This window comes from Eschrichtius robustus, chromosome X (assembly GCF_028021215.1).
Source record: "Eschrichtius robustus isolate mEscRob2 chromosome X, mEscRob2.pri, whole genome shotgun sequence".
Lineage (NCBI taxonomy): Eukaryota > Metazoa > Chordata > Mammalia > Artiodactyla > Eschrichtiidae > Eschrichtius > Eschrichtius robustus.
In genome coordinates this window covers 105671325-105729498 of record NC_090845.1, presented here as the reverse complement: position 1 = coordinate 105729498, position 58174 = coordinate 105671325, and the positions used below count along the sequence as shown (strand labels likewise).

The window sequence follows — 58174 nt, the reverse complement described above, 5'->3', positions numbered from 1 at the left end:
AGTGGAATTGCGGGGTCATATGGTAATTCTATTTTTAATTTTTTTGAGGAACCACCATACTGTTTTCCATAGTGGCTGCACCATTTTATATTCCCACCAGCAATGCATGAAGGTTCTAATTTCTCCATGTCCTTGCCAACACTTGCTATTTTCTGTTTTTTTTTCCCCCTTTAATAGTAATCATTCTGACAGGTATAAGATGATATTTCATTGTGGTTTTGACTGGCATTTCCCTAATGATTAGTGAGGTAATAGTTTAATCTTTTCATATGCTTGAGCACATAGCATCTTTTCATTTGCTTATTGGCCATTTGTATACCATCTCTGGAGAAATGTCTATTCGAGTCCTTTGAACATTTTTTAATCAGATTATTTGGGATTTTTTTTGTTGAGTTGTCAGAGTTCTTTACATATTCTGTATATTGACCCCTTATCAGATATATGATTTGCAAATATTTTCTCCAATTCTGTAGCCTTCCTTTTCTCTCTGTTGATTATGTCCCTAGATGCACAGAAGTTCTTAAATTTTTTTTTAATTTATTTATTTTATTTATTTTTATTTTTGGCTGCGTTGGGTCTTTGTTGCTGTGCACATGCTTTCTCTAGTTGTGGCGAGTGGAGCTGCTCTTCGTTGTGGTGCACAGGCTTCTCATTGCGGTGGCTTCTCTTGTTGCGGAGCATGGGCTCTAGGTGCATGGGCTTCAGTAGTTGTGGCACGCGGGCTCAGTAGTTGTGGCTCGCGGGCTCTAGAGCACAGGCTCAGGAGTTGTGGCGCACAGGCTTAGTTGCTCCGCGGCATGTGGGATCTTCCCGGACCAGGGCTCGAACCCCTGTCCCCTGCATTGGCAGGCGGATTCCCAACCACTGCACCACCAGGGAAGCCCCAGAAGTTCTTAATTTTGATGTAGCACAGTTTATCTATTTTTCACTTTTGTTGCCTGTGCTTTTGGTGTCTCCTGGTGTATTTTTTAATAACAGCTTTACTGAGATATAATGCATATGCCATAAAATTCACCCTTTTAAAGTGTACAGTTCAGTGTTTTTTAGTATATTCACAGAGTTGTGCAGCTGTCGCCACAATCTAATTTTAGAACACGTTTCTCTAAAGAGAAACCTCGTACCCATTAGCTGTTACTCCTCATCTGCAGACAAGCACTAACCTACTTTCTTTTTTTTTTTTTTTTTTTAAATAATTCTTTATTTATTTTATTTTTGGCTGTGTTGGGTCTTCGTTTCTGTGCGAGGGCTTTCTCCAGTTGCGGCGAGCGGGGGCCACTCTTCATCGCAGTGTGCGGGCCTCTCACTATCGCGGCCTCTCTTGTTGCGGAGCACAGGCTCCAGACGCGCAGGCTCAGTAGTTGTGGCTCACGGGCCTAGTTGCTCCGCGGCATGTGGGATCTTCCCAGACCAGGGCTTGAACCCATGTCCCCTGCATTGGCAGGTGGATTCTTAACCATTGCGCCACCAGGGAAGCCCTAACCTACTTTCTATCTCTATAGCTTTACCTGTTCTAGAGATTTCTGATGTATATTTTTGCACTTATAAAATATCAATTTTATTAAGGTATAATTTACATATTAAAATGCATCCATTTTATGTGTGCATTTGGTGACTTTTGACATATTTATACCCCTGTATAATCAGTATTGTGGTCTGGTTTTTTTGTTTGTTTGTTTGTTTGTTTTGGCCATGCTTCATGGCTTGCAGGATCTTAGTTCCCCCACTAGGGATTGAACCTAGGCCCCTGCAATGAAAGTGCCGAGTACTAACCACTGGACTGCCAGGGAATTCCCTCTGATATATTTTTTAAATGAAAATTAGTTTGTAGATTTTTTCCCCCCACATATCACAATATCACACTTTAGAAGTTGAATTTAAATGAGTATTTTAATTCCCTCCCATATCTTTTCACTAAGTTATCAGTATGAACTGGGGGCTCCTTTGGTAACATGTTGATTTTAGTTGTGCCAATGTGATTTATGCCTGTTGGGAGACCTATTCAGACCACTGTCATCAAAGGAGGCCTAGAGAGTGGTGGGTTGAGTCTCTTGTATCCACTTTTGACATTTTCTTTCTTACAACAAGTATGCTATTTTTTCTAAACAGGTCAGGAATATCCTGCCATAGTAGAATTTGCACCTTTTCAAAAAGCTGCAAAAAAGAAGACTAAGAAAAGAGATACTAAAGTTGGGACTATCGATGATGGTACAGTATAGCTCTAGTTATGTAATGCTAATGCCATGTTTTTTTTAATTTAATTTTTATTTTATATTGGAATATAGTTGATTTACAATGTTGTGTTAGTTTCAGGTGTACAGCAAAGTGATTCTGTTACACATGTACATATATTCATTCTTTTTCAGGTTCTTTTCCCATATGGGTTATTACAGAATATTGAGTAGAGTTCCCTGTGTTGTATATATAGTAGGGCCATGGGTTTTTTAAAAATATTACCTTTGTGGGAATTAAGTGGATTCCAATCTTTTAAATTAAGAAAACATAGGAAATAAAGTTCATGAGAAATGTAATTCACTGATGAAAGCTTTGCTTGTTAGAATGGAGGTGGGTTTCCTCTAGTTTTCACTCTCTTTGGCTAATGGCTTTTCATCCCTTCACCATTAAGCAATATATTTTGACTGTTGAGTAGTAAATCACCTTAGATATATTCATTAGAAGACAATGGGAAAAAATCAGATGTTTCAAATTACAACTCCTTGAGGCCTCTTACCATTTTTATGATTATTTATTTGACTTTTGGTTTCCATTTTTATAAAGAGGAAGAGTTATCATTGAGAGCTGTGATGGAAAAATTTCTATACTTGAGTAACTTAATATAAAGTATCTGTAGTGGCCAGTCCTGTTTTCTAGGCTTTGAATATGCAGTTAACTGCACACATAGTAATTACATTGAACTGAAATACTGGAACTAAAAAACTAAAATAATTGCCATTTACGGTAAACTGGATCCAGATTTTGAGATCTCTGTAATGTGGTTGTGTTCGCTAAGGACTTAGCTGCAATATTTTATATCAGATTGGCATTTTAGAATCAACTAGTTTGGTTTCCATTATTTATTACTATAATGGGTATTTTATAAGGAAAACACAGAAAAGACTCAACACACAGCTGCTTATTGATTGTATCATAGATTCAGACCGTGAAGACTAGATCAAGTGACATGCTCCACAGTACATGCTCCAGATACAACGTAATGACTCAGATGTGTTACCCCTTCTGATGTCGGAGGCATCTAGGAAAGAATTCCAGAAGTTACCATCACCTCTAGTGCCACATCTAGGACATCTGCCCTCATTTATCTGTTTAGAACACCCAATTTTCATATGCTGAGTTTAATTAAAGTGAGGTGTACTGATGCAGAAACTGCTTACATGCTATACATGATAGTCTCTGAAGGTCCCATAACTATAGCTTGCAATTCTCCCATAGATAATATTTCCTATTTTGTTTAAAGTCTGCTATATTTTCTATTTACTTAAATAATTATTTAGATCCAGAATATAGAAAATTTTTGGAAAGTTATGCTGCAGATAATGAGAAAATGACATCTACTCCAGAGACACTGCTAGAGGAAATAGAAGCAAAAAATAGAGAATTAATAGGTAAGTGGGCAGAAGGAATTAAGGGTAACAGCTTTTTCATCAGAAGACCTGTCAGACTCCCAGTTCTGTCACTTGCTAGCTGTTTGACCATGGGAAAGGCACTGACTTCTTTAAGACTCTGTTTGTTCTACTATAAAGTGCAGATAATACCTGCCTCACAGGATTATGAGAATGCATTGATAAGATGGGAAAAATTCTGACTTATTTAGTGCCACACAAATGTAACAGAAGTATAAAAAGTTTGAAGACTCATATGGGACCTTAAGATGTTGGTAAGCCTTTGAAGATCAATTGGTGTTTTCTAGTAATAAGCTCATATTCCTAAAAAAAATTTTGACCTGAAAATGTCAAAAAATGAAGTTAGTTACTGCAAAATTGAAAACCACTTGAGAAATTCTAGCTTGGATGTTGGTTTTAGTAGTAAGTTGTCACTACTATATCAGCTCTAAACATAAGCATAGCCTCTGACCCAGGATTTCCACTCCTAGGAATTTATCCTAGGAAGGAAGTATGCTTTTCAAAAAGCTAGCTACAAGGTTAGATAGCATTGTTCAGAATATTGAAGAATGAATTAAATATTCTTCTAAAACTTGGTTTTTATTAATGGATGCATAGTATAAGCCCATCTCCGATACTTTCCATAGAATAAATTCCCAGAAGTGGAATTATGGGGTCAAAAGTATTAGATATTTTTAGCCCCTTACCCCAGTTTCTTCCTGGTTGAGCAAATTTATACTCCCATCTATAAAACAAGAGAATGTCCTTTGCACTTTATTCTCACTGACTGGGAATTGCTCTTTTTAATAATTGTTTCATTGTTTTAATTTGAATTTCTTAACTTTTAAAAAATTATTTTAAACCTTCAGAATCGAAATAGAATACTGTAAAACTTCTTTCCAATAATATAGTTGTGAACTTACTGTTTAAGGAGTGTAGTTTTCCCACCTTGGGTGGTTGGCAGGGAATGTCAGAAAACGGAATCCTTTCTAGGGGTTGATTAAGTATTATTAATAATCTGTTTACATTTATGTAGCTAAAAAGACAACCCCACTTTTGAGCTTCCTGAAAAACAAGCAGGTAAACCTTTTGTTTTTATAGTTCTCTCAATACTTCTATTTCATTGGTTTGCATCCTGTGAATATAAGAGCATTGGGATCCTATAGGAGAGATAGCTGCTTTTTCTACCATTATTCTTTAAAGATTTGGCTCATTGGCCTCACTCTCTGGCCCTCTCCTTCACTCTGGTTGTTGGACCAAAGATTCACTCTGCAAAACCAGGGAGTCCTTAGCTTGCTCCAGAGACACTCTCTTGATTTCCTGAAAGCCTCTGGATAATGTAGTAAGGCAGCAGTGGGAGACTCTGATATTAGCAGGCCCTGGTCTTTATTCTCTCTCATATTTTGAATGGGGTGGGGAGGGGGTTAAGGAGATAGAAAATGGGAAGGAAAGATGATACAGTTAAGTGGGTGCCCACCATACCTTCAAGACTAAGTTTTTGGTGGCAGTTATCTTGTTTGAAGGTTTGTGTTGATGTTTCTTTCTAGAGGATGAGAGAAGAAAAGAGAGAAGAAAGAAGGAGGCGAGAAATAGAAAGAAAAAGACAAAGAGAAGAAGAGAGGAGGAAATGGAAAGAAGAAGAGAAACGAAAAAGGAAAGATATAGAAAAGCTAAAGAAGATAGACAGAGTTCCAGAAAGGGACAAATTAAAGGATGAACCAAAGATTAAGGTATGAAAATAACTTAAACTGACTGCATGTTGCTGAAAATTGCATGTACTGTATCTACTTCTTCAAATATGCATGCATCTTGTGTTGGTGTAAACAGTTTTTTCGGTTTTGTTTTTGTCTTTTTTTGGGGGGGGAGTGAATCAACAGAAGTCTTTCCTATAATAGTAATAGTATTATTCTTTTAATTTAAAATAATTTAAAAGATTAAGTAGTTTACATGGTATTCAGTGCAGATCTGTGTTATTTTTCATCATTGAAAATGTTCAATTTTGGATTATTATTTTCTCAGTTCTTCATAAATAAGGGCTTAGGGCTGGCTGGCATGAATTACGGGTTATATTCAGCTTTTCCTTCATTTTTGATACATGAAGTTGCCTCATCTGTTTGTTTTCCACTGTCCTCAGGTACACAGGTTTCTGTTACAAGCTGTGAATCAGAAAAATGTAAGGACCAAGTACATGATACAGAGCACCTAGTATCATGTCACACACACAGGTCTTAGTTAATAAGTCCTTTTGGTGGTGGTGGTAGTGTTACCTGTAGAAAACCCCTTCAGACTGACCTAAGTCTTCTTAAAAGCTGAGCCATTTTAAATTCCTACTTTAGAAGGAAGCTCAGATGACTTGCTGATGCTCTGCTGTGTACCCAGGAGCTTCAGCAATATACAGCTAGAGGACAACCATGCCTAAAGAGCTCTTTCCCTTCTCTTCTTTTTATATGCCTCTCATAACTGGCTGCCTTGTGGGAGTACTAGGGCTATACCCCCTGCATTACGTCCTTTCCCCTCTCACAGGATTCCCCATGTTACCTTCTTGCATCTACCTGGGAATCTGTGAGCAGCAGATTCTGATTAATATATTGCATGTAGGAAGAGGAAAACCTATAGAAAGATCCCAGCCTTGCTACTTCCCTTCTGAGGGCATGGCTTGGCAGCCCTTGCTTCAGCGAACTTCCTGGGGAAGTACTCGTACATAGTACTTCAGAGAAAGTCAGAGAAAATCTCACAGAGATGATGGCAGGGTCTCCTTTTACCTCCTCAAAATTCAGCCGTTCATGTGGCTAGGGTTCCCCTAGGCTCTCCAGGACTCATTATTGGTGATAAGGGGCTTGGCGGCAGTGTGGGGAGGTTCCCATCTTAATTCCTTCTAGCGATTTCTCTGTCCGCCATGCCACAAGTGACTTGACTTGCTATTTCTAACTGTCAGCAAGGCAGAAGGTAGAGCCAGCCATGCTAGAGATATCCGTTAATGTTCTTATTAGAGTAATGAACATCTTGGCTTCTAACAAAGATGTTCATTAGAGAAATAAGAACACTTCCAATGAAACCTGCACATGGTATCCTCACTTTACACTGGTGCCTTCTTAGTGTCCAGTTTGGACTCACCATTTGCAGTGGTTGTCTGTGTGCTGAAATACTTCATGCTTAAGTCTTGTGGTGCTTCGCCTTTTGCTTGGTGGCTTGTATGATGCCTTCACCCTGAGATGAAACTTTCTATGATGCCTTCACTCTGAGACGTGAAATTCTTCTATTTTGCCTAAAAATCTCTCTGAATATCCAACACTTGGGGATATTCTATAGAGATTTATAGCAGTGGCATGAGAAAGAAATTTTTGTTAGCAATTTGGACTTTATAAACCACTTTTATTTTAGAATTGCATTCTGTCATATATATGACATTGAGCAGAATTCCTATTCAGTAGAGATGGAACTTCACAGTTCCATTGTATGAGGTATTTGGATTTTTAAATCAAATGCCAAATAATTTTTGCTTTTCATCTCTAATGATAATATGATTGTACCATCATAAGTATGTAACTACTCTCAGACTCAAGGCAAAATTATTCCTGCAATGGATCTCTCCTTTGGTGACCAAGGTATTTGTCATTGTAATTACTATGTAAAAATAGTCCAACAGTAATGATCTGCTTAGCATTTTAAATTCATACCATATTTTCCTATCAAGTTATGCCAACATGCTGGGCTACAGAAGGCATACTTGAAAGTGTACGTTGGTCTACTTAAAGGTTGACCCATTTAAGCCAAAGGAGTCTTGATCCTATTGCCACAAAGTGATTAAACCACTTCATTTGAGTGGATAACACTTTCACATTAATAGCGTCCTTTTAGCAAATTACTGCTCTCGTGCGCTAGTTGTTCACCTGAAAGTTTACGAGTACCTGCAGAGATGGGGGCCTTCTATAGCCTAAATTGAAAATATTTAGTATATTATTTTCTTTGGTAGAATCAGAAGACAATGTCCCACCCTTCAAAATAAACTTAAATTTGTTCTCTTTAAAGCTGCTCAAGAAGCCAGAAAAAGGCGATGAAAAAGAATTGGACAAAAGAGAAAAGGCCAAGAAATTGGACAAAGAGAATCTGAGTGATGAAAGAGCCAGTGGGCAGAGTTGTCCATTGCCCAAACGTTCTGATGGTGAATTTAAAGATGAAAAGCCTAAGAGGTCGGTAGTCGAGGGCTCTTTGGTACATTTGTTTTCGATATGTTTCTAGGTGCTAGTTTTACTGCTACTTTCTGGACTTGTACCTGAATCAAGATACTTGGTTTTATGAGGTGTAGGGGGATGAGGAGGACAGGTTTCATATATTTTAGTATCTTAATCTGGGTGAATGACTTTGGGGTTTTTTTAAATTGTTTTTCAAAATACTAGTATTTTTTTAAAAAATTCTGCTCCAAAAGTTCAACCTCATTGTAGTGGCCAAGTCAGGATCAGAATGTTCCTGCATTTGTGATTAGAAGAGCTTTGAGGGTGCATTCTCAGATTTGTTTTTCATGCAGACCTGAAGATGAGAGTGGCAGAGAATACAGGGAGAGGGAGCGGGATTATGAACGAGACCAAGAGCGCGTACTGCGGGAAAGAGAGAGGCTGAAGCGGCAGGAGGAAGAGCGCCGCAGGCAGAAGGAGCGCTATGAGAAAGAGAAGGCTTTTAAAAGAAAGGAAGAAGAAATGAAAAAAGAGAAAGAAGCCCTTCGGGATAAAGGAAAGAAGCCTGAAAGTACAGAACCAGTAGGCAGCTCAGAAAAAACTGAAAAGAAAGAGGAAGTGGTTAAGAGAGATCGCATAAGAAACAAGGTGCTGCTTTTCGTTAAACTTATTTTCATGAGGATTTTTTTTTCTTTTCCTGCAAGTATAAAGGAAAGGGCTAGCTCGTTGTTCATTATAGAATTTTAGGGGAACTTTAACTATCTGCACCTTTTCAGTCTTGGTGGGGTCCTTTTATTAACTTATTGTTAATAAGATTGTGTATGTATTTCAAACACACACAAAAGTAGAGAGAACAGAGGAATAATGTGATGTACCCATCACCCAGCTTCAGCAATTATCACCTCATGGCCAATCTTCTTTCTACTCTAGCCTATCTTACTCCTACTGGATTATTTTCAAGCAAATCCTAGACAGATAATTTCTTCTTTAAATACGTCAATATGAAGAGTAAAGACTTTGTTTTTTTGGCCACGCCCCGAGGCACCATGCAGGATCTTAGTTCCCCAGCCAGAGAGCGAACCCATACCCCCTGCAGTGGAAGTGCGGAGTTTTAACCACTGGACTGCCAGGGAAGTCCCGAAGACTCTTTTTCTTAATAAAATAACCCTAGTAGCATTTTCACACCAGAAAAAAAACCAAAACTGACAATAACTCCTTAGCATCCTACCTACTCAGTGTTCAGATTTTCCCAATTGTCTCATTAACATCTTTTTTATAGGCTCTAAACAAGGTCCACAAATTGTATTTGCTTGAAATGTTCCCTTAAGTCTCTTTTAATCTAAACAATTCCTCCTCCTCTTGTTTTCCTACCATTTATTTGTTGCAGAATCCAGTTTGCCCTGCAGAGCTTCTAACAGTCCAGATTGGCTAATTACATCCCTGTGGTATCATTTAACATGTTCCTCTACCTTCTATGTTTCCTTGAAAACCAGTAGTCATATCTAGAGCAGGGTCAGCAAATTTTTTCTGTCAAGGGCCAGATGGTAAATATTTCAGGCTTTGTGGGCCATGTGGTCTCTGTCACAACCAGTAAGCTTTGTAGGAAAGTAGGCATAGACAACATGTAAAAGAATAAGCCTGGCTGTGTGCCAATCAAATTTTATTCACAAAAACAGGTGGCCCCTCATCTAGAGGCCTGAATATATTCAGACTCAATTGTTGGCAAGAATACTTGATAGGTGGTGTTGTGCAGTTCCTACTGCATCATATCAGGAAGCATACAATGTCTGGGTGTCCTTTTATTGTGATGATAAGATTGATCAGTAGTAATCATATTATGGTTATGTGATAGGATGTCCTTGCTCTTAAGATACACAAGCTGAAATATTTAGCAATGAAGGGTCATGATGTCTGCACTTACTCTCAAATGGTTCTGCAAAAATATAATGTGTCTATATACGTGTATGCCTGCACACACTAGAGTCGGAAAAGGCACATGTGACAAAATGTTAACCATCGTGAATCTAGGAGAAGGGTATTAGGTATTTGTTGTACAAGTTTGGCAACATTTCTATAGATTTAAAATTTTTTAAGATAAAAAGTTGGAAAAACAACTGATCAATTAGTTCACGTATTGTAAGCCTGATCCATATATTATAAAATTTTATATCAGCCTTTCTCCTAATAATTTTGTTTAGATGCGTTATTTCATAAGGTGGGGGAAAGGCAAGAAAAACACTTGATCCTTTCCCTTTATTTACAGTATTCAGAGTAATGAGTTGGTGTCCCAGCAACTTGTAGGGGCTATCCATGAGCTTTGTTCTGTTTAGTCTTTAAGAACTTGTGGATTTAGAAATATTTGGTGTACTCCAACTTGTTACTATCAGTTATTGTCCTTGTTGATGGTTAAATTGTCCCATCTTTGCACAGTAGGAGCCCCATCATCTGTTTCTTTAAATGCTACGCAGCAGTCTCATTTGTTTTAACGTTTCATCTTGTTAAAATAGTGAAATATTTTGCTGGAATTATTCACTTGGGAATAATGCTTTAAGGCTAACTTTCATATGTCAGAGAGAAAGGGCAAGGAAGGCTCATGTCGTGTTTTATTGAAGTTGAAAAAAGGCCTATACATTTAAGTTTTCCAAGGCCATATTGTCATAACCAAACACATTACTTGAACTGAGGGGTACCTGGTGACTTTATTGAGGATTATTTAGGAACCTGAGATCTAAAGTGCCACCTAGAGAGTCTCAAGCTAGGCGGTCACCTTGTTAAACCTGAATTAACAGACAGTCATATTTGTGCTAAGTTACAGGGGTCTGAGCTCATAACTTCAGGGAGGTCTTCATTTAAGACTTTGCATTCTTTATTATTGTTGTTTTTACTCCTAAAATTTTCTCAGGTGGTGGTGCATTTTAAAGTCAATTTACTGATGGGGAAGAGAGATAGCCAGTGGCCATGGTTTCTAAGGAAAAACTATTCAAGCTAATTCAGTTCATCTTGAGATGGTTAAGAAAATTAGGCAGTAGCCTTATCAAAAATTTACTCTAGGCATATAAAATAATACTTATTTTTAACTGCTGCTTAAAAAGTGAAACGGTTGTTTTTCTTTGTAGATAGGGGAAAGGAAGCGGGCAGTTTGAAGCAAATTAACCATCGACACTTACTGTCATGTACTGTGCCCTCACATTTTTGGTCTTGTTTGTGTGGGTTCTTTTTGGTATATATCAATATATAACTTAAGACTCTGAAAATCCCCTGTAAATGCTTAGTAGCAATGTTGTAACATTAACATTTCATTTTACTTTAGGATCGCCCAGCAATGCAGCTTTACCAACCAGGAGCTCGAAGCCGAAATCGACTCTGTCCCCATGATGACAGCACCAAGTCTGGAGATTCAACCATAGAAAAAAAGCAGGAAAGTGGTATTAGCCATAGAAAAGAAGGAAGCGAGGAGTGACAGGTCCAAATGGCCTTAGGTGTCCTGACTGTCTAGGCAGCCAAAGAGCACGAATTAAGCAATCCAGAAGTGCCTTCAGGGCGAAGGAATAGAGAGAGAGAAAGGGGGTCGCTGTGCTGGTGGGGTACACTGCAGAGGAGTGTGTCTTGCGTCAAAGCAGGACCCCGCTTGCACGCTCCGATTGGAAGTACAATTTCATTTTTCATGCAGTTCCTACAAATTAATTTTAAAGTGTCCGACAAAGCTGAGGGAGAGGACATACATTGCAATTTGCAGGCAGGAAATGTCAAGAGAGGACTTAATTAGGTATGACACGAGAAGAAGATACAGGAACTGGCTCTAAAATCAAAAGGTTTTGTTAATCCTGGATTGAATTTTCTTAATTTCAGTGGAGCAGAGTCACTTTGAAGTCTTGTTCAGATCTAGTTATAGTCATTGTTGGTGATAACTGTTGACTTTGTGTAGTGTAGAAGCAACAAGCATGTAATTGTAATACAAGTACAGTGAAGGATATAACAGATTTTCGCTTCTGCAAAAATTTAAATAGTCATGTCATGTCTGTATCCTATGTCCTAAAGTTTTAGGGTTAGTTTTAGTTTTTTGTTTGCTTACGTGAGCTTAGCATAAAAAAAACTTTTTTAACATCTCCTTTTGCCTTTAGCAATTTTTATATTACTAAAGTTTAACCCTTAGTTGGTGCTTGACAATCCAGTCTTTGTTTTATCTTAGGTCTCATAAGCTGAGTGCCTACCGTCTCCAGGAAGGAAACTGCACCAATATTTGTTCCTGTTAAATAGCAACTTTTATTCTTAGCTTGTTTTGCAGTCGATGCCAATAAATATCAACATCACTCAAGTACGAAGCTAAGTGTGTTTATTAACTTTATAAAATAGCTGTTAGTTTTGAGAAATTAAACTTTTGATACTTAATTAACCTTTTGGGAATTTTGAAAGTGGATGAATGATATTTGTTACTACCTTCACTAGCACTATGCCTATATTTTGCTCACCAAGAAGACCAAATCATGGTTCACCACTCTTGTTCCATAAGAAACAAAATGTCTGGACAACATCCTTGAGCTGCTGCTTCATTTCCATGCTGCCAGCTTCTCTAATGTGATGTCAGTTTGCCTTTACTTTATAAGTCACTGCTTTATGTTTACTCAGCTTTTAGAAACCAGTAGCCCAAGAGGCAGGTAAAGAGGAAGAACCATCGAAGGTGACTGAAAGAGAATGGTCCTCAACTGGGAGAGAGTACTGGCATAAGGGAAGGGGTATTTTCAAGGAGGAGAATGGCTGGCAGTGTCCCATGCCACAGAGAGATTAAGGAAGATAAGAAATGTGCACTGTTCACTGGATTTGGCAGTATTGAGGCATGCGTGAACTGGTGAGGCAGAAACCATGTGACAGTGAGGGGTGAGTGGCAGGTGGGAAGTGGAGATGGGGGCAGTTGGATATACAGGTCTTGGAGCTCAGAGAAGAGATTTGGGCTAGAGATACAGGTTTGGAATTCATCTATTTTTAGGTGATCATTGAAGCCATGGGCCTGGATTTAATCACTTAGGGGGAGAGAGTAGAGAAAGAACAGAAACAGACCTAAGGCCCAGCCTTAAAGAACTCTAAGGATACTATACAAGTAAGGAAATGTATCTATAAAGACAGAAAAGGAGTAGCCAGAGAGTAGGTGAAAAACCAGAAGACTGGTATTACCTAACCCAAGGATAAGAATGAAGAAGGGGAGTGGCCATCAGGGTTGGATGCTGCTGGAAGGTCAAGTGTGATGCCTGAAAAAAGGCCATGGGGGGACTTCCCTGGCGGTCCAGTGGTTAAGACTCCACACTTCCACTGCAGGGGGTAAGGGTTCGATCCCTGATCTGTCAACTAAGATTCCACCTGCCATGTGGCACAGCCAAAAAATATTTTTTTAAAAAAAGGCCATGGGATTCAGTGACTTACAAATCATTGATGACCTGGAATGATAAGGAATGAAAGCCAGACTGGGCTGAGAATGGAAACAGCATAGACAACTTTTCAGAGAAGTTTGGCAGTGAAAAAATGGCGATGATAAAGGGTATTGGGGAAGGATTTTTTTTAATATGAGAAATACTAAAGCACGTTTAGAAGCCAAAAGGAAAGAACTGAGAAAGGATGAATACCCAGGGGAAGTGATAACCACTAGTGTAGGTTTCCTGAGAAGGCAGGTGAAAAGGGAACCTCTTGGCAGCTTAGGAGAAGCATCACCCCAGAACCATCAGTCATGAGTTGGCATCACTTGCCTCTGTACCCAGCCTGGGGCCCGTTGCCAGCCCTCTCACAGCTGTTTTCACGTCAGTACCTCCCTCTCTTGTTCTACTTGCTGCCCAGTCCAACTCGTTAAACCACACTTCCCCCCCCTCTTTTTTTTCTTTTAATTAATTAATTAATTTTTGGCTGCATTGGATCTTCGTTGCTGCATGTGGGCCTTCTCTAGTTGTGGCAAGTGGGGGCTTCCCTTATTGCAGAGCACAGGCTCTAGGCACGCGGGCTCTAGAGCGCAGGCTCAGTAGTTGTAGCGCACGGGCTTAGTTGCTCCGCGGCATGTGGGATCTTCCCGTACCAGGGCTCGAACCCGTGTCTCCTGCATTGGCAGGTGGATTCTTAACCACTGCGCCACCAGGGAAGCCCCTCCCCACCCCCTCTTAAATTTCTTCCATTCACTTATGTATTCACTTAACATTTACTAGTCACGGACTGTGCGGAGGCCCTGGGGTTCAAGGGCTCAAGTCCTTGTCCTTGAGGAACCATGGGCCAGTGGTGTCAAGAGATGACCAGAAATAACCAGGGCACAATGCACCATGTGAGAGGGGCTGTGGTGACGGCCTGGGGTGGGAGTCTCCTGCCCCTAAGCTGCCAGGTGTTGCTGAAGAAAATCCCTAGACCAGACAAACTGCTGAGACTGCAGGAGGGCCCTCCCTCCTGCTAAGCAGTTGATTCCATTTTTGCCTTCTTCGGACACAGGTTTGATTTCTTTGGAAATAAAGACAGGATGGAGACAGCTCAGACACTGGATATCTGAACATTCATCAAGCACCTCCTATGTGTTGGCACTAAAGCCACAGTTGTGAACAAGGTCCCCACCCTCCAGATGCTGACAGCCCTGGAGAGTTTGCTGCTCTGGTGGAGAGAAGCGATGCTAAGGGAAGTAGGCAGGAGAAATTCAAGGAGTGAGGGCAGTGGGAATAGCTACCTCCAGGGCAGTGAAAAGGGAGTGGCTTGGGCATTCATGAGGCTTTCATGCCTTCAAAATCAGGAACCACACCCCCTTGCCCAGCAGGCATATACAAGGTAGTCCTGAGGCAGTAATTTAACTGATTATAAATTAAGATCTAACTGCCTATGGTATTCACAGACCTTATCTAAACTAATTCCATAAGAGAAAGATTAGAGGAGTTTTGTGGCCTTTTGTTGGTATATAGAGGCTCTATATGTTACATGTTTTTATGGGGGTGGCCCAGAATTTTCTTTACTGTCTCTGGGACTGTCCTCTACATGACAAAAATTTATTATGACCATTTATATCCTTATTAAGGAAGGCAAGGTAGCAAAGACAGGCTGACATTTGGTGAATTCTTAGAAAGTATGTACCGACAATACATAGGATTGGCCATCCTTAGAAATCTCACAGAGCTCATTTATTCATCCACCAAATATTTATTAAGCTTATACTACGGAGGCATGGTTAAATACATGATTGTTCATTGCTACTGTAATGCATGATGTATTATCTATATTTCCAGACTTTAAGGCTATCCTCCATATCTCCAGCCCTGACCAATCCCTTGATCTCAGATGCCCCTCCCTACCGGACATCACCCAATGACCCCAAGTATCCCTGGCCCCAAATTGAACTCAACGTTCCTCCCATCCTCCTGCTTCACAGAGGATGTGAACCACCTACTCACTCAGCACTGAGGATCATGTCTGACTCCATCCTCACTCCCGAAGGCCACTCAATCATCCTGTGCCATTCATCTCCCTCCTCTCCAGGCCTTCATTGCCCTAGTTCAAGCTGCCATCATTCATGCAGTCATTTATTCATTTGCCATTTTTTGAGCACACACCATGTACCATTCATGTTCTAGATTCTGGAATTACATCCGTGAACGAAACAGACAAAATTCCTGCCTTCATGGTACTTACATTAAAGTGGAGAGAGAAAGTAAATAAATCAAGCAAAATACGTATTGTTAGAAAGTGACAGGTGCTTAGGAGAAAAAATAAATCAGGGGAAAGGAGTGTGATGTTCATGGATAGGGGTTGAAAGGCTTCAATGAAAAGATGACTTTTTTAAAAATATTTATTTGGCTGCATCGGATCTTAGTTGCTGCGTGCAGGATCTTCGTTGCGGCATGCGGGATCTTTAGTTGTGGCATGTGAACTCTTAGTTGCGGCATGCACGTGGGATCTAGTTGCCTGACCAGGGATCAAACCCGGGCCCCCTGCATTGGGAGCATGGAGTCTTAGCCACTGGACCTACCAGGGAAGAAGATGACTTTTGAATAAAGAGTTGAGGAGGAAATGAGATAAAGAAGAACCAGAAAAAAGAGATTCTGAAGGAGCAGGCAGAAGGATAGGAAGAAAACGAAGTGTGCTGTCCTGGAAGCCAAGTGAAGAAAGTATTCTAAGAAAAGGTCAACTAAGACAAATGTTGATAGGTCAGATCTGATCCGAGAAATTAACTTAGGATTTAGCAACACAGAGGTCACTGATGATCTTAAGTACAGTTTCAGCTTGAGTGCTAGGTGAAAACCTGATTGGAGTGGGCTCCCGAAAGGATGGGTACCCACTAGGATGGCTGTAATTTTTTTTAATAGAAAATAATAAGCATTAGCGAGAAAAATGTGAACTCTCACGCACTGCTGGAGGAAATGTAAAATGGTGTAGCCATTGTGGAAAATACCCCAGCAGTTACTCAAAAGGTTAAACAGAGTTACCATATGACCCAGCAATTCCACTCCTAGGTATATATCCAAAATAATTGAAAACAGGTACTGAAACATAATTGCACACCACTGTTTATAGCATTATTCATTATAGCCCAAAACACAGAAGCAACCCTAGTGTCCATCAACTGATAAATGGATAAACAAAATGATTATGTCCACATAGTGGAATATTATTCAGCCATAAAAAGGAAAGAATTACTGACACATGCCACATGAAGGAACCCTGAAAAATTGTGAAAGAAGCCAGACACAAATGGCCACATAATGTATGATTCCATTTATATGAAACGTCCAGAATATTCAAACCCATAGAAACAGAAAGTAGGTTAGTGGTTGCCTAAGGCTGGGGGGAGAAGGGGAATGGAGAGTGACTGCTAACGGGCACAGGTGTCTTTTGGGGGTAATGAAAGTGTTCTGGATTAGATACCGGTGGTGGTTGTACAACCTTGTGAACATACTAAAACCCACTGAATGGTACACTTTAAAATGGTGACGTTTATGGTATGTGAATCATAGCTCAAAAACAAAAAAAAAAGAATGAGGAGAGTAATTGGAAATAGTAAATATAGACAAATCTTTCAGTTTTGTTGTAAAGGAAGGAAAACAGCAGTAGTTGGAAAGGGAGTCGGGGTAAAGATCAGGTTTTTAAGATGGGAGAAACGACTGCGTATTTATTTGTGTGTTGATGGGAACAATCCAGGGAAAAGCAGGGACAAAAAGGAGGAACTGCCAGAGGCAGGTTTCTGAATAGGTGACAGGGGTTAGGATCCATTGAAGGAACAGGACGCAGGCAGAGGATTCGAGTACAGTGCTGGTAGCTGGGATGCGGTAGGTGAGTTATGGAAGTTCTCCTGCCATTGCTGAAGTTTCCTCGGTGGCTAGGAAGCAAGGGCATCACTGAGAGTGAGAACGGAGGAAGAAGGGTTAAAACTGTCATTTAGGCCAAAAGTGGACCAAGCCTGGCCACTGCCTATTTGTGTACAGCCTGCTAAGAATGGCTTTTATATTTGTAAATGATGGAAAAAATCAAAAGAATAATATTTTGTGATACAAAAGAATTCTACGAAATTCAAATTTTAGTCTCCGTAACTAAAATTTTATCGGAACCTGGTCACACCCACTAGTTTATGTACTATCTACCTACAGCAGCAGAGTTGAATAGTTGTAATAAACATCATATGTCGCCTGCAAAGCCTAAAATATTTGCTATCAGAAAATGTTTGCCAGCCCCTGGCCTAGGCCCTTGCTAATCACAGGCCAGCAGCATGCAGGTCACCTGGGAAGTTGTCAGAATCTGTAGTCGACCAAGATCCCCAGGTGATTCATGTGCACATTAAAGCTTGAGGAGCACTGCTCCAGGAGAATGGGAGGGTGGCTGCACCGGAGAAATGTAGAACTGTGGGGCAGCCTTCAGGGCCCACTTGAAGTCAGTGGTCGTGAACCCGGAGTGAGGTCAGTCGGTCTCCTCCAGGCTCATTCAGCTGTCAGAGGCACAGGCTGTCGAGCAGGTGGAGGACTGGATTTACTAGGGTTACGGTCTCTCCAGGCAAGTACAAGAAAGGGCAGGGTGTGGACGAGTGAGTGGCTGATACAATTTAAGCTAAATAAGGAGGGAAGAGGAGACACGGAGGGGCAGTGGAAGGAACAGGGAAAGGGCATAGGTTCAATGGATGGGTGGTCCCGGTGGGGTGGGAGCATCGTCGTCAGTGCTGGGGTCCTAGGGAAAGTCAGCTGCAAGGACAGCAGAGAGCGGGATCATGCCGAGGTCGAAGGGCTGGCAAGGGAGCAAGTGGCTGCGGTGCAGCGGAGGACGGGGTCACCGGAGGAGAGGAAGCCAAGGGGCCGCAAGTGGATACTGAACTCACCAGGAATCATGACAGGAGCAGTGCTGGAGAGAGCGGCAGTGAGCCAGGAGCTAAATCTGCAAGGAATGAAAGGGAGAGACTGGGAGGGACTGGGAAGTAGCTGCAACAAAAAAATCGCATCTTTGTGCTGGGACTGCAGCAGAGGCCCCCGTGGGCTCCTTGTTTCCACTCTTACCTCCGCTTCCATCTGCTCTCGGCACAGCTGCCCAAGCGATCTTTCTAAAATAACCACATAAGTGCTGCTTGCCCTTCAAAAGCTTTCAACGGCTCCCATTTGCCTTCAGCAGTCATTTTGAAGCTCTACTCTGAGGAACCCTCTTGGCTGGTCAGAAGTGCTTCAGGGGTTCCTCAAACAAGAAGTGTCCAGGCCAAACAGTGAAGCTGTCAACTGCCCTGAGGGGCCTGTTCTTCTGTTTTGTCTGTTTGAGGTACTGAACTCTTAGTTGCGGCATGTGGGATCTAGTTCCCTGACCGGGGATCGAACCCAGACCCCCTGCATTGGGAGTGCGGAGTTTTAGCCACTGGACCACCAGGGAAGTCCCTAGCCAGCCTCATTTTAACTTGATTACCTCTGTAAAGACCCTACCTCCAAATAAAGTCACATTCTGAGGTACTGCATAAATTTCAAAGTCAAACTGACCAGATTTGCTGACAAATTGGATATGGGATGTGAGAGAAAAGAGAAGAGTGGATGGCTTCCCTGGTGGCGCAGTGGTTAAGAATCTGCCTGCCAATGCAGGGGACACAGGTTCGAGCCCTGGTCTGGGAAGATCTCACATGCCGCGGAGCAACTAAGCTCATGTGCCACAACTACTGAGCCTGTGCTCTAGAGCCCGTGAGCCACAACTACTGAGCCCACGTGCCACAACTACTGAAGCCTGCGTGCCTAGAGCCCGTGCTCCAGAATGAGAGAAGCCACTGCAATGAGAAGCCCGCGCACCGCAATGAAGAGTAGCCCCCGCTCGCCGCAACTAGAGAAAGTCCGTGGGCAGCAACTAAGACCCACCACAGCCAAAAATAAATAAATAAATAAAATAAATTAAAAAAAATTTTTTTTTAAATGAGGAAGTATTTTTTAAAAAAGAGAGAGAAGGGTGGAAAATAAATTTTGGCCTAAGCAACAGGAAGAATGGAGGTGACATTGCTGAGATGGGAAGGACTTTTGAGTGAGCCAGTTGACGGTGAAAATATCAGGAGTTCTGTTTGGGACACATTAAGTTTAAAGACATCTATCAGACATCCAGGTGGGGACGTTGAAGGTAGTAGGAGTTCAAGGAGACATCCAGGCTGGAGACATACATTTGGGTGTTGTCAACCAAGAGAGTATTTAAACTTTTTTTTTTTTTGGCCGTGCTGTGTGGCATGCGGGATCTTAGTTCCCTGATCAGGAATCAAACCCGTGCCCCCTGCAGTGGAAGTGCCGAGTCTTAACCACTGGACTGCCAGGGAAGTCCAAGAAAACATTTAAAGCCATGATATTGGATGAAGTCACCAAGGAAGGGAGTGTATATAGAAAAGAGAAGAGGTCCAAATCTGAACCTCAGGGCTCTCCAATGTTAAAAAGTGAGATAAGGAAGAATCAGCAAAAGAAACTCAGAAGGGGTGCCATGCAATGTAGAAGGAAAGAACAAGTGTCCTATAAAGCTGTAAGAATTAAAAGGATGATTTATATAAGCTCTTAGCACAGTGTCAGTCACACTCTAAACCTGAGGAAATGGTAGCTATGATGATGATGATAATGACAATGGTAATTCATCTACTAAAGGCTAATTTGTTGCTCCTTCTGGTCACCAAAAAGAAAATACTGGCTCTTAAATAAATAATAAAAATCCAAGGTAAGAAGCCCGAGGTCTCACTTGAATTAAATGTAAATTTCGATGAGGATCTGAATCTAAAAACTGGGTGGGATTAAAGTAACTAAACTGTTGCTGTTAAAAACCGGTAATTATTCAGGAATTCCCTGGCGGTCCAGTGGTTAGGACTCCGTGCTTCCACTGCAGGTGGCACGGGTTTGATCCCTGGTCGGGGAACTAAGATCCTGAAAGCCACGTGGTGTGGCCAAAAAGCAAACAAACAAAACCCTGGTAATTACTAAATTGGGCTCAAGCTTCCTATGGTTTCTGTATTCCCTCTCTAGATCTAAGGCACCAGCATCCAGTTGCCCAAGGCAGAGACCTGGGACTAAGACCTGCTAACTTTATGTCACAATCACCTTTTTTTTTTTCCACATATGTAACCATTTATTAAGAACATTCAAAAAAATATGGAACGCTTCACGAATTTGTGTGTCATCCTTGTGCTGGGGCCATGCTAATCTTCTCTGTATCATTCCAATTTTAGTATATGTGCTGCCGAAGGGAGCACCACAATCACCTCTTGATCTTGTTTCTTCTTATTCAACGTCATGGTGACTACCTTACTTTGTGCCACCATCACTTCTTGTTTAGACTATTTCCAAAGCCTCCTACCTAGTTTGTTTGTTCTACCATCTGTCACTACCCCAGTCCAGGGATTCGAAACCATTTTTGTGCCATGGAACCATTTGGCAGTCTGAGAAAGTTTCTGGACTTATTTTCAGAATTTTAAAAAAATTATTTATTTTATTTTTGGCTACGTCGGGTCTTAGTTGCGGCATGTGGGATCTTTGTTGTGACATGCGGGATCCTTTGTTTTGGCATGTGGCTCTCTAGTTGTGGCTCACATGCTCAGTAGTTGCGATACGCAGGCTTAGTTGCCCCGGAGCATGTGGGATCTTAGTTCCCCAACCAGGGATCGAGCCCGCGTTCCCTGCATTGGAAGGCAATTCTTAACCACTGGATCGCCAGGGAAGTCCCTCAGAATCGTTTTTTTTTAAAATAAATTTTATTTATTTTTGGCTGCATTGGGTCTTCGTTGCTGCATGCAGGCTTTCTCTAGTTGCGGCGAGCGGGGGCTACTCTTCGTTGCGGTGCGCAGGCTTCTCATTGCGGTGGCTTGTCTTGTTACAGAGCACGGGCTCTAGGCGCGCGGGCTTCAGTAGTTGTGGCTTGTGGGCTCTAGAGCGCAGGCTCAGTAGTTATGGCACATGGTCTTAGTTGCTCTGCGGCATGTGGGATCTTTCCGGACCAGGGCTCGAACCCGTGTCCCTTGCATTGGCAGGCAGACTCTTAATCACTGCGCCACCAGGGAAGTCCTTCTCAGAATGTTTTTAAATGCATAAAACAAAGTACACAGGATGATAAAGAAAACCAATCACACTGCAATACAGCTATCAAAATATTTTCTAAAAGAAATGTGTACTATAGCAACATACAGGATTAACAGAGTTCTTGTGGGTCTACTGTAATTTCAAAGAAGTGATGAGTACATAAACGATATTGCGAGACATCTGCATCAACTGCAGTGTGATATGAAACCATCTTTGATTTCTATTGGTGATCAAGTCACAGGTACTGCTAATGTCACTGTAGTTTGTTGCCTACATTTGTAAATAAAGAAAGCAGTACGTTTCAGAGTTTGATGAAAACGAAGTTGTGATTTTTTTTTCCATCCACGTTCATGTACCCTGTGAATTCTATACATTGACCCTTGTGGACCCCAGGTTAAAAACCCTTACCTTAATCTATTGGTGCAAAAATGCTTGAAGTGACTGTAGAGATCTTTGTTTCTAAATGGGGAGAAGAAAAAGATGAAAACGGGGAATATTAACATCCAAAACGTGTGCCATTAATTCCTGTACATTTTGCCAAAGGTGGGTTACAAAGTCAGTCTGAGCTTCCTAGCAGCCAAGGAAATGTTCTGTCCAGAACTTTCTCAGTTTAAAACCTTGATTGGGGCCGTGATCCTTAGTACTCTGCGTTGTGTAAAACCTTGATTGGTTATACAGTGCTGTATGTCAATTATATCTCAATAAAACTGGAAGGGAAAAAAAAAAACCCTTGATTGGCAGCCTCTTGCCTAGTCTAAAGCCCCATGGCCAACACCACTGTACCTTCCCATCCCGCACGGCCCAGCCTAGTGGAAACAACCGCCGAGAAAGAGCCGGGGGCCAACCCCCAGCCCACTCCGGCGGGGCGTTCCCAGCCCCCGCCCCTAGGCGCGCTCCCTCCCAAACGCAGGACCGAAGTCCCTTGCGCCGGAACATAACATCTCCCCCGCCCTCGCTGGAGATAGCCTCGCCCACTCCGCTCCTCCCGCCTTCGGAAGGGTTTCTGCCTTGGCATTTATTACGGACTGTCTGTCTCACCCATGACACAGGGTGCCCCTGGCACACTAACGGGCTCCTGAAAAACCCACTTACGGAACTGGAGCAAAGGGAATTCCATTTCGCACGAACGAGCACGGTTTCCCACGGCCTCACGGGAGCGTGTGCAGAGAGCGGCCGCCAGGGGGCGTTGGTTGGCGCACGGCGTGTCCTCCCCAAGCCCCGCCCCCGGCGGCGCCTTCTAAACACGTCCTTCCGTTCGATTCCTCCTCTTTTTCTCTTGTCCGCCATCCTATGTGCGGTTGGATTTGCTCCTCGTCATGGTAAGTCCATCCGTTACCATCAGCTCTGGGGTGGCTTTCCGAGACCTGAGGTCTCCGCGAGTTCGCCGGTGCCGAGGGCTGCGTCGGTGTGCGGGACCCTTTTCAAGGCCTTTCCCAGAGGAGATGGAGTTGGGCCACGGCTCCAGTCCGAGGGCCTGGCGGGAGGCGAGCGAGCACCTGGGGAGGGGCGGGCTGCGCCGGGCCCGCGAGGTCCGAAGGGGCGCTCTCTGCTCCAGGCCACTGCTCAGGCGGGCAGGGATTCCCGTTTTTCCCGGAGCGAACTCTGTTTCGGGGGCAAGAAGAGAAGTCGAGGGGGTACCCCAGAAATCGTGGCCTGACTTCGGGCTGCCTGCGACACGCGGGATGTTCCTGGCATCGAAAAGGGAATGTAGGCTGCTGGTTTTCGAAGACTGTTTTTACTTGGGGGCCAGGATCCTTCCACGTTATGAGATTACAGGACTTTTTAGCCTTTTGTTCAGGTACTTGAACGTCACCTCGTAGAAACGCCTGGATCAAGGGGTGATGTGCTCTGAATGTGACGGGAAACTGGGAAAGTCATCCTTGGGAAAGTGACGTTTTAAATAGAGTTAGAATTAATACCAAAATGCTCAGTGGGCTAGAACAGATTTACCGCAAGTCAGGGACTTCGTGTAAATCTTTTTTTTTTTTTTTTTTGCCGCTCCGTGCGGTTTGTTGGATTCCCGACCAGGGATCGAACCGGGGCCCCCAGCAGTGGAAGCGTGGGATCCTAACCACTCGACCACCAGGGAAGTCCCAGTACCCTGGTGTACAAAATAGTGCGCTGAGACTCACTGACTTGCAAGGGATTGTTCCTGAAAACCACGTGCTTTAGTCCCCGCCATCTCTGACTATAGCCCTCTCAGTCCTGGGCTGACAGCAGGGAAGACTGGAACACGCCCTAGCCTTGGAGCAGAGAGAACCTGGGTTTGAATCCCAGCCAAATCTGCACATTAATACTCTGCTTTGGGGCAGGTTACCTACCTTCCTGACTACTGATTTTTCTTTGAACAGTGGGAATTATGGTATCTGCCTCCGGAGAAGTAAGGAACAAAGCAAAGGGCAGTGATGGGTTTAGCATCGAGAGGGTTGTTCTTGGTATATGTTAAGCATTCGACTATTTGTTGGATTTAGGGAGTTCCTGACTGAGTCATTGGAGCAAGCTCTGGTATTGCTGTTAAATTGATTGCATTTCCTTCCCAGTCTTCTCACAAGACTTTCAGGATCAAACGATTCCTGGCCAAGAAACAAAAGCAGAATCGTCCCATTCCCCAGTGGATTCGAATGAAAACTGGTAATAAAATCAGGTAAAGGCAAACACTCCCCACCCCTGTGTTTTGTTGAACTTAGGATTACTTTGGGGGCATAAATGCACAATTGAAAGTTCTATGCAATTTAATTCGTCCTGAGCCACCATTCTGAAATTCTTTTTTTTTTTTTTAATGTGCTTCTTCTGGGTTTCTGGACGCAGTCAGCCCACAGCTGGGCTTAGGGGCAGACACTCCTCCAATATTTGTTAATTTCCTTGTTGTCTTCAGTCTGAGCCAGAACATAAGATGGAAGGCTGTCTCATTACACATCCCAGTGGGGAAGATCATAGTGTTTATCTTTTCTAAAGATTGGAAGATTGCTTTCCACTGCAGAAGTAATTGAAGTGATGGTTTTAGGAGAAAGACATTACTAGAATTGCTACAAAGGACCTCCAAGGTCGCCTAGGCTAACTCCAGGCAAAGCTATATCTAAAACTCAGGTGATTAAGACTGAAGCTCAGGAGTGCAAGATCGTGAAGCTAGTATAGAAGTCTGATTTGGTTGTATGGCAAGTAGAAGTGGGATTAGTTGGCTGATGTGAAGACCAAGATTAAGATGTGAATTGTCAGGGCTAAAATTGAAGGCCTATTTCCTTAATTCATTTAGCCAGTTAGACGTGAAAATCGCCACCCACTGTAGCTTTATAGGCCAATTGATTGCAACCTTTGGTTTATAGTGTCCTCATCCAGTGATGGTAGGACCTGCCTTTATAGTTGTGAGGAATGAAAGAAATGTATATAAAGCTCAGTGCCTAGCTCAATAGAGGGTACCTGCAATTATCAGATGCTGGTCTCTTGCTCTGTGGTCTGGCTTTTTGTGTGTGTGTGTGTGTGTTGTCTAACTTTTAAAATGTATTGAAAGCAGGTTGCAATTACAGTGCTCCCGTTTCGTGGAAGTACTGACATAATCCTGCTGAAAGAAAATCTGTGTTGATCATTTTTGATTTTACCTTTTATGGGGGTAAAATCATGGCAGATCGACATGAACATTTCTGAGATAGCCTTAGCTCTGCAAATCACTTGGCTCTCTGGTATTGAAGTGACTAAAGGTGTTAATGTATTATTAAAATTATGCAAGGGCTTCCCTGGTAGCACAGTGGTTGAGAATCTGCCTGCCAATGCAGGGGACACGGGTTTGAGCCCTGGTCTGGGAAGATCCCACATGCCGCGGAGCAACTAGGCCCGTGAGCCACAACTACTGAGCCTGCGCGTCTGGAGCCTGTGCTCCGCAACAAGAGAGGCCGCGATAGTGAGAGGCCCGCACACCGCAATGAAGAGTGGCCCCCGCTTGCCGCAACTAGAGAAAGCCCTCGCACAGAAATGAAGACCCAACAGAGCCAAAAATAAAAATATAAAAATAAATAAAGAAATAAAGATTACTCTTAAAAAAAGAAAGAAATAGGCTGCATTAAAAATAAATTATAGGGGCTTCCCTGGTGGCGCAGTGGTTGAGAATCTGCCTGCCAATGCAGGGGACGCGGGTTCGAGCCCTGGTCTGGGAAGATCCCACATGCCACGGAGCAACTGGGCACGTGAGCCACAGCTACTGAGCCTGCGCGTCTGGAGCCTCTGCTCCGCAACAAGAGAGGCCGCGATAGTGAGAGGCCCGCGCACCGCGATGAATAGTGGCCCCTGCTTGCCACAACTAGAGAAAGCCCTCGCACAGAAACGAAGACCCAACACAGCCAAAAATAAAAAAAATAATAAATAAATAATAATAAAAATTAAAAAATAAATAAATTGTTAAAAAAAGTGAATGAGTGTACACTTGGGGAGAGGAGAGAGCTTCTCCACTACTTAGTCCCTATAAGGAACCAGTGTGTGTTTTCCTTAACCTGGAATCATTTTGAGAGGTAAAAAATTGCTTTGACTAGTTCTTTAACACATCTAGCAAATCGTTTTTTACTCTCCAAAAAGAGCTCCAAACTTGTTAAAGGTAGGGAAAGTGGAACCCTTTTTCTTTCAAAGATTTTTATGGTACTTTAAGGCAAAGTTTGTGGTCAATAAGAGCAGCTAAATTGAGGTCAGACTGCCCTTGTAATTTGTGATTTCCTTCTGTGTAGGTACAACTCTAAGAGAAGACATTGGAGAAGAACCAAGCTGGGTCTATAAGGAGCCTCACATATGAAGTGGCACACATAATCAGAACATCACTAGTGTCTGGAACAGCTGCCTGTGTTTGATGCTCTCTCCTCTTTTCTTGATCTTTCCTCACCACTGCTCACTGTGTAGCTCAGTAATAAACATGTGAACCTTTTGTTGGAACTGTTATTGTATTCTGGTTTGTGATGATGTACTGAATAAATAACCCTCCTATCAGATGTAACACAGGACTGTTCAATGATAGAAATGTTCTCTAGTTACCAGGTACTTAGAAGTATGGCTAGTAAAAGTAAGGAACTGGTTTGTTAGATTTTGTTGTTTAATAGCTCCCTGTAACTAGCAGCTCTTACACCTACTGTTCCGGGAAGTGCGCGTATGTGTCATCCTCATACCTGAGGGCAGCACCTTCTTAAAAGGCTTTTGGGGGTGCGGCGTACCACGACGCAGGCAGGGTCTTAGTTCCCTGACCAAGGATCGAACTCGTGCAGCCTTAACCACTGGACTGCCAGGGAAGTCCCATAAAAATCATTCATATACTATTCTATGGTGCCAGTCCTCAAAGAGTAGGAATCACGTGAACCAGGGATTGGCAAACTGGTCTGCTGTTTTCGTATGGCCTGTGAACTAAAGTTCTGCATTTTTTTAAAATAACTTTTATGTATTTATTTATTTTTGGCCGCGTTGGGTCTCTGTTGCTGTGCGCAGGCTCAGTATTTGTGGCTTGCAGGCTCTAGGGCGCAGTCTCGGTAGTTGTGGCGCACAGGCTTAGTTGCTCCGAGGCATGTGGGATCCTCCCGGACCAGGGCTTGAACCTGTGTCGCCTGCATTGGCAGGCCGATTCTTAACCACCACGCCACCAGGGAAGTCCCTGCATTTTTAAATGGTTGAAAGAAATCAAGAGTATTTTTGACATTTAATACATTCAAATTTACAGTCCAGGCACTATTAGGTACTTGAGTTTAACCGATGGATAGACAGATGTATGTTAGGCTAGTAATAGGCCAATACACAGGCCACGTCTGGGAAAGATGGGAGGAAGCCAGAGTTCCAGTTACCTGTGGAATTAGGCTGGAACTGCCGCAGAGGAAGGGGGATCAGGTTTGGTGCTAACTCCCTACCCAGCTTGTGGGGAGCCTGCGTTGGACAGAGCCGAGAAAGCAAGTGAGAGGAGCTGTCAGAGTGCAGCAAATGGTGGTTGCACCCCTTGCACAGCCGACGGGCCCCTGACCTGTAACCACAATAGGAGGCTCATGACCACAGTCCTTAAGAAGGACCACTGTGCTCACCAGAAGTTTGAAGGGTGGGCTGCAGAATACCCACCAGCCCAAGAACGTGGGAGCTGCCAACAGATCTTGGAAAAACATTTCCACTTCCTTTACAAGCTCCTAGATTTCAAATATTTTCTCTTATTGCATCTGTTTCCCTCATATTCAAAGACAGCTGCCACTGTGAACAGCAGTTGGTAAATGTTAATGTGCTAAAAATGTTATTCAAGTCCAAGGCAGAGGGACTTGATAAAATTGACAGTCATGTGATGGAAATTTCTAACCATTTTGGAGTATTAGGAATACCTCACCCTCACCATTCAGAGTAGGTTGGCTCCTCGCTGAGCCCAGGGAGGTTAGGACAAGGCCAAGGTCACACGGCAGAGGGAGCTTTCTCTATAGACCTTGAATAAGGAGGATTAAAATTGAAAGGGAAAATGATGGACACCAGGGTTGGTTGGCCATGTAAAAGGGGTTTCTTTTGAGCCTGGGGTTGGACACAGGTCCTGGATCCAGTGGCTCCTCACTGCCTCGTACAGTAAGTGCCGGTATTTGTTTCCTCGGTGGACTAGATTGCTGCTTCCTGAAGGGAGGAATGGGAGCTTTGAGATATTTAGGACTTATATTTACCTATAAGAGGTGCAGCATAAGATCAGCTTTTAAAAGACAGTCAACCCCTTGGTGATGCTGTCCATCCCTCAATGGCCTACTGAGAAGCAGGCAGCAGCAGAGTGGTGGCCAAGAGTTGGCAGTCTGGAGTGACAAGACTGCATAGTCTGCATTCAAATCCGGCTCTTCATGCACCAGCTGTAAGCCTCAGTGTCATCTGCAATATGGGACCTCCCTCAGAGGGCTGTGAGGATGAAGTTAATAATGCACTGAAGCAGTTGATTCAGTGCCTAACTAGGAAAAGGGGAAGAGGAATGGGGAGTGAGCAGGATTAAAGTTCTGGTGTGGACCCCTCCCCAGCAGACATGGGCTGTATGCTGGATAAAGCAAAAATAAGACACAGGGACCAAAGATAGTGGGAAGGGGCAGGTCGTCAGGGGGGAAATCAGGCAGAGCTGGCATGGAGTTGGTGCTCAATGTCAGCCTTTGGAGAGATGCCAGTTCCCTTCTAGTTCCAGGATTTGAATTTGGAGTAGAGTAACCCCTCGAGGTCTTGGAAAGAAAGGAGGTAGGGTGACTTGAGAACTAAAATCCTGGGCCTTACACTCACCTCCAGTTGAATCCCACCTCTGTTACTGAACCAGCTGTGGAAACATCAGGAGACTTATCCAGAATCATACCTACTTCGGGTTTGTAAGGATTGAATGATAATGTCGATCAAGGATCAGTCCTACCAGATAATTCTCCCATTTTACAGATGAAAAAAAGTTAAACAATTCTCAAACAAAAAAAAAAATTTAAGAAAAAGAAGAAAGGGGAATTCCCTGGCAGTCCAGTGGTTAGGAATTGGCGCTTTCATTGGCCAGGGTAAAAAAAGAGTTCCACAATTCTCATTCCTGCTGATAGCAACTAACAGTTTGAGCACTTAACATGGCAGGTAGCTGCTGTCAGCAGGAATGGCAATGAGAACCAGATTGAACAGGAAGTAGATTTTCTTGGAAAGAACAGGGTGAAATATTAACCATTTACCCTTCCCTGAGGGTGTTTTAGCCCAGAGAAGCAAACATGAAGCCCCTGCTTATGCAAAACGTTGGGTATTTGGGGAGCCAGAGGCACCTATGACCCTCACAGGTATTGCAGCCAAGAGAGCTACCGTGCATCTGTACCTGTGCACATCAGATATGCCCGTCTGGGAACCGAGGGAGGGAGGGCGGCAAACCCTCGGAGAAAACTAATCGATCATTCTTCATTGGGAGCAACTTTGCCCCCCAGGGGACATTTGGCAATGTCTGGAGACATCTTTGGTTGCAACAACTAGGGGGACGGGGAGGTACCACTGGCAGCTTAGAGGATGTTTAGCCAGGGATGCTGCTAAACATCCTTACCACGCATAGGACAATCCTCCACAACAAAGAATCATCGGGCCCAAAATGTCAATAGTGCCAAGGTTGAGAAACCGTAGTTTAATAGCCCTGTGGCCAGCCAGAGTGAGCTTTTCGAGACACAGATCTGCTGGCACACCACTCCCCCTTCCAACCCTTCACACTACTCGGGATAAATCTCACTCCTTAACATGGCCCAAAAGGAGCACGGGTGGCTCCTACCCTCTCTTCACTCACAAAACTGGATCCAGCCACACTGACCTCTTTGTCTCTCAAAGCATCAAGCTCCACCCGGCCTCAGCCTTCCCACTGTTATTCCCTTGACCTGGAATGTTCTCTCTCCTCACCTGGTGAACTCCCATTCATCCTTCAGGTCTCAAGCTACTTTGCACCTCCACAGGGAGACCTTCCCTGACTGCTCCTCTCCCCTCAATCCAGTTAGGTCCTGCCGCTTAGTACCTCTAAATCACCCTGTGGAGTTTCCTTCCCAATTGTAACTGTAAAGGTCTATGTGTGGTTAGTTAATTGACGTCTGTCTCACTCATTAGACTGAGCTCTACAAGGATAGGGTCTGTCTGGCTCACTGCTGATTGCTCTTACATACCAGCAGCTGGCATAACAGAGGTGCCCAATAAATATATTTGTTGAGTGAGTGAGCAAAGGAAGTGCTCAATAAATTTTTTGAACGGATGAATGAATGAATGAGGAGAGGGACATACAAGGGAGCAAGAGCAGTGCAAAATGTGTGCCTTAACGTGTGTTTACAAAGGGTGAGGGAGGAATGACTCGCCTGGGGAGTTGGGGGAAGGCCTCACCCAGGTTCACGAGGAGGCAAATGGTGTGTGTGTGCGCATGCATGGTTGGTAGGTAAGTAGCTGGGGTTTAAGGCGCTAGGGAAAGAATCTGGAGAATCGGGCACATCATGAAAGCTCAGGCATAACGAGTAGGGAATGGCACTGTTCTCACTACTCACCCTCTGTAGGAGCACCTCATTCACCACACTGATGGACCGACACCCGCACTTGAACTATGGTCACTGATGAGGCCACCTGCAGCTGCATGTCCAAAGCTGTCGCTGGAGACCCAGGAGCAGTGGGACAGGACTTGTGCCTCAGCCTGACCCTAAGAGGAACTGCGTTCTCTCTTTTTTTAAATTAATTAATTAATTAATTTAGTTTTGGCTGCATTGGGTCTTCGTTGCTGCACGCAGGCTTTCTCTAGTTGCAGCGAGCGGGGCTGCTCTTCGTTGTGGTGCACGGGCTTCTCATTGCGGTGGCTTCTCTTGTTGTGGAGCACGGGCTCTAGGCGCGCGAGCTTCAGTAGTTGTGGCACATGGGCTTCAGTAGTTGTGGCACGCGGGCTCTAGAGCGCAGGCTCAGTAGTTGTGGCACTGCGCCACCAGGGAGGTCCCAGCCCCATTTAATATTAACACATGGTTAATCGTGAAAGCCACAGTCACAGTGCAACCTACCTTACCATTTAAATGAAAGAAGACAGGCATTACCAACGGTTAGGTACCAGAGTAACTGAAGTAAGACAAGATATAGTCCCAGTTTTACAGCTACAATGAGTCTGCTACTAACAAACCATGTCAGCTTTGGGGACTTCAGTTTCCTGCCGCTCAAAATGAGGAAATTGGTTCTAAAATCATGAACCTCTAATGCCACATTTGTAAGTCTCTAAATGTGTATCTGATTCATTAGAAAAAGTGTTTCCACAGGGGCCACCAAAGGGAGAAAGGCATTGGAACAGAATGCAAATGACCTACAAAAAAACAACTGTTAGTTTAATCAGAAAGCCTGTGGATCTAATTCAAGGTCAGCTGCCTCTGACTCCCACTTGTTCATTCCGCAAACACCCAATACAGACTACGAGGTGGATGCATGGCGCTGGGTGCTGGGTGCTGGGCTGCAGAGGTGAGCCACATCCACAGGCCCCCATCTTCACCGGCTCACAGTCTGCAGGGGACAGACGAATGTGCAGACAGCCGCAGCCCCTGATGCTAAGTGCTGTGGTGAGGAAGGCACTAGGTCCTTGGGAACCTGCCCTGAACATGGGAGTGAGGGGCTGAGGAAGAGCAAGCTGAGCCCCGAAGGCCAAAGAGGAGTTAGATCTGGCGGGTGGAGTGTGGTGTGCTCATGTCCTACACAGAGGATACAGACTGTGAAAAGGCCCAGTCAGGAAAAAGCTGGGAGGGACTTCCCTGGTGGTCCAGTGGTTAAGACTCTACGCTTCCACTGCACGGGGCGTGGGTTCGATCCCTGGGCGGGGAACTAGATCCCACATGCCATGTGGGCGCCCCCCCCAAAAAAAAATAGATGGAAAGCTGGGAGACTTTAGGGAACTGAAAGTCACTCTGTGTGGCAGAAGTGTGGGAAGGGGACATACTCGGGGGTGGCGGGAGAGGGGTGCCCAGAGGAAGTAGTAATGAAGGAGGAAGCTGGAGAGTAAGCAGAGGCCAGATCACCGGGAGCCTCAAAGCCTTGAGACAGAGCTTGGATTGCATCTTGAGGCCCAGAAAAACATTGAAGGGCTTGAAAATGGACAGATGCCTATCGGGTTTGGGTTTAAGAAATCACCGGGGTTAGTGTGTGGAGTGCTAACATCAGACTGGCTGGGGATGGGGCAGCATAGGCTAGAAGTAGAGACTAGTAAGAGGCTGTGGTTTGTAGTCCGCATGAGAAAGGATGGTGGCCAGCACTAGGGCAGAGGCAGTGGAGATGGAGTTAAATGGACAGAGGAGAGATTTCGTAGAATCAACAAGACTTGTGACTGACTGAGTGTAGGAGAAGAGGAAGAGGGAAGTGGCAAGGATGACGCCCAAGTTTCTGGCTTGAGCAGCAAGGTGGTTGGTGGTGTCATTAGCTGAGAGGGAAAGACCATGAGAATAGTTTTCTGGTGGGAAAGCGGAGTGGTCAAGGGTTCAGTTTGGGGTATATTTAGCATGGGATGGCTGTAAGCCTTCCAGGTGAAGATGCTCAATAGACAGTTGAGTAGTGAATATTCGAGTCAAGAGAGAACTGGAGAAACCTGTGGGATTAGAGGAGGGGTCTTGTCTTGACCCGGGGAGTGACAGCTTGTTTGCATAATGATGTGAAGGGCACAGAAGGGAAGAAGTAGGAACACAGAAGGGACGATACAAATAGTCAGTGGATCAAAGCTCCCAAGGGCTGGGAAGTGATGAGTCAGAGCACAGGAGTAGGGATTTGTCTCACAGAGGAGGAGAGCCTAGGAGTTAAGAGGTCAGACTCTGGAGTCCGGGTTGGAACACTTGGTTCTAACACCTTCTAGCTGTGAGACCTTGGGCAAGTCACTTACTTTCCCTGAGTCTCAGTTTTCCTTGACTATAAAATGAGGAAATTATGAGAACCTCGGAATTTCGATGTGATGATTAAAGGAGATAATGCATGCACTATGCTTACTATCGACTGAAAAAAAACACAAAAACTCCCACAACCTAAAAGTTGCGAGTTATGTTTTATTCAGGGACCTTAGTGAGGACTACAGCCCAGGAGACAGTCTCTCAGATAGCTCTGAGGAAATGTTCCAGAGAGGCGAGGGAGGAGCCACGATATATAGGAGTTATTGCTGGAAAAAAAATATAGTCAAACATCAGAAGATTACTGCTAATCACAAAAAAACAGACCTCTCAAGTTAATGATTTCAGCGCTTTTCTATGTATGGGAAGATGCAAGAGTCTGGGCTCATGGAAATCATTCCTTAGATATGCATCTTAACTATCTAGGGCCAGTATCCTGTTTCTCTTCGTCCGAATTCCCCTCAGGGCGAGCCGTCAGGGCGCGCCGTCGGGACGTCTGCAGTGGCTGATGGTTTGATGGTGGGCGACATTCTTGTTTACTGAAATGGCACGCAACCTTTTTTTGTCTGCATTACCATAGTGCCTGGCATGCAGTTAACACTGCATCAGTGGTAACTGTTATAACAGGAGCACAGGAAGGGAAAAATGGGTGCACATGCAGGTCAGTTCATAGGTTTGGTTGCAGGAAGCTGAACAAATTTTTTTAGGTGATTTCTGTCTTTTTGATGAAATAGAAAGTGAGGTTATCTACTGGGGGGGGGCTACCTGCTAATGTCTCTTTGGGGTAGAAAAGCCACTCATTTGGCACTGACTAGGAGATAGGACAGTCACTATCAACAGAGGGTCAACAGACTGCCAGCCACTTAAATCATCAAGACTTGCTTTTAAATTAAAGTAAAAATGAAAACAGCGGAATGACTCCTCATTTTGTAGCCTAGTACCAAAACGTGTAGAGTACAGGGAATTCCCTGGTGATCCAGTGGTTAGGACTCGGGACTTTCACGGCCGTGGGCCTGTGTTCAATCCCTGGTCGGGGGACTAAGATCCCACAAGCAGCGCAGGGTGGCCAAAAAATAAAATAAAATAAATTTAACTCAGTTATCTTAAAAAAAAATTGTAGAGTACATATTCAGAAGTATTTGTTCATCTGATTTTTTTCCTGATCTAGTTTTTTTAAAATATATTTATTTATTTACTTATTTGGATGCACCGGGTCTCAGTTGCAGCATGTGGAATCTTTTAGTTGCAGCATGTGGGATCTAGTTCCCTGACCAGGGATCGAACTCGGGCCCCCTGCATTGGGAGCATGGAGCCCTAGCCACTGGACCACCAGGGAAGTCCCTCTAGTTTTTTAATAGACTTTATTTTTTAGAACAGTTTTAGATTTAGAGAAAAGTCGAGAAGATAATATAAAGTTCATAGTTTATTCAGATTTTTTTAGTTTTTACCTAATAGCCTTTTTCTGCTCCAAGATCCCATCCAGGATACCACATTGCATATGGTAGTTATGTCTCCTTAGGCTCCTGTTGGCTGTGATAGTGTCTCAGACTCTCCTTGTTTTTGATGACTGCTGTCGAACCCAAGTTCGTGGGCCCAGTGCACAGTGAGGCCAAACAAACCAAAACGTTTGAGTCTGGATCAGAACTCTTTGCTTGGCCTTAGCAATAAACCTTTCTCTGCTCCAAACTCTGATGTTTCTATTTGTTTGGCCTCACTGTGTGTCAGGCCCATGAACTTGGGTTCAACAACATGAGCTTGACAGTTTTGAGTACTGGTCAAATATTTTTTAGGATGCCCCTCTATTGGATTGTGTTTGATGTTTTTCTCATTATTAGACTGAGATTATAAGTTTTGGGGAAGGAAGATCACAGAGGTAACGGGCTGTTCTTACCAGATCATTTCAAGGGTATGTACTCTCACCATGATTTATCATCATTGATGTTGACCTTGATCAACTGGCTGAAGTAGTGTTGGTCAGGTTTCTCCACTGTACAGTTACTCTATTTTCCCCTTTCCCGACTGTACTCTTTGGAAGTAAGTCACAATGTGCAGCTTAAGAAGTGGGGAGTCATGTTCCCCCGCTTTAACTCTTCAAGGGACGAGTAGCTCCATAAATTACCCAGAATTTTTCTGCATGGGAGATTTGTCTCCCCTATTTACTTATTCTGTCATTTGTTTATATCAAAATGGACGTATGGATTTTTATTTATTTATTTATTTGGCTACGTCGGGTCTTTAGTTTGCGGCAAGCAGGATCTTTTAGTTGCGGAACGAGAACTCTTAGTTGCGGCCTGTGGGATCTAGTTCCCTGACCAGGGATCGAACCCTGGCCCCCTGCATTGGGAGCGTGAAGTCTTAACCACTGCGCCACCAGGGAAGTCCCAGTACGTAGCCTTTTTGAATTGGCTTTGTTCACCTAGTAATAATGCATTTAAGGTTCTTCCATGTCTCCCACTGGACCACTAGGGAAGTCCCTGGATGTTTATTTTATACTTATGGTATAATCCAATATTTCCCCAGCCCAGAATCAGCCATTTCTCCAAGGAGACAAGGAACCTTGGTTCCTTTTATCGGAGAATGGTATTAGAAACCACCATCTAAGCATTAGATATGTTCCATCTGGATAAACTTTAATTTGATCACAAATTTATTATCTTGGAGTAACACAGTTGCTTTTTTTATGAGTCAGTGTTCACCCAGAGAAGCAGGACCAGTAGGAGATATATAATGAGGGATTTATTGCAAGGAATTGGCTTCTGTGATTATGAGGCCTGAGAGGCAAATTGGGAACTCCCAGGGCAGGCCTTCAGGAAAGGCAGACAGGATCTCACAGGCATGGCTGTCCACTGGCTGAAGCTGCTGGCCACAGGCAGAATTTCTTTTCTTGGGAGAGCCTCAACCCTGCTTTTAAGGCTTTGCACCTGATCAAATCAGGCCCACCCATGTTATCTAAGATAATCTCCTTTACTTAAAGTGAGCTAACTGTGGACTTTAATTACATCTGCAAAATACCTTGACTGAAACACCTAGATTAGTGTTTGAGTAACTGGGGGCTGGAGCCTTGCCAAGTTGACATATCAGAAAGACCATCACACCTTTAAGATGTTCTGAATTCAGGAGGACCTTATCAGTTGAGTGTGCTCTGTAAATGTACATTTTCTGGATGACTGAGGAGTGCGCCCATAGGAACCCAAGCGTTTAGACTGTTACCTATTTAGGATGTGTCATAAACTTCTCTGCCTTCTTCAACAGAGATACTAAACACTTTAACCTGGTTGTAATGACCCAGGGCCCCTATGTGAACACCATTTATCACACTGAACTGAGCTTACAGGGTTGCTTCAGGGCCTCTGAGGCCTGGAAGGAGCCTTATCTCCACACCCAGGGACCTCATTGCTCTAGTTCTTCTAATTCCTCTGTCAGCTTTCTATTTATATACTTCTTACTCCTTCCCTTTCTGAAGGCTGCCCCTCCTCACTTCTCTTTCATTAATTCAATAACTCTGTGTCTGTGTTCTCACTGCTCTCTAATCTAATCTAAGAGGACATTTCTCTCTGGTTCTTTCTGTTTTGTTTTGTTTTTTAAGTAACAGTTTTATTAAGATATAATTCACGGAGTATACAATTCACTCATTTAAAGTGTACAGTTCAGTGGTTTTTAGTATATTCACAGATATGTGCAGCCATTGCCAAAGTCAATTTTAGAACATTTTCGTCACCTTAAAAAGAAATTGCCGGGGCTTCCCTGGTGGCGCAGTGGTTGAGAATCTGCCTGCCGATGCAGGGGACACGGGTTCGAGCCCTGGTCTGGGAAGATCCCACATGCCACGGAGCAACTACGCCCATGAGCCACAACTACTGAGCCTGCGTGTCTGGAGCCTGTGCTCTGCAACAAGAGAGGCCGCGATAGTGAGAGGCCCGCGCACCGCAATGAAGAGTGGCCCCCGCTCGCCACAACTAGAGAAAGCCCTCGCACAGAAACGAAGACCCAACACACCCAAAAATCAATCAATCAATCAATCAATAAATTTATTTAAAAAAAATTGCCAATAGAAAGCCCAGAAAGAAACCCACGTGCTTATGGTCAATTAATCTATGACAAGGGAGGCAAGAATATACAGTGGAGAAAAGACAGCCTCTTCAATAAGTGGTGCTGGGAAAACTGGACAGCTACATGTAAAAGAATGAAATTAGAGCATTCTCTAACACCATATACAAAAAATAAACTCAAAATTTAAAAAAAAATTCAAAATGGATTAAAGACCTAAATGTAGGACCGGATACTATAAAACTCCTAGAGGAAAACATACGCAGAACACTGTTTGACATAAGTCACAGCAATAGTTTTTGGATCTGTCTCCTAGAGTAATGGAAATAAAAACAAAAGTAAACAAATGGGACCTAATTAAATTTAAAAGGTTTTGCACAGCAAAGGAAACCATAAACAGAATGAAAAGACAACCTACCGACTAGGAGAAAATATTTGCAAATGATGCTACTGACAAGGGATTAATTTCCAAAATATACTAACAACTCATACAGCTCAATATCAAAAAAAAAACCCAATTAAAAAATGGGCAGAAGACCTAAATAGACATTTCTCCAAAGAAGACATACAGATGGCCAACAGGCACATGAAAAGATGCTCAACATCACTAATTATTAGAGAAACGCAAATCAAAACTACAATGAGGTATCACCTCACACCAGTCAGAATGGCCATTATTAAAAAGTCTACAGGGGGGCTTCCCTGGTGGCGCAGTGGTTAAGAATCTGCCTGCCAATGCAAGGGACACAGGTTCGAGCCCTGGCCGGGGAAGATCCCACATGCCGCGGAGCAACTAAGCCCGTGAGCCACAACAACTGAGCCCGCGCTCTAGAGTCCGCAAGCCACAACTACTGAGCCCACATGCCACAGCTACTGAAGCCCGCACACCTAGAGCCTGTGCTCCGCAACAAGAGAAGCCACGACAGTGAGAAGCCTGCACAGTGCAACGAAGAGTAGCCCCTGCTCACCACAACTAGAGAAAGCCCACGCACAGCAACAAGGACCCAACACAGCCAAAAATAAATAAATAAATTTATTAAAAAAAAAAAGTCTACAGGGGCTTCCCTGGTGGTGCAGTGGTTAAGAAGCCACCTGCCAATGCCGGGGACACGGGTTTGAGCCCTGGTCCGGGAAGATCCCACATGCCGCGGAGCAACTAAGCCCATGCGCCACAACTACTGAGCCTGCACTCTAGAGCCCGCGAGCCACAACTACTGAAGCCTGTGCGCCTAGAGCCTGTGCTCTGCAACAAGAGAAGCCACTGCAATGAGAAGCCCGTGCACCGCAACCAAGAGCAGACCCTGCTCACCGCAACTAGAGAAAGCCCGTGCGCAGCAACGAAGACCCAACACAGCCAATAAATGAATAAATAAATAAATGTATTAAAAAAAAGACCCAATGCAGCCAAAAGTAAATAAATTTATAAAAGTAAAATAAAATAAAAAGTCTACAAACAATAAATGCTGGTGAGGGTGTGGAGAAAAGTGAATCCTCATACACTGTTGGTGGGAATGTAAATTGATACAGCCACTATGGAGAAGAGTATGGAGGTTCCTTAAAAAACTAAAAATAGGGGACTTCCCTGGTGGCACTGTGGTTAAGAGTCTGCCTGCCAACGCAGGAGACATGGGTTTGATCCCTGGTCCGGGAAGATCCCACATGCCGTGGAGCAACTAAGCCTGTGTGCCACAACTACTGAGCCTGTGCTCTAGAGCTTGCGAGCCACAACTACTGAGCCCACGTGCCACAACTACTGAAGCCCGCATGCCTAGAGCCCGTGCTCTGCAACAAGACAAGCCACCACAATGAGAAGCCCGTGCACCACAATGAAGAGCAGCTCTGCTCGCCACAACTAGAGAAAGCCCGCGCACAGCAACGAAGACCCAACACAGCCAAAAACAAATAAATAAATTTATTTTAAAAAAGGAAACTAAAAATAGAGCCACCATATGATCCTGCAATCCCACTCCTGGGCATATATCTGGAGAAAACTCTAATTCGAAAAGGTACATGCACCCCAATGTTCATTGCAGCACTATTTACAATAGCCAAGACATGGAAGCAACCTAAATGTCCATTAACAGAGGAATGGATAAAGAAGATGTGGTACATATATACAATGGAATATTAGCCATAAAAAGGAACGAAATAATGCCATGTGCATCAACATGGATGGACCTAGAGATTATCATATTAAGTGAAGTATGTCAGACAAAGACAAGTATCATATGATAACACTTATATGTGGAATCTAAAAAAAGATACAAATGAACTTATTTACAAAACAGAAATAGACTCACAGACATAGAAAACAAACCAAAGAGGATGGGGGAGGGGAGAGAAATTAAGAGCTTGGGATTAACATATACACAACAATTATATATAAAATAGATAACAAGGACCTACTGTATAGCACAGGGTATTGGATATTACATTGGATATTGTAATATATTGGATATTACAAGATATCCAATATCTTGTAATAACCTATAATGGAAAAGAATCTGAAAAAGAATATATGTATCTGAATTACTTTGCTGTATACCTGAAACTAACACAACATTGTAAATTAACTATACTTCAATTTTAAAAAATGATTTTTTCTTTTGGCCGTGCCCCGCTGCATGCAGGATCTTAGTTCCCCAATCAGGGATTGAACCCATGCCCCCTGCGGTGGAAGCGCAGAGTCTTAACCACTTGGACCGCCCTGGAAGTCCCAATAAAAAAATGATTAAAAAAAAAGAAATTTCCTACCCTTTAGCTATCACCCCCCCACCCCCATCCCCCATCCTCTTCAGCCCTAAGCAACCATTAATCTCCTTTCTGTCTCTTATGGATTTGCCTATTCTGGACATTTCATATAAATGGAATCATATAATATGTGGTCTTTTGTGACTGGCTTACTTCACTTAGCACATGTTTTCAAGGATCATCCATGTTGTATCATGAATCAGTACTTCATTCCTTTTCATGGCTGGATAAGATTCCATTGTATGGCTACATCACATTTTGTTTATTCCTCTGTTGATAGACAATGGGGTTGTTTTCCATCTTTTGGTTATTATGAGTAACACTGCTATGAACATTCACATATAAGCTTATGTTTTCAATTCTCTTGGGTAAATACCTAGATACCTTAGGAGTGGAATGGCTCAGTCATATGGTAAATAGGTTCTGGTACCAATTCCAGTGGGGGGAAGTTCCCTCACACTAACAAGGAGCAATTTTCCAACACCAGCTGAGTGTCCTACAATTCAACTCAATTCTGACACTACACGTAGACAGCATCAGATTCCAAAGGTTCAGGGTTCAGTCCCACAAGACTGTCCCTCGCCCCCTCCCCCTTCAGATGCTTGTCGCAAGCCCAGGCTGTCACCTGTGCTTCTGACTGATGGGCTACAGATCGGAGGTTCCAACTACCACACCCCCCGGGTTTCACATGCCAGTTGCAAGTCCAGGTTGTTACCCGTACTTCTGACCGACTGGCTGTAAATCAGCGGATCCTAAGACCCCCTCCTTGGCTTCAATTCATTTGCTAGAGTGGCTCACAGAACTCAGAGAAACATCCTACTTACTAGATCACCAGTTTATTATAAAATGATGTAATCCAGGAAGAGCCAGATGGAAGAGATGCATAGGGCAAGGTATGAAGAAAGGGTTAAGAGCTTCCATGCCCTCTCTGAAGGTGCCACACTCCCCAAATCTCCATGTGTTTACCAACCTGGAAGCTCTGGACCCTGAGCCCTGTCCTTTGGGTTTTGATGGAAGCTTCATTACATAGGTATGACTGATTAAAACACTGGCCAATGACTGATTCAACCTCCAGCCCCTCTCTCCTCGCAGAGGGTGGAGGTGGGGGTATACTGAAAGTTCCACCCCTCTCCTCTCACCTTTGGTTCCCCTGGCAACCAGTTCCTAACCTTAGGTTACACCTAAGGGCTTTCCCCAAAGTCACCTTATTAACATACAAGAGACACCTTTATCACTCTTATCATAGGAAATTCCAAGGGCTTTAGGAGCTCTGTGCCAGGAATGGGGTTGAAGACCAAATATATGTTTCTTATTATAAATCACAATATTACGTATGGTAACTCTGTGTTTAACTTTTGAGGAACTGCCAGACTAGTTTCCAAAGTGACTGTATCATTTTACATTCCTACCAGCAGAATATGAGTGTTCCAATTTCTCTATATCCTCACCAATGCTTGTTATCATCTGACTTTTTGATGATAGTCATCCTAGTGGGTGTGAAGTGGTATCTCATTCTGGATTTGACTCGCATTTCCCTAACAACTAATGGTGTTGAGCACCTTTTCCTGTGCTTGTTGGCTATTTGCATATCTTCTGAGAAGTGTCTATTCAAGTCCTTTGCTTGTTTTTAAATCAGGTTTTTTATACTTTTGCTGTTGAGTTGTAGGAGTTCTTTATATATTCTGGATACTAGACCCTTATGAGATATATGTTTGCAAATATTTTCTCCCATTTTGTGGGTTGTCTTTTTACTTTTTTAGTAGTTTCCTTTCAGGCCCCAAAGTTTTTAATTTTGATGAAGTCCAATTTATCTATTTCTTCTTTTGTTTCTTGTGCTTTTGAGGTCAAATCTGTGATTCCATTGCCAATTTACTGAGCGCCTTCCATCTACCAGGAACTAGGGATAACGTGGTGAATAAGACAGACTTGGTTCCTGCCCTCATGGATTTTACGTCTAGTGGGGCAGGGGAGATATTAATCTAATAACTGCATGAATAACTTCTCAAGTGTGATAAGGATTAGAAAAGGTGCAGTTCTAACCTAGCCTGAGGGTCAGAGAAGACTTCCCCAAGGAGGTGACATTTAAACTGACATTTGAAGGATGAGTGGGAGTAGGCCAGGTGAAAGGGGGCAAGGAATAGAGGGAAGAGTGTTTCTGGACAGGGAACAGCATGTAGGAATCCCAGAGTTCAGGAGAACAAGGCTTTTTTGAGGAACAGCAAGGACTGTGTGGCTGGAGCAGAGTTGGGGGCAGGGGTGAGTGGGGAAGGGATGAAATGACTTAGGGAGAGAATGTAGAGTGAACTTTCCAGGACTTCAACCTGGTAAGTGCCAGCAACTAAAGCCAGAGGAGGTCATGGAAGACTAGAGAAGAGAGTTTCAAGGAGGAGGAAGTAGCCCACATTGGCCAGTGCTGCCAAGAAGTGAACAAAGGTAAGGACTTGCATTTGGCAGACAGGAGGTCATCATGGGAGACCTTTGTGGAAGCAATTGTGCTGGGATGATAGAGGCAGAAACCAGAATGCATAGGAGTGATTAAGAGCTGAGGAAATGGAGATGTTAAGGGAGGAGACCTCCCTGTGGAAAAGCTTGGCTGGGAAGTGTTTGTCACCCAAAGAGCCTGGCTCCTAGTAGGTGCTCAACAAACGTTTATTGCACTGAACTAAACTGAGGGTGAGCTCCAAGATACAGGAGAGGGACAACTGATGGAATTAGGCTGTGGGAGGAGGCGGGCTTGAGAGCATGAGTTACATCTTGAAAGGAGACAGGCATGCTCCTTCCCTTCATTAAAATGAACGGGAAAGAGGGAAAACAGGGAGGCTGGGTGTGGAATGCAGGGTATGTTGGCTGGGATGGGAGGGGGCATTTCTATAGATAACAGGGTCAAGAGACGAGTCGACTTGTGTGCTTTTATTCTCTTCAGAGATTTCAGGTTTAGCCCTGACTCCAGTTTATGACTTTATCTGGAAATAATATCTAACCTATTTAATAGTTGGTGGGCAATTACTTACTAAGTTACTGCTTTTACTTCTTCTGTGGGCTGAGAACAAGGTAAGTTGGCTTGTTTCGATTTTGTCTAAAGTAGAAGTGTGTAGGTTGTGAAGAACATCAGCAGAGGAACCAATATCTCCTTTGAGGAGCAGCCACTCATCTGGTACAGAGGGAAAATAATTTGCAATCAATGTGGACACATTTTAGAGGTGGGATAATTCAGGTAACCACAAGATCCCTCCTGGACTACCCTAGCAGATAAAGTAGTTTCACCACAAGAGCCTGCTGAGTACCTTTCAATTTTTCCAAACAAGAATTTATTTTTTAATAAATTTGTTAATAAATACATTCTGTTATTTTCTATTTCCTATGTGTCCTGCAGCGTTGCTAGGCGTTGCATATGTATTTTCTCGAATCATCAGAACAACCTTGCAAGGGAGCTTGTATTGTTCCCATTTTACTGATGAGGAAACTGCAGCTCAGAGAGGTGAGTGATTTGCTCAAGGTCACTAATCAGTAGCAGGTTTTGGAACCCAGGTTAGGCTGAGCACTTTTCACCACGCCAGCAGTTTTGGCAATTTTGCTCCCGGGGCCACTGTGCGACCCCCGCCGGCCTGTCTAAGACAGGGGCACGGGATGGGGAGGAGAGGTCCCAACCCAGCTTCACCTGAGCGGCTCTGCACTTAGTTTTACACCTGGGGCTCTGAGGTAAGCTCCATTTGAGCAAAAGAGAGAAGAAAAAAACAAGTTTGAAGGCCACTGCCTTCCACAGGGCTCTTTGAACTTCCCAGCAGAAGCACGGCTTTCCTTGAAGCGTTTCTCCTGAAACGCTTTGCTTGTATGATGCATTTTCCCCCACTTGGCTCTATCCTCCACGTGACTGGAAGAGTGATTTTTCTAAAATCTCATCATGTTACTCCCCTGCTTAGAAACCTTCTATGGCTCCCAGCTACCTCTAGGTTAAAATCTGTATTCCTCTTTTAGCATGATCTATGAGACCCTTAGTGATCTGGACCCCCATCCACTTCTCCAGAGTTGCCGTTAGTTACTCCCCAGCTCCCACCTTCCTTCCAAACCGGCTGACTCGCATCTCCTGGTACTTGCTATGTGCATCCGTGCATACTCCAGTGGCCCTGCCAGGAGGCTGCTCCCCCGTCTCCACTGAGCGACTCCCACTCACCCCTCCAGCCTCAGATCAGGTGTACTCTTCCTCCCCGGAAAGCCTTTCCTGCACCTTTGGCCTGGGTTAGGCCCCGCCCTCTTTGCAGCACCCCCTACTCCAACCCCCATGCTTACCTGTCCCAGCCCTGCTTCTGCCTCCTTTTCTTGTCTGCCTGTCCCACTAGAATGCAGATTTGCATCATCTGCTTAACTCTGTTTTGCTCCCCTGGAAAGAAGTTTCTCAGGGAATTTGTTCTTTCTCTTGGGGTGAGCATACCAGTCTTGCCTCGAAAAGCATACCAGAAATGCCAATGGCTTGATGTTAGGCATGGAGAGTTTTCAGCATGGGGGTTTGTCCCCTGCAGCCAAACCTCAATTTTACATGGAGGAGGTAGGCTAGGCAATATCACATGATGAGAAAAATCTGTGGGGAAGAATAGCTGACTACAGGAAAAACTCCAGAAAGCCGCTTTCAAATCTTCCAGCTGACTTGGTTTTCATTTTGGAAAGAGCAGGGCAGATGCTTGTCTTAGGTCCCCAAATCTGCTAATAGTTAAGATGCTTAGGTTCAAACTTTTCCTATGAAGAGGGGACTACTGTTAAAAGTGTCCTTTGAACGTTGGGCGAAGGCACATGCCAATCTTCCCTCCAAGCCAGGAGTCCGCAGACTCAGCCATGTGGCAGGAAGGCCCTGCCCTGACGCCTTCACCAAGCCCAACCCACCTTGGCAGCTGTCAAGGGAGAGGTTGTGGAGCAGAAACCGCAGTCCTGCATCAGTTAGCCAATTTGCATCTATAAAATGGGCATGGGGGTGGAGGAGTGTTATGCTAGATGCCCATGCCAAATGCCACAAGCCAGGAGCTGCTCACCCTCACACTGCAAACATCAAAGAAGTTCATTTTTGTTTCTTTTCTTTTTTTGGCTCTGCCACGCAGCTTGTGGGATCTTAGTTCCCAACCAGGGATTGAACTCAGGACCCTGCAGTGAAAGCGCCGAGTCCTAACCAGTGGATGGCGGGGGAATTCCCAAAGAAGTTCATTTAGAAGAAGAAAAAGGAAATGCTACATTACACTGTGTAAATATGTTTAAGGTATAGTTCCTAGAGACACGGGACAGGCTGAGAATCAATAGGAAAGATCTGGATCATTTCATGGATGGGAAGAATCTAATGGGTTATTAAGGGCAGGTGGGAACGTTTTGAGCACAGAAGGGGCAAACAGGCCCGCCAGGCAGAGATGGAAACCTGGACGGATGGGCTCAGGGTGGTGTCTCTGGGCTGTGTTTTGTTGTGACTCAGTTCCTCCCTGGCCTTAGAGGACTGGGATGGGAGGGCTGGGGACACAGCAGTCCATTGCAAGGGCTACCCAACCCTCCAGGGATACAGTGCTATTTTGAAAATATGCTGTTCTCAAAAGCAGCATGGATTTCCAGTCACCAACTGCTTCTCCCTCGTTTCAGCTCAAATCAACCCACCTGTATTCTACTCAATTCATACTATTTCTGAATGGGAGCAGTTTTCCAAAGTACAACTTATATATTAAATGTAATTAAAAGAAACCCACAATGCTGACGATTAAAGCCCTATCTTGGAAAAAAGTGCCAGGGGGTGTGTCTCATTGGAGGGCAGAAGTCAAGGTAAATTACGTGACTCACCAGGAAATATTAGAAATACATATTTGGAGGCTTTTTCCTTTTACCTCCCCTCTGCTCCCTGCAGACAACTCCTCTGGGATGAGACTTGTGCAAGAGGCCAGACCTAGATGCTAAAGAGCCCAGGAGACAGGTAAACTGTGTGTCTCTACTAAGAGCCAAGGGGAAAGTAGCTCCTTTGGTGCACATCTTGGCCACTTGCTCTGAAAATGAGATCCAGAGACTGTTCTGGATCACTAGCTCGCAGCCGTGTGTTGGTGACCTTTCCTGCAAACACAGGGAAGAGGTGGTTAATGAAAAAAAAAAAAAGTCATTCAAAGGACAGCTTTGTAATGCAAAAGGAAAACATATGCCACTTTAATATGCTTAAGAAGTCAATCGTGATACATTAGAAACCAAACCGTATGCGTAAGGCCTGGTTGTCTCAGGAGCAGGTTGACAGGGGCTGAGCCCGCCCTCACAAAGTGACCCGTTAACAAACGAGTCAGGCCTGCAGTTAGGCGCTTCCTCTGCATCAGTGGTTTACAATCTTAACTCATTCTTCTAGCAAATGTTTCCTAATAAACCCAGAGCTTCCACCTGCCCAGAAATGGCTACTGGAAGCTAACTTTCCCTCTCCCAAGCAGGACCACGCTTCTGCTCCTAACTGCTTAATCCTGTAGTTTGGGGATTCGGCGCCAGGAAGGCTTGGTCTTTGCTCTCCCTCGGTTAGGCGTGCCCTGGTCCCCGCGTCTCCTGGCCGGTGTCTGTACTCCTGAGACAGGTGCCTGAGACGGACCCCGAGGTGGTCTGTTCCCTGCAGGACCAGCGCCCACGGCTGCGGCCCGAGCTGCGTCCGAGGCGCCGCCCCTTCGGTGGGACCCGGGACCGCCAGGGACCACCCGGGATCGAGGCCCGGCCGCAGCGTCTTGGTCCCTCCACGCTCTCCAGTCTCCGTCTCCTTCAACGGTCCTGGAAGAAGGGGAACATATGGCGGAAAAGGCCTTGAATTTGCGCCACCCGTCTGCCCACGGAGTCCTTCCCCTTGGCGGGCGCCGCCGCCGCTCTGGCCGTTGTCTCCGCGACCGGCGCGCCCACTGCGCTGGGGGCGCGTCTCGGCGTACACGCGGCGCCGCCGCCGCTGCTGTTGTTGTTGGCGTTGTGACGCTCGCTGCCGCCCGCCGTCTCCCAGTCCTCGGCCCCCGACAGCTCCCTCAAGCTCCAGGGCGCGTCGGGCCGCAGGTAGTGACAGGCCCGGTGGCCGCTGTGGTCGCGGCGCGTGGGGTCTGCCCCCAAGGCGCCCACCAGCACCTTGACGACCATATCGTGGCCCTGCAGGGCAGCCAGGTGGAGGGGCGTGAGGCCGCCGCTACCCGGGGCGCTCACGTCGAGCGGCAGCCCCCTGCGCTGGGCGAAGTCGTGCACCAGGATGAGTTCCTCGTGGCGCCCGTGCTTGGCCAGCCAGTGCAGCACCGTGTAGCCCGTGATCGGGTCGCCCCGCAGGAGCAGCCCCGGCTCGACCTCCAGCAGCTCCTGCAGCGCCTCAAAGCGGCCCTCAGCTGCCGCCAGTATCCACGCGTGCTCCCGGGGCTCCAGGCATAGCCCGCTACCGCTCGGTCCGTTCGGCCCGCCCGGGGACTGCTCCACGGGGCGCTCCTCCGACAGCCACCCGGCGGGAGCCGCCCCCTGCAGCCCCAGCAGCTCCCGCAGCGCTCCCCGCCGGCGCCCCGAGCCTGTTCCCGAGAGCATCAACGAGCCGTGGAAGGGGGGCTCCCGGGAGGCGGTGGCGTTGCCCCGGTACCTGCCCAGGCTGACGGTGTCCACTCTCAAGGGGCGGGGCTGCGGGGCGCTCCGCAGGCTCAGCTCGGTCGGTGCGAAGGAGGCCTTGGGTGCCGGCTTCGCGGCCCCTCGGGGCTCGGCCATGGTCCTGCCGCCGCGGCGGTTCCAGTGTCTAGCGTTCGCTGCCCTTCCCGGGCCCCACCAAGAGAGGAACTGGCGCTGGCGTTGGGGAAGGAAGCGGCTTGAGCAATTGGGCTCGGAGGGAGGGAGCGAAGGAGGGGAGAAGAGGGAGGGAGAGCGCGAGCGAGCCGAGGGAGGGCCCCGGCACGGGCGGTGGGGGGGCGTGGAGGGGTGGGAGCTCCGGCCATGCCCCCGCAGCGAGCCCCTTTCCTGCACCCCGGGTACCGCCGCCACCTCCGCTCCCCCGGGTCGCGGGCGGCCCCGCCCCAAACGGCCAGGTGAGCTGGGCGGCCCCGCCTCCCGCACGGCGTGGGCAACTGTGGGGCGGACGCGGGGGCGGGCTGCGCGCTGGCCCCGAGCGCCGCCGGGAGCAGCCCAGCTGCCCCAGCAGCCGGGTTCTCAGCATCCCCGCAGTTGCTGGGTGAAGAGGCTCTAGAGAGTCCCCTCCGCGGCGGGCTGAGTTCGGCTTCCAGCCAAGGCCTCCGGGAGCGCAGTCCTTAGAGCTCCGGGGCGCTCGCTCTCCGCCCCTTCCTTCGCCCTTCCCTCTTATCTCCTCAGGAGTCTCCCTGCACTTTGTCCCCGAGCCGCCTTTGTCCCGCGCCTTGCATTCACGGAGGCGGCTTGGCTGCCCCATGTGACTCGGGTTCGCTTGCACTGCCCTTTGTGTGGCCTTGACCCTTCCCGCAGCGCCGAAGCTGCCCGGGATTCCTACAGAGAAATTCGAGAAAGTGTCTAGGCGGAAGCCCTTCCAGGGAACTGAGAAGGGCTATTCCCCTGCTTCCCTGAGGCTCCCGACTCCTCTCTCCGCCCTCTTCTCTTTAACCTTTCCCATCTTGGCTTGAAGAAGCAGGTACTGGTGAATCTGAGTCATCGGCCACGAACGCCTTACCCTCTTCAGAGATGCATCCCGCTCTCTCCCTGAGGGACCTGCTGATTTCCGCGAATTCAGAGTTTCAGGGCTTTTAAAAGAGGAGGATATTTTACCTTTTTAGTCCTAACATTAGCACCCTCTTTGCTCTTTTCTTCTCTCAATAAATGGTAGTTCTTGCCTCCCCCCTCCCCTGCCATGTTAGGGAGTTCAGTCATGAGCAGTGGGGAGCCATAGAAGGTTCTTGAGCCAGAGAGGAATACAGCCATGATTAAGGTGGTCTTTAGGAAGATGATTATGGGAGAGGCAGAGGCAGAAAGCCAGGAGACTGTTCCAACAGTCTAGGCCGGAGGGAATGGGGACTCAGGCCAAGCCAGCCCACTCTACTGGGTCCCACAGTGATGGAAGGTATCAGAGGCTTTTCCACCTTTGCCCTCAAATATTTGGGATCAGCCCTAAAGACCTGGAGCTTTCCTTCATGGCAGCCTATGCATTTGTAATCCATTTTTTGAATATTTTTTATGTGCCACTCTGCTAAACGCTTTGTATATGTTCATTCTATCACCCTCCCAAGGATCTCAAGAGCTAAGTATTGTTACTATCCTCACTTTGCAAAGAGATTAGGCCATTTGCCCAAGGTCACCCCGAAGGAAGTAACAGAGCAAGTCTGTGTGACACCATAGCCTTTGTTCTGGCACAGAGGATCTGGCATTCAAACCAAGCTTATCAGCAGCAAGTCACTCACACAAATCCCAAATTCCAGCCAAACGGATGGACTTGTCCTCACCTGAGCATATCTTGAACTTGTCCTCCTCTACCTAGAATGTCCTCCCTCATAGCTTCTATTTGGTGAAGTTCTTCCCCCTGTCCTTCAAGGTTGGCCTCAGTTGCCACCTTCTCCAGTAAGCCTCCTCCGATTACCCCAGCCCACAGTGATCCCTCTCGCTCCCCCAACCATCTGTTTGTATTACTCCTTCGGCATCCAGAACAGACAGCCTTGTGTTGTATTTCTCTCCCTTTACTCTGACATGCCAATTAAACTGAACTCTTTGATGACTAGTCATACTGCCCTTGTGTACCTAGTAGGTGTGTGAGAAATACGTTACCTCGTTCTGGTTTGGCAGCCTGGGGAAATGTAACTGTGTGTGTACGTGTTGGCGGAGGTGTCTTCGGCCAGAATCTCGATGCCCACTCCCACATCCCTGCCTCAGACTGAATCTGCAGGACACCAAAAGCAGCTCATAGACTTGGTCAATTCGTAAAAGAAAAAGGCAAAAGGTGATCAAGTGGTTGCTTCACTGAGCTGACTAACCAAAGCCACCTCCTGGCCTTTGCCGGCTCCTCAGAGACCAGGCCCAGGCCCAGAGTGGGCCCCAAGCTTTCAGGCTTTCATTTTCAAAATGAACCCTGACTGACAAGCAGCTACTTCCGTTGCTCTGGAAACTCCCCTCCGCAACCCCAAATCTGTAAACACTAAACCGCACACATGCACACACACTTCTAGAATATGCAAACAGCTGCAGCAGTATTTCTTTTAATCAAAATGCCAGCATGGAGAATGCAGGATGGGAGAACGCTTGGACTATTAATTTTCCTCGCCACTAAGCAGGCAGTTCCCTTCGCTATCAGCACTAATAATATCTCTGGTTCCGGTTCAAAGACTGCAAGGGCAGTCGCCTGACCAGCATCACAGACCCAGGGTGCACGTGCCCTTGCTTAACTGTTGCCAGAGGCCAAAGCCAAGGTGCTTCCCTAGCAACTCTTTACTTACCAAGTGCTTTGTCTAGGTCACCAGTTGCATACATGGTTCCCCGGGACCACAGCACCCATCTCCATTTCAGGAGAGAGGGTCTGTGGACAAAGAGTATCACCTACCATTCCAGTAAACAAAGAATGCTGCCTGCTAGTCCAGTGAACAATGAATGTCAACTGCCATCAAGCCAGGAGCCGCTGCAGCCACCGTCCCCCACCACCCCACAGTGCGCCCTGAGGGGAACTCAGGATGGAGAAAAACAGGATACTGGCCCTAGATAGTTAAGATGCTTATCTAAGGAATAATTTCAATGAGCCCAGACTCTTGCATCTTGCCATACAGAGAAAAGGGCTAGGGAATTCCCTGGTGGTCCAGTGGTTAGGACTCTATGCTCTCAGTGCTGAGGGCTCTGGGTTCAATCCCTGGTCGGGGAACTAAGATCCCACAAGCTGCATGGCATGGCCAAAAAAAAAGGGGGGGGGGCTAAAATCACTACTTTGAGATGTCTGCTTTCTGTGATTAGCTGTAGTCTTTGATGTTTGAACGCGTTTTTATTTTTTCTTGCAAAAACTCCCGTATATCTTGGCTCCTCCTTTACTTCTTTGGCACAGTTCCTTAGAGCTCTCTGAGAGGCTGCCTCCTAGGCTATAGTCCTCAGTAAGTCCGCTGAATAAAACGTAACTTGCAACTTTTGGGTTGTGTGTTTCTCTTCAGTCAACAGGTCTCTGGAATCTGATACCTGGGAGTGGGGTGAAGAGAGTAGAAAGCAGAAGGGGTAGTAAAGATCCTCCTAAACTGAAAATGCCCATCCCCTGAGGCAGCTGCTCCCCCTCCAAGGGAGTGGGGCAAAACCCCTCAAGCCCTTGGAAATAGCCTCTCCAAAAGTTGGCTGTAGGGCGAGGGTTTGCATTTTGAATGGTGGTACCTGGTGTCTTTTCCAAATGGCAGCCTCTCTAGTGTATTTTTTATAGGTCCTGGACTATTCGAACCAGGTCCTGGACTATTCGAGAGTTCTTAATGTTTCCTTGGTCAGGTTCTTCATTTTCCAGATGAGGTTTAACTGTCGGGGAGGATGGCAAGAGGCAGAGAAACTTCAAGCTGAAATGTTGAAAATCAATCTGGAGGAGGAGAGAGCGCAGCTCAAAAGTCTCATTGGAAACCGGTGGGGAATCATAACTGACCTGCAAAAATTTAATTTGCCCGCAACTTTTCAGGAACATGCTCCTGGGGTGAAGCCAAAAGCACATGTATCTTTGGCTCACAGTGGAGTTTGCCAATGGGGCTCATGGATTCAGAAAAATCCACGGATGCAGAGCAGGCATGAGGGGAATGTGTGGAATATGGGAAGTAAAGTCCCTCAGGCTTCTATAATGGTAGCTGATGGAGGGAGCAGGGAACATTCTTTTTTTTTTTTTTTTTTTTTTGCCACGCCGCGTGGCATGTGGGATCTTACTTCCCCGACTAGGGACTGAACCCACGCCCCCTGCCACGGAAGTGCGCAGTCTTAACCACTGGACCGCCAGGGAAGTCCCTGCAGGGAACATTCTTGAGGTTCCAGATATAAAATATAAGTTTTCTTTCCTCCAAAGACCTGAGCTGATGTCATCACATGATTCTCAGTGAGAGAGAAAGCCACGAGAGAGAAAGCTCCCTGAGCAGAAGAGCGTGTGACTGTGAGAGTGTGTAAACATGTGTTCGTGTGCACACGCACGCACACACACACTGCCAGACATCACTGTCTCTGATTGTCATTTACCCCTTCCCAAGTGTCAGGGCTTTCCATGAGGAGACCCCTGTGAAAAGTTTAACATTCTCGATACCTTCTCCTTAGACTATAGAACAAATCATATTTAGTAAACACTTAAAACATCCTTTTCTATTATTTTGGATTTACTTTTTTCCCTTTTTAGAAAAACGTATGATCTTACTTTGGGAGCTGGGTAACCTTGGAATAATAGAAGGTGGTAAGACCAAGTTGACATCTGTGAACGGTGAGACCAGAGTTTTTCAAAATGACTGAGGAGAAAGGCGTGGGCAGGGAGCAGGAAGAAATCTTTAGGCCTGAGTGCAAGCAGGAAACCTGCCTAAGACTCGGGCTGCAATGGCTTAACTGGAGTCCAAATGTCAAGCGTGGGCCATGAAGTGTGACGAGAAAAAAATTTCCATTACACCTTTTACTGACGCTGCGATGAAAGAGTCACCTCTCAGGAAAGACCTCAGGTATTACCACGTGGAGACACACGAGGGCGCTCTAACCAGCTAGCTATTGAGAAAACCAGAAAGGTCGCACAGATTTCTACCTGGGAATAGAGACATTGCAGGCCTTTTCTTGATGTGAATTCAGGTTTTTACCCAGGATCAGGCTGCTCACCCTTGGCCCTTAAGTAGATGCAAGGAAGGAGGTACTAGCATCAGGGGCTGTGGTGAGAAGGCCAGGGTGTCATGTTGAAGAGAACGTGAACATTCTGGAGAGAGAGGGAGAATGGTGAGCAGAACAAAGTGCTTCCTTACTCTATTCGAGAGCTGTTAGTTTCTGTAATATGTAAGGTTTGGAATAATAATGCTTTATGGTTTTCAAAGTGCTTTCATATTTTTAACTTATCTCTTTGACCCAGGCAGCAAGCCTGTGAGGTATGTAGAGAAGACTATTTATATCCAACTTACACACAAGGTTGAGAGAGGTTAAGTGACTTGCCCGGCATCACACAGCTCAAAAGTGGTGGAGCTGGGTCTGTGCTCATGCCTCTGTGCCACACTGCCTTACTCATTTGGGTGGGGCGGGCAGGGACGGCTCTCAGTGACACTGTGCAGTAAGTGAATGCTGGCCTTGGTGACTTCCACCTACCCTTTTTGACATCCAGGCACCCTGGGTCCCAAATCGCCCAATGTAGCACTCCCTAATAATGAGAGCAACCACCTACTGGTATTGAGCACTTAGGTGCCTGGCAGGCCCCGTGTTGAGCATTAAACATGCCTTATCATGCACGAGTATTCATAGCAGCACTATTCACAATAGCCAAAAGGTAGAAACAGCCCCAATGTCCATCAGCTGATGAGTGGATAAACAAAATGTGGTATATCCATGCAATGGAATATTATCCAGTAATAAAAAGGAATTAAGTAATGATGCTTTACTAAGACACCCCATGCCTTATTGAATCATGCCTTGTTTATTTTAAATTTTTTGGCAGTTGACCGAGCAGGTAACACAGCTTTTGAACGTCTGATGGCCACTTCCACAGCTCAAGGAGCTTCGGCACAGGTGCTGTGGAAGGACCCTCTGACAAATATATGGAATGGACCTGATCCAGTTTTAATCTGGGGTCGAGGTCATGTTTGTGTTTTTCCTAGAAGTGCTGACTCCCCTCGGTGGCTTCCTGAACGTCTTGTTAGACAGATAGATGGCAAGAAAGACCCCGCAGCTGATTCGGAGGATGCGGCGCCTCTCGCCGAATGTGAAGACTGCCCCAGCGATGGATCCCAAGAGAAGAGGTCGGAAAAGGAGGCGTCCAGCACGAAGGACTCGACAAAGTGATCCTCCGACTTGGGGTCAATTGAAGAAATTGGTGGCTCAAGCTCAGGAATTAGTGACTGCTCAAAGGACTCCTTTTACCCCTATGACAATGTTTTTGGCTATGTTGGCTGTTCTTTCTACTTCTTCTGTTCAAGCTGATGATTTATACTGGGCTTATGTTCCTGACCCCCCTTTGCTACAACCTGTTTCCTGGATTAATGCTGAATTCCCTGTATTTTATAATGATACTGTTTTTGGAGATTTTATTGGAAATATTAAGATGGCAAATATGTCTGTGAATTATTCCAATTGGTTTAATTATTTTCCTGTATGTTTAAGTCCGCTAAATTTGGAATCAGGCTGTATTAAAGCTATAGCTTTTGAACATACTGTGCTATATATACTGGAAAGGTAGAATCACAATATGCAACTAATAATAGAGTTATATATCGCTTTACTGGTTCTTCTCTTACTTTATATTGTAGGCAGATAGTAAAACGAGAAGATTTATCTACATTTGTGCATTGGTATAAAGATCATCAATTAATTAACATTCAGGAACGTATTACCCGAGTTAACCCTAAAGATCCTTTTAATCATTCTATACTTATTAAGAATTTACAACCTTCTGATTCTGGACATTATCTATGTGTAGAAAGTTCTACAGGAGGGCAAGGCACCTTATTGGTGGGCCATCAAGTGACTGTGGTTTCCTGGCATTTGCCGGGTCGTTTGCCTTCTTTTATTCCTACTGCTTTTCCTCAGTCAAGTTTTAAGGTTTGTAATTCTACTTGGACTAATTCTCAAATACGGTGTACGTTAAGTTTTGAGGGTGGCTCTATACTTATTTCTTCTATATCTGTCCTCAATAATGGTTTGGTGTTTCATAAGAACTGGGAAGTATGGAAATTAGCTTTATCTTATTCTTATCAACCAGTTATTACATGTGTAGGTCCACCCTATGCTTTGTTAATGGGAAACATATATATAGTACCCCTTCTTACTGGAGGTTATAATATTACTTGTCATAATTGTATTTTTAGTAGCTGTATGTTGCCCTCTCATGGCTCTTATTCTGTTATGGTTATGAAACAACCTACGTATATTATGCTTCCAGTCAAACTGCATGAGCCTTGGTATCAAAACACTGGAATACAAGCTTGGCTTGAATTGTCTAAAGCCCTAAAGCGTACTAAGAGATTTTTGGGATTACTTATTTGTAGTATTTTAGCTTTGGCTGCTTTATCTGCTACTGCAGCCACGGCCGGGATTGCTCTATCCAAAAGCGTGAATGAAGCCCATTTTGTCAACCAGTTATCTAAAAATACCAGTGTGGCTTTGGCTCTTCAAAGTCATATGGATTCCCAATTGAAAACTGAACTTGATGAATTAAAAGATGTGGTCTTAAGTCTGGGAGATCAAATTAATGCTCTAAAGATTAAAATGAAATTGAAATGTCATGCTAAATATTCTTGGATCTGTGTAACGGCGCATAAGTACAATGAATCTGACTGGGATTGGGAAAGAATCAAAATGCATATTCTTAGTGTATGGTCTGACAGCAAGATTAGTTTAGATATACGTAAATTAAATGCAGAAATTCAAGCTATACAAGAATCGCACCTAGATGAAAATGACCCAACAGAAATTATAAAAGGGTTGCTTAGTCAACTACATTGGCTCAATCCCCAAAACTGGATTCAGGGTGGCTTGTCTCTAGCCATTATGTGTTTTCTTATGTTGGCAATTATCCCATGCTTTGTAAAATTTGTTCTGCAAAGATATGTTCGTCTCAGTACTGAGCTCCATGGTTTGCGTTTACAACAACATGTTTTAAAAAAGAAAAAAGGGGGATCAGTCCCTGTTCGGGCGCCACTTGCGACGGTCCAGCCACCTCAGGGGGTCTTCCAGGTCCCCACGGAGAGGGGTAAGGGACTGAATAGCACCGTGAGTATGGGGTCAGAAGGACCAAGACAACTGATGGTTGCAAGGTACTTTATTTAGAATTTACTGAATCTTATATAGACAGAAGAGGAACTCATTATTAGACAATAAACCCATAGAATTGCTTATCTTCTCAGTTCAGTCACTACCGCGGATGTCAACAAGTTTACAACAACTATCCTTGAACATTATCTTCCCTTAAGCAGGCTCATACACAGCCCCCAGCCATAAGGAACAACCAGGACTCTCAGTTCCCTGAGGTCTCCTGGCTTGAGATAGCTTTGCTAATCTCTTTTACATTCCTCAGGCCTGGGACAAAGAGTGCATTCCAAGTCAAGGGCAAGGGCTTTGCTTTTTGTGAGAGACACACTGTCTCCTCCAGGAGTTACCTCCGGCTAAGACTGCATGCTTCCCACAATGCTTGCTACATATAACATGGAGGAACCCTGAAAGCATTGTGCTAAGTGAAAGAAGCCAGACACAAAAGACTACATATAGTCTGATTCCATTTATATGAAATGTCCAGAAGAGGCAAGTCCACAGAGACAGAAAGTAGGTTAGTGGTTGCCTAGGCTAGGTGGGGGGCGTAGGGGAGGGGAAAGGAGCAAGGAGAGTGACTGCTAATGGGCACAGGTGTCTTTTGGGGGTAATGAAAGTGTCCTGGATTAGATATTGGCAGTGGTTGTACAACCTTGTGAACATACTAAAACCCACTGAATGGTACACTTTAAAATGGTGACGTTTATGGTATGTGAATTATAGCTCAATGAAGCTGTTACCAAAAGAGTGCATTATCTCTCTTAATCTTTATAACAACTCTTAAGAGATGGGGACTAATGAGAAATTGAGGCCCAGCAAAGTTCTTTTTTTTTTTTTTTTTTTTAAAGGAAGTGGGAAGGAGAAAGGATTTTTTAATTAATTTATTTATTTATTTATTTTTGGCTGCATTGGGTCTTTGTTGCTGCACGCAGGCTTTCTGTGGTTGCGGTGCGTGTGTGTCTCATTTCGGTGGCTTCTCTTGTTGCGGAGCACCGGCTCTAGGTGCGTGGGCTTCAGTAGTTGTGGCACGCGGGCTCAGTAGTTGTGGCTCGCAGGCTCTAGAGCACAGGCTTAGTAGTTGTGGCGCACGGGCTTAGTTGCTCCATGGTATGTGGGATCTTCCCAGACCAGGGCTCGAACCCGTGCGCCCTGCATTGGCAGGCAGATTCTTAACCACTGCGCCACCAGGGAAGTCCTGCGAAGTTCATTGGTCACATTCTCTCAGCTAGTAAGTGGCAGGGGAACGCATCCAACTTTGCCTGACTGCAAGGCTCTTGCTTTTCACCATCATTTCACACTGCCTCTAATGCATTGCTCATATAGAGGATATCATAAGAGCCAAAGAGCCAATACTCACTGAGGACTTATTATGTGCCGAGCACACTGCATTCATGACCTGGTTGATGCCCTAAAACAAGGTAGGCACTATTCAAGCAGTGGTCTCCCAACTTTTTTTTTTAATTTATTATTTCTGGCTGCGTTGGGTCTTCGTTGCTGCGTGCAGGCTTTCTCTAGTTGCAGCGAGCAGGGGCTACTCACCGTTGCAGTGCCTGGGCTTCTCATTGCAGTGGCTTCTCTTGTTGTGGAGCACAGGCTCTAGGCGTGCGGGCTTCAGTAGTTGTGGCATGTGGGCTCAGTAGTTGTGGCTCGCAGCCTCAGTAGTTGTGGCTCGCGAGCTCTAGAGCGCAGGCTCAGTAGTTGTGGTGCACGGGCTTAGTTGCTCCGCGGCATGTGGGATCTTCCCAGACCAGGGATCGAACCCGTGTCCCCTGCATTGGCAGGCAGATTCTTAACCACTGCGCCACCAGGGAAGTCCTCCCAACTTTTTCGATTGCACACCCCTCTACTAAAAATATTTTGAGAAGTATTCTCAATACTTGAGTGTTTTATAAAATGATGTACATGTGTTACTCTACTAATACATTATGTATGTTCTAAAGCATACACAAAAAGGACATTTTAAAAGGATGAGACAAGGATGAAATAAACAGTATTTTCAAACAGTTCAAAGTTTTTATAATATTTGTAGTACAAAAAACTATTTTGACTCTCACTAAAATGTTATGAGGGCTTCCCTGGTGGCACAGTGGTTAGGAGTCCGCCTGCCAATGCAGGGGACACGGGTTCGAGCCCTGGTCCGGGAGGATCCCGCGGGCTGCGGAGCGGCTAAGCCCCTGAACCACAGCTGCTGAGCCTGCGCTCTGGAGCCCGTGAGTCACAACTGCTAAAGCCCGCGTGCCTACAGCCTGAACTCCACAACAGGAGAAGCCGCCGCAATGAGAAGCCTGTGCACTGCAATGAAGAGCAGCTCCCGCTCGCCGCAACTAGGCCCGCACGCAGCAACAAAGACCCAATGCAGCCAAAAATAAATAAATAAAATGTTATGAATACATTTTTTCCCACAGAGAATGTGATCGCATATGCTTCATTAAAAAAAAAATCTTGGGTTAATATAGTAATACGGTAATACAGTAATACAGCTATAATTATATGCTATAATACAGCTATGTAAAGGTGTGGTTCTAAGTGTAGTTTATTTCAGCACTTGGTTTCAGCGGCTGTCATAGATGAGGAACATGTCTGAAAAAGATACACAGCTCTCAATGGAAGACAGATTCCATGGGCTGAGTTTACCACATCCTCATGATTCTCCTTTTCCTATTCCACCCACCAATTATGCAATGGCTTTTGATGAAATTCAGCTGGTAAACAATCACCTTCCCTGATGCCAATCATTTGCTCTTGCCAACCAATCAGCACTTGTTGCACTTTTGTGTTTTTAACAAATGTGTTCAAAATCCATCAAAACTCTACATTTGAAAGACATTTTCAGGGTAGATATTTTCAGTCCCAGGTTTTAAGTATGTAGATGTAGGAGGTTTTCTAGGTATGCAACTTACATCATTTTT

The 58174-nt window shown here is 45.0% G+C and overlaps 3 protein-coding genes, 2 long non-coding RNA genes and 2 other non-coding genes across 11 annotated transcripts in view; 4 read left to right on the top strand and 3 right to left on the bottom strand.

Annotated features, from left to right (window-relative positions):
* The window catches only part of UPF3B (UPF3B regulator of nonsense mediated mRNA decay), a 16020-nt gene extending 3931 nt beyond the window's left edge, over window positions 1-12089 (top strand). The window contains exons 4-11 of one of the 3 annotated variants that reach the window (XM_068533934.1): window positions 2107-2205; window positions 3510-3620; window positions 4654-4697; window positions 5165-5347; window positions 5752-5790; window positions 7647-7807; window positions 8143-8437; window positions 11100-12089. In XM_068533934.1, coding sequence (XP_068390035.1) covers window positions 2107-2205; window positions 3510-3620; window positions 4654-4697; window positions 5165-5347; window positions 5752-5790; window positions 7647-7807; window positions 8143-8437; window positions 11100-11249 — 1082 coding nt within the window. In that variant the 3' untranslated portion in view covers window positions 11250-12089. The remainder of the gene's footprint in view (window positions 1-2106; window positions 2206-3509; window positions 3621-4653; window positions 4698-5164; window positions 5348-5751; window positions 5791-7646; window positions 7808-8142; window positions 8438-11099) is intronic. The other 2 variants (XM_068533935.1, XM_068533936.1) reach the window with 2 other exon arrangements.
* Window positions 12090-16349: 4260 nt separating this feature from the next.
* On the bottom strand, window positions 16350-22506 carry LOC137757165 (uncharacterized). 3 transcript variants are annotated; one of them, XR_011072306.1, is made up of 4 exons: window positions 22378-22506; window positions 21694-21744; window positions 18099-18154; window positions 16350-17130 (listed from the first exon to the last, which is right to left on the bottom strand). It is a non-coding gene; the product is annotated as an uncharacterized lncRNA (long non-coding RNA). The 3 variants fall into 3 exon arrangements; XR_011072305.1 differs by having other exon boundaries at window positions 16350-17111; window positions 22378-22503; XR_011072307.1 differs by lacking the exon at window positions 16350-17130 and adding an exon at window positions 17692-17730.
* On the bottom strand, window positions 20356-20462 carry LOC137757550 (U6 spliceosomal RNA). The gene has a single exon (XR_011072391.1). It is a non-coding gene; the product is annotated as a U6 spliceosomal RNA (small nuclear RNA).
* On the top strand, window positions 22373-26257 carry RPL39 (ribosomal protein L39). Its single transcript, XM_068533798.1, has 3 exons — window positions 22373-22604; window positions 23826-23929; window positions 25995-26257. Exons 1-3 carry the CDS (start codon window positions 22602-22604, stop codon window positions 26041-26043), a joined length of 156 nt encoding a protein of 51 aa, XP_068389899.1. The 5' UTR covers window positions 22373-22601; the 3' UTR covers window positions 26044-26257.
* LOC137757517 (small nucleolar RNA SNORA69) lies at window positions 24790-24923 on the top strand. The gene has a single exon (XR_011072361.1). It is a non-coding gene; the product is annotated as a small nucleolar RNA SNORA69 (small nucleolar RNA).
* Window positions 26258-42783: 16526 nt separating the features above from the next.
* LOC137756725 (uncharacterized) lies at window positions 42784-45155 on the top strand. Its single transcript, XR_011072251.1, has 2 exons — window positions 42784-42885; window positions 44495-45155. It is a non-coding gene; the product is annotated as an uncharacterized lncRNA (long non-coding RNA).
* A 569-nt stretch (window positions 45156-45724) lies between these two features.
* SOWAHD (sosondowah ankyrin repeat domain family member D) lies at window positions 45725-47213 on the bottom strand. The gene has a single exon (XM_068533202.1). It carries the CDS (start codon window positions 47109-47111, stop codon window positions 46152-46154), a length of 960 nt encoding a protein of 319 aa, XP_068389303.1. The 5' UTR covers window positions 47112-47213; the 3' UTR covers window positions 45725-46151.
* Between the last annotated feature and the right edge of the window lie 10961 nt (window positions 47214-58174).

Bases quoted from the DNA above. Each gene is read 5' to 3' on its own strand.
- RPL39 (XM_068533798.1), top strand. The intron at 23,930-25,994 runs GTAAAGGCAAAC...CCTTCTGTGTAG, and splicing joins AAAACTGGTAATAAAATCAG to GTACAACTCTAAGAGAAGAC.
- SOWAHD (XM_068533202.1), bottom strand. From the start codon at position 47,111: ATGGCCGAGCCCCGAGGGGCCGCGAAGCCGGCACCCAAGGCCTCCTTC.